The following is a 72,089-nucleotide window of genomic DNA, read 5'->3' as shown; positions in this document are numbered from 1 at the left end:
TTTTCCCGATCATTCATTACCTCAGAAGTCATGCACACGATGTAGTATAGTTAATTTGTATTATGGATCATCAACGTAATTAGTTACCAAAATATATCTCTCTCTCAACTAATATGCGATATCCTATACATGCCATAATTGTCCAAAAAGTTATAAACTATAGTACAGCAGCGAATTCAATCACAAACTTTTCAATTTGGTCGATTTAGTTATAAATTTTTTGAAAAATTGCCAATGTAGTCCTTCCGACCAAAACTGGCGGAAATTATTGACGTGAGTGATTTTGTAAATATTTTAAATATTTTTATGCACTTTTTATAAAAAGTTTCTATTCTTTCTTTTTTCATTGATAATTCCCAAAAGGGTTGGCGGGGGTTGCCAAGGCCTCGGCGATGGCTGGCACTGGGGGTGAGCGCCGTGACCCTCGCCAAGGCCCCGATGACCCCGGCTGGTCCTTTTGGGAAGATAAACAGTGAAAAAAGAAAGAAAAGTAAACAAATGAATCAAAAAAAAATTAAAAAAATTTTAAAATCTAAAAAGAATTGTAAAAATCGTCTATGTTATCGCTATTCATGTCACGTAGGATGGCCGACCACCATATCAGCAATTTTCGGCCAACAATGGCCGAAAGGACTACATTGCAAATGTCGTCAAATGGTTTATGACTAAATTGGTCAAATTAAAATGTTTAAAACTGAATTGGCTGCTGTACAATAAGTTTAAAGCTTTTTGAATATTTTTTCCTCAAATACATACATATAATCAATCAGGTTCAATTCTACAAGCTCTCGATAAACTGTTCCTTGGCATTGTTGCAAGTTGCAATAGTTGATATAAATTTACATAAAATGAATGTGACTATGATAGGTACTGATCCGCGTAGTTACTCTCTCAATGTATATCTATTTATTATTTTATAGACACGTAGAAAACCCTAATTAAGAAAAGTCTCTACCGAGTACCTACTACATGGGATTTCAGTCATATATACTATCAGAGAATTTGTACAGATAGGGCTTAGAATATGCACATTTGTACTTGTAAGATGAGTGTTCACACAATGTGGATGATAGAAATTCAAATTTCAATAAGAAGCAAATGCTGCCCCTCTGTCTAGACTTCGTACTGCTTCAATTAGTACAATAATAATAATAGTACCTATTCGATTCTGGTTTGCATGTAATTACCTTAATCCGAACTAGTTTCCTTACATTCCGACCAAAACACTAGGGGCAGAATCTTTATAGATTACATAGTCTATATGTATAAAGAGAACATCCATGTGGCATTGCTCTAATTTTAATTACTAAGTGCCTAATATTAATGTGAGAGATCCGGTATACGAATCACAACGTCTTCATCCATTAGATAAGTAATATTAGGAGGCATGCCAACTGCCCGTATAGATAGAGTCTTACCTTATGGGCATGTCGGAGCGATTTACATTCATCCATTAGATAAGTCATACTAAATGCTTATATGTTCCATCGATGTGTTATCCAAATAAAATGATGATATTCTACTAACTTTTGACTACGTAATTTTAGTTTTTCAACAGCCAATTGCAGCCCCATAGGGGTTGAAATGTGTCTATACGAATGAGGGTGATTTTTTCGAATGCGTACCAAGTCAATAGCTTTGGTTTGATGTCATTTCGACAATCTTGTGTGATGTGATCATTCTAAACTGAAATATGTTTTCTCTAATCCCAACTAGATTAAAATGATTGACTCTATGACAAAGTCTTGTATTCACTTCATACTTTAACATGAGAACCAATGTGTGATTATATATATTTATATATACATATTAAAATATGTATGTAACATTATATTATAATTTATATATAGGCCAATGCAAGCTTTAATGTAGTACCTTTTTGACAAAAGCAGGATGGCTCATCTTCTTCAAGTTGAAAATTTCAAACAGTGCTTATTGAAGAAGTTCAAAACTGTCAAGCGGAAAATGAACCAAAACATCAAAATGACAGCGACTTCTCTACATTTTCTCAACAAAGTTCTAGATGATCGATTGTTATGCCATTGCCAACCTTTTTGGATTTTTTTGCACTTTCTTAGCATAATGAGCTAGATCTGTATAGCAAGAAAAATAAAACTAAACTCACATAGTCCAAAAGCCGTAAATCACTGCAAATGGTTGCACCAGAAAGAGAGTACAAAGATATATGGAGTGACTCCATGAATCACAATACAATCATCATCATCGATAATCTCCTCTTAAAGCTACTAGATATATAAAAACCTTAATACAAGACAAAACATTTTTAAAGACCCTGCATTTGAATCTAATCTAATCTTCTTCTCTCTTCTCCAGCAGCTGGTGCAAAATTTCCTCACTGAGAGAGGCAAACATGAAGCTAACCAATGACCCCGATGGCTTAATCTAAGTAATCTTGATTTCCCTTGGTGAAAGTACCCCAAAAAAGTGAGACCATATGATTGAGGATGAAGTTAATTAAATAGGGTTACCAGTCAGAAATAGAAAAGAAAAATGTAGTAGTAATCGATTACTGGCTATAGGCTGTAGCTATACTTATGTATATATACAATAAACTAGGAGGGATTTTTTAAGATACTTAAATGGAGTATTGGATCATGGCTCTTGTTTGAAAAACATGGAAGGAACAATGTCTTGCAAGAGTCCATAGTCTGGTGGGCCTTGGTTATGTTGCTGCTGATGATGGTGGTGATATGCTGAAGTCAAAGCTTGAGGGTTATAAGCAAAATTTGCACCACCTTGGTTTGTTGTCATCATGTGAGGCATTTGAAACATCATCTCTTGAGGGTTGTTGTAGCCTGGGATCGCCGCGGTGGGCGCGAACATGGACGTCGTGAACATCCCGGCCCCGCTCCCCCGGAGCGTCGCGGGGATCGGATGGTTGTGTTGGCCTTCGTAGGTAGTGATCACTATGGATGGGTCTTGGAATGACCTCTCCACTCTCTTCTTCACAGTGCATTTCTGTGTGGTGCACCTGTAGTAGCTCCTGTAAATAGAGACAAACCAAAGAGCAAATAGAAAATGCAGGTTTCAGAATTATTTTTAGGAAGCTAGATTGATTTCTTGGAATTATCTGAGGAGGGTTATGATTGACTTTGATGGCCCAAATTGAAATAAAATTTAAGTTGGTGTAATGTGAACTTTTAGGAAGAAAAAGCGGAACATAGTTTAGGATAAAATCTTTGAAAGGACAAGTTGTTGTTGTTGCCTTTTGCCAAATGTGTCTGTATGCACGTCCAATTTGTTATCTTGTTGTGGACTAAAAGATGAGGAGCAAAAGCAACAGAGAGAGAGAGAGAGAGAGAGAGACCAAACATACCTTGGGTAAGGGCTATTTTTTACAGCCTTTTGGCCGTATTTTCTCCACCTGTAACCATCTTCAAGATGATCAACTTCACTCTTGGTCATAAAGGCAAAGCGGGGCTCTCTCTCTCTTTTCTCTCCCTTCTTCTTTTTGCTCCTGTATTTTTCTCAAAAGCATGTAACATGTTATTGCAAACAAAACACGTGCATATTTGGATGTAATTACTCTACACATGACAAATAATTTAACTTTAAATCATGCAAAAAAGTACAAAGTTTTCTGAGTCACGGCACAGTAAATGACCTTGCTTGAATCGAGTATGCATGGACCAAGGAAAGCCTACTTGGTGATTCTTTGCATAAACAAGATCATACCACACAAAAAGAAATACACAAGATCATTCATATTAAGGTTTTGAATAAGATCGATTTACTGATTCGCGGGTAATTATGCAAGTCTAGGTACACGAGAACATGTGTTGTTTGAGACTCCAATCAAAGTTGATTCCATCTTATTATATGCAAGAGCAGAAAGATAAAAGAGGAGAAACTTCTTACTGTTTCTTAGAGCTTTCTCCTCCATCTTCACTTTCCTTCAACTGGGTCTCCGATCTCCTGCCTTTGCTTGAATCCTCCTCGCCCCCGGCTTCAGTAGAAGAAGAAGAGATCGAAGAGTTCGGTGTTGCCGGGTTGTGATTGGTACTCTCGCTACCGCCTCCTATTTCCTGCTTCTGGTGGCCATACTCGACCGACGAAAGAACCTCGGAAGTCGCTGGCGACAGGCCAAAAGCCGTTTCCAATGAGTTGTAGTCACCAGACCCTTGCAAGCAATCAGTGAAGCTCATGTATGGATGATCATTGTAAGCAGAGGAGAAATGGGAGCTCTGGAAAGGGTCATAGTAATAACTAGGGTTTCTATGCTCATCAGACATGTGGAAGGAGCAAAAGAAGAGGAGGAGGAGGAGGAGGAGGAGAAGAAAGAAGAAGAAGAAGAAGAGTTGTTTGAAAGAGAGGTTTCTTCAAGTCTTTGTGTAAATTCTCTGGTTTGGGGTGGATGACTTTCACTAGGTTTCTTCTCTTTCTTGTGGTGGTGATTTATATTGGGAGATGGAGGAGGGTTTTCAAGCTTTGAATGAGACGCCATATTGTCACTTTACGGAGAAGGTTGACAAAACACCGTGCCAAAAAATAAGTGGTTTCTAATGTGGAAACATCTCCATTCCATACACAACCGTCCTATCTGTTGAACTTGGACTTTGTCCAAGATTTCTTATCTTGACCACTTTTTGCAATTTATTAATGGTGCCTAGCTATCCACTCTACTTACATGATACACACCACATATTTTTCCTAAATATATTCCTTTCATCTATCACAATTCACAACCTATATATACAGACACACACAAACATAAAAGATAGTTAATTAAGATGACAATTCCGACACTCCATTGGCTTATTATTTTTTGAAAATACTCTTTACACAAACTATAATCTTACCCTTATGGAAAATACTAAGATCTTTTCAGAAAGTCGACTGATTTCTCCCATCATGTGTTCGGACATTGGACTTGCACATTCGAAAATTCGCGCACTTACTTCATCAGTTCCGCATCCCTAGACATCGACCAACCCTTCAGAAGATCGATACCGTATAATCTCTTCGCCCCGATTACTCGGTCGACATGTTCATCTCACACCTGCCGATCGTCCTCCTCTCTACGACAAAAATACATGTTGACTTTCGATGTTAATTACCCAAATCACGAGACATCAAGGTGGGGGATGATGGAGGACTCTGCCATGTGTGGGGTGGGGGCGGTGGTGTGGGGGAGAGAAGTCAGCCGAAGACCACCGATTGCAGTCATGTATGGGCAAATCCAAAGGGGAAAGATAGAGAGAGAGAGAGAGAGAGAGAGAGAGAGAGGGGACATGCCTTCTTGGTGAGTGATGTTGAGAGAGAAAGGGAGAGGAGGAGGAGGAGGAGGAGGAAGATGGTGGTCAGCGATTCAAACTTCCGCTTAATAATTTGTTTGTTTATTTGTCTGTTTTGGAACACGAGGCTTACACGTGTATTTTACTGGCACCGCCATTTTGACCGGAGTCGACATGTGACCCCGCACGTGGTGTGACCCACCCCCTTGAGAGGGGGTGAGAGAATCTTGAAAGTCAAATTTATTTTCAGAGATAATGATACGAAAAATTCCGAACTGATACATTTATAATAAATTTATTTCAAATTAATTTTTTGATTATTAAAAATCTCAAATCGGTACATTTATGATAAATTATCCTCAGTTAGTTTTCGTTAAATTAAATTGATGTCATGAAAAACCATAAAGCGATGACAAACGAAGGTTAGAACTCTAAACTGGTACATCCGTCAATTAACACGTGTCATCCAACTTAGCGGTTTGATGGTAAAATTTAACGAAAATTGACGGAAGTTAACTTTGCCACAGATGTACCATTTTGGGATTTTTAGTGGTCAAAAGATTATTTTAGGGTAAATTTGTCACAGGTACATCAATTTGTGATTTTTCGTGGTATTAACTCTTTATTTTAATTGGAAAAATATGCAATGGATGTGCATAATTAAATTTTAAATCTTTCGATTGATTCAATCGAGTCATAAGATCCAAAAAAGAAATAAATCATTTCTATAAATAACGCTTCAAATTGCATGTATGAAACTTAAAAGTTAGATACGTATGATGTTTAAATCGCGCCTTTGTGATTGAATTCACCAAGGTGCATAAAATGGTTCTGTTTACTTTCGCAAGAATTAAATGATTGTCGTCGGTAATAAAAATATTTTTCATTAACTAATTATTATAATCAATAAAGCCGATCATTTTTAGGAAAATATTTTTTAAATTATTTATTTTCCACGAAACAAACGGAACCATACAATCGGAATCAAATCTTTGCCCAGCGATGATCTATGTGCATTGAAAAATTGAATTTGTACAACACATTTGTTAGATCTACAATCTCAAGCATTCACTGATATTAGACAGAAAAAATTAATTCGAGGTCAGGAAAAACGAGAACAGTACCTAAATAAATAAGTGATAATTAGACATTTTCTTTTTTGGTTTGAAGTGACGACTAGACATTAATTAATAGTTACAAAACGAAACTATATGGTGATTAGACAAATGATTTGAGTTCGATTCCACGCACCACCAAATATAAGTAATCATATTAAATTGTGTACTCGTGTTTTCACACACGTCTTATATAATCAATGGGGTCAACCCACATTTTAAGAATTGGTTATTTATCCGTCTTAATTGAGTTTTGAGATGTCTCGCTTGATTTTTATTTCCTATTTTTTGCTTAATCCAAAATTCTGGGATATATGCACTTTGACTTTCTTTTAAGCCAATAGCATCTTTAAACTTTCACAGTACATAAACGTTAATACGAAAATGCGCATAAATTCTTTTATAGCGTGATGAAATTTATATAGTATTTTGAAGTAAAATAAATTTTCTCTAATGCTTAATTATGAGTGTAAGCAAACAAGCTTTCCATGAGCTGACACGCACCAAACGTCACCGTCCAATTTCCGGAATCATGTGACGCCTTTTGGTCTCAATATGGTCATTCATTACCATATCTCTTCTTGTTTTTTCCCACTTTGTTTATTTGTCGAACACTGTTTTTATTTTATTCATTAAAATTAAAATTATTATGATCATTCTTCTAAAAATAATCATTCCTCACATTGACATTGTGGACTCAGGAGAATGTAGACGTGAAATCGATTTATAAATATGAGGACCTACACTTTCAAGTAATTTCAAAAGATGCTTCCAACTATGAAATTGACCTAATTACATTTTTTTTTTAAATTTCTCCTTTCTTCTTTTGACTGGTATATTGTCTTCTTATTTTTGTAAATTTTTTTTAATTCATTTTTCCTCCTTTCTTTGATTACGGCTACATCGAGTCGGTAAACGTTAGCACCATGGGAACAGCCTCCTTGTTTGGTGGCTGGAGGCTAGAGCTATAAGTTTCATTAACTTTATTAGGTTGGCAAAATTCCAGGGTTATAATTGCAAATACAGCGATGTCGCTCTCACCCTAATGAAACTTTCTATTCAAACCCCCCCAGAAGTTCGGATTCTCACGAATCTGCCCCGGCGACGTTTGTTCCGCCTATAAATTTTTTTGTAAAGAATTTCTCATTAATTTAGTGAGCATGAGTATGGTTTAAGCAAGGGGGTAAAGAGGAAAGACAAGATTAGGAGTAGAATTTGACACGTGATTTGATTTGAGTATAGAGAATTACAAAAAAGAGGTTTAAATCCAGGGCCTCATGACTCACATCGATTAGGTTTGTGTCCACAATCGGATTCCTTACGTGTGAGATCGTATCACTTGGTGGGATTATTCTTCACCAGCCCATTCATCTGTTCAATCAGATAATGATAATTAGGCCTTTTTAGAACAAAATTAATAATTAATTTCCCCCCCTTTATTTATTTTTTATAAAATTTTCCCTACTTTTTTCTTTTATTTGGTCAACAATAATACAAAATTTCAGGCAATCATCAAATCCCAAGGAGGCAAAAAGAAAGGGGTGGGGGGGAAAATGCAACCTCGAAATGATGAGAAAGAAAACCAACTCTCACTTTTGGGACTTGGTCGTTGAGAGCCACCAAAAGTTGTTCAAAGATCAGAAAAAGGCGAAAAGCTTGGACTAATCCCCAAGCTCAATTTCACATTCGAGTTTTCAGCAGCCAGAAAGTAGTTGGATTAAGAATTAAATGACACCCTTTTGGGAGGTTAAAGTAAAATACATGGTAAGGGCACTACCAAGTCCATTCATCTAGAGAATCCATGTAAAATGAAGAGAGGCGTTAGTCGAACGGTATCAAATTACACTTCGGGTTGTGCTCATCGGGTCGACCCGGGTGGTCATCGGGCGATGTCAAATGGTGGATATGCATGCGGATAGAATTTTCGATGCAATCATAGTAAATTGATATGTAACGTATCATACCATATGTTAACAAGTTTAGATTCATTCTTTTTAAAAGTAAAAACACTTAAAAATTGTCTTTTAGTAGATGTATAACTATCGATTAGGTATGGACATCAATCACGTGCAAAATTAACCAACAAGAAGGGAGAATCCAAGTAATTTTCCTGAATTTCGGGCCCGATTCAGATCAAAATGTGATCGAGAATTGTCACGGGCTGTAATTATATAGAGAAAACGTGCATAGAGTCCCCACAATAATCAAGAATATACAAATCAAAAACAAAAAAGTAAGACCAAAGGGTCTTTTCGATCAGAAAGCAGAAGAGAGGCAAATGGTTTTTGAATATGAATTTGCGCTTCAATTATTTGATAAGGTATATTGATGGCCACGCCACAATTTGCGGCTAATTGTGTCCACAGGATATCATGATTTCAGCAGGCCACCATCATAGCCCACCAAAAAATTAACTTTAGCTTGGAGGAATAGAAGAACCAAAGCTTCCCATTGGCGGTGTACTTGACCATGCACTAAAAAACATAGATCTAATCAAGTGATTAATGATGTTAATTTAATGACATAACTAAGTTGAATGATTCAAAGTCTATCTTCATTTTTGTAACTCTCTATATCTCCTCTTTTTAGGTGTCCATAGGACTTATTAGGTCTACTTTATTCCCTAGCAAAAATGTGTGACAGCTACCAACCTTCTCATATAGTTAGTTGTTGAGCAACAAGGGCACTAGATTGCCTCAGGAGTGTCCTTATCTGCACAAAAAAAGAAAAGTCTCAGTGAAAAGATAAAGCTGAAGATTAATTGTTCACATATGAGTGAATAGCCAGCCCACCCAAAGCTCATCTTGAATAACTTAGAAACAGTTTAGTCATGTTTGGTTTTAAGGGGGTTGAAGCCCACGGTTAGGTTTGCTTCCCATTATCTCCGATTTACGTTATCAAATGGGTATTACATAAATCCGAGATTTTTTTTTGTTTAAAGTGAGTTTTCAATCCTGAAAAATCAAAGGGTCTAAGTAATAAGTAAGATGACGTCCCACAAGCCCCCCAACTTTACCGTATGGCTCGTCGCCGACCTGACCGAACCAATGACATGAGAAGGAAATAACTTCACAGATTAAAATTCGATACCGACAAATGATACGTGAATTATGAAAAGCGTAAGATGTAATTGCGGCATGACATACGGATGAAGAGACGTTGATATGTATTTGAAAGTAATGGTTGATCAAATGCGGGGGGTTAGCTTAAGAGGGAGGACTTTCTAGTATTAAAAAAAGAGCATGAAATTTTTGACCTAAGCTGCGTCCATTATTCGTGACACAAAGTATGGTCTACATTCAACCAAAAAAGAAAAAACTTAAAAAGTATAGTCCTGTTTATTATTAATTTCTTTCCCATTTTTTTGAAAAATTATTTGGCTATTGGAAGTCACTTTCCTATGAGAGAGAGAGAGGGTAGGTTTTTTTTTAGGTGTGTAACCTGTGAGACAGCGACGCATTTCTTTGGCGGCAAAATGTACACAAATTTGAGGCGTAAGAGGTTTTTGAAGCCTGTAAGGCATGATTTTTTTTGCAATTTCCTAAGGCTCAAAAGTGAAAATTATTCGTTTACCTAAGTCTTGTGAACTGCCCTCCATCATTCCAAAAAGGTACATGACATGTTGTCAGATTGGAGCGCATCATCTTAACTACACCTCGATTATCCCCGGCTAATTCTATATTCAATCGTCCGGTTTCGATGATTTTGTGTGCTTTTTGTTTTCGATTTTTTTCTCCGTCCGGTCAAATTCTACATCCGTCACGGATTCCATCTCATTACCGCTCACCGACACTAGGAGGGGCTGGTGGTGGCCCCGCCCCCTAGGTTTCCTCAAATTTACTTTCGAATCGAGAGGAAAAAACTCGTGATGGTTTCACTGATTTAGAATCACGCCATTGACTTGACCATGTTGGGAGCCGAGGATCCGCTGTTGATTTTGGACGGATCCCTTCGCGCCGGGAAGTTAAAATGATCTGTATGATATTGAGTGGATTTCACTTACATGTAATTATGATTTCATATTTATTTATCATTTCAATAATGAAATGCAGGGTAGATTAGAAAATTGCGAAATAATATCTCAACTATTTACTTTTTTAGAAACACTAGAGGAAAAGATAGAAAAAAAGAAATTTTGGGATATTAAGATAGCTGTATGAATCTATATAATATGTTTATATTTTTGGTCTCGAAGAACTTAATACACAACATAAGCATGTTCATAAGAGTTATCAATCAAAACATGCACAATATCAAATGATAAGCACGTACCATGTGAAGTGAGTAAGGTCACAAAAGAATAAAACTAAGGATACTTGATTTGAATTGGGTATGTGATAAAAAGTAAATCGATAACTTGAAAATAATTTTAAAAAATTGGAAAATTAAAATGCCAAAAAGGGCGCAAAAGACAGAGGATTAGCCTTTTTAAAAGCTACTCTTCCTTGTAAGGCAAGAAAAATATTTCATTTATAATAATGTCCTTTTTTGCACAAGTGATAGTTCCCTCAACCCCTTCCACTAAAAATATGATCTCTTAGAAAATCAGTTTGTATATAGTCTGAGACTTTTTCTTTTATTTTCTAATGATGTGAAAATTCATTTCGAATAAACAAACTTTCAATTCATGAAGTATCTTGTTAACCTCGTAAGTCAGTTAAGACCGAGCCAAATCTTGATTAGATGACCTGATCATGAAATTATTTGTTATTAGCGACGCGAAGGATCGAGTTTATGACATGTGCATAATCCACATTAATTAAAAGTTGATTTGTTAACCACTAAACCAATGTCTTCGATTATTCTCAACTACCCTTTCGATGTTTCTTCCCGTATAAGAAACCCCTAGTATGGATGGAAGCGAGCTAGACCATCAAACTATGCAATTCATGCACACCAAACTGGATTAACCCATCTTAATCTAAATGAACTTTCAAAATGATCAAATTCATCTTCCTAGTCTCTACTTATGGAACTATCACATGTAAAAGATATAAATGACAAACAAACATACAGGGACTTATTCTAATCGTCAAACTGCAACATCACGGGGTCTTCTCTTTCACTTAATAAAGTGAAATAAATAAAATAGAGAAAGAAATGCACATCTTTAGGACCTTCTATCAAGTTACCGCCAAGATCACCCATTTGAAAAAAATTTATAAATTTTCAGATCTAGTTGAGATTGCCAATGTTCATATTCCACCTGTGAGCGTCGACAGAATTTTTGCAATAGTTAAAAAGAAAGTGAAGAACACATCACGTCGCATTGGTCACCTTGGGTCCTTGACCAAAACCTCTTATCATTTTATTTGCATATATTTTTCTACTCCTTTTTTTTTGCCATTTTGTGATGCTTTTCATTTACTTTGACTTGATGGCATATAAAGTCAAGTTGCTCACGTCACTATTCATCGAATACTCCACTAGGAATGTTCCTGTGGAGGTTAAAATATAACCCTCTTGGCTGCATAATTTATGTCAAATGGCAGTATAAGTTGCACACTTTACAATGGGCACAACATTAATCATGTTTTCCATCTAACCCATTTAGATAGTTCATAATTATTTTTCTCCCTCCTAGTAATAGGCGTAGTTACATGAAGTCTTTCACGTATTTGACTAATCTCTAAGTTCAGAGATCCTGAAATTGCACGCATAGAAAGTAAGTACAGAGCATATAAGTTGTGTTTTGAGTGATTTTCTAGATAGAACATACCGGTATTGTGATTTGAACCAAATCTTAAGTAAGAAAAATGAATACGCTGATCACTTGATTAAATGTTCAATGTATGTAGCTGATAATTGCTTCTCAGATGTGAAAGGGTCTTCTGGGTTTGATTCTTTTTCCTAGTCTAAGAAGCACATTTGACTGATTCTAACCACCAAAGCCTTCTTCACATTCATCAGCACCACTTAAACAGTTTCTTTTTTAAAAAAATTTGAATCTCGTAATTATGTGTCCCACCAGTCTACTGACTACTATGCAAACAAAAAAGAAAGACAAGGACCCCGTTGTCTTTATAGTTAGATTAGATTACTCGGTATTTAATAAAATAATGTTTGATTGAGTCATCAACTGTCATGGATTGCAATAGGACAAGTTGACTTTGCCATGTGCATTAAATTCTAGCTCGCCTTTTTAATAATGTTTCTTTTCCCTCCTTTCGAGCAAAAGCTATGTACTCATTCACTCAATAGTGCCTCTCTCTTTCTCTCGGTTCACCTAGTCAAGGTCAGTGAAGACAAAATACTACCTCCCCGATTCAAGAATTCAAAAGGGTACTGCAATGATTCTTGTATAAAGTCTCAAAATTGGAAGACTGATGACTTGGTCTGCATTACTGTGGAATTTCTATGACCTGTCTGTCAAGTCCTAGCCCACTGTGGCTTCATGGAAGTGTTGTCTTTAGCTCACTGCAGAAGGAGGTCCAATCGGAGGATAATGTTCTTTTTTCTGGAGAGATCGAGAAAATGAAGACAAAAAGCTCTCGAAGAACATGAATATGTAAAGGTTGGGTTAGCTGGTTGCTTTTGTCCAATTCAAGATTAGTCTTAACATGGTAATCTGCTAATCTGCAACTGGCAAATAGAGGTGCGTTTGTTCTATCAAAGCAAAAAAGGTGGTTTTGATCGGCAAGTATTATTGGATCTCGCATGTGTTTTATTAAAAACCAAAAGTCAAGAGCATCATGTGTACAAACAGATGACAATGGTGTTCTTGCTGTTTCGAGTTGAAGGGCATAGCACTCACTGAATCACGAAGACCGAAGCACTATAATTGATGGAACATATGAGACACATTCATTACTTGTGATTTTATGTCAAAACACTCTAATATCTCGGAAACTAGTTGTGTATTGCAATTAGAGTCGTGATATATACACGTGCGTGCGAGCGGTCACGCAACGTGATTTGTGCGTGGAAATTTTTGTCGGTCTTCAAAATTAGTTTCTTCGTCTACTTGTCAACTTATATGACTTATAAGTAGATAAGTCTATTTGATTAGATAAGTCTATTTGATTTTTTTTTGGATACTTTTTAATGAGGATGAGGAAATGAAAAGAGAGATGGAAATAATACTTGTTCACTTTTCAAAAGCTTGAAATTCACGTTTCTGCCCATAAATAAAAATAGGGGGAATGTCCAATACCTTTTCAAATTCACTTACCATACCCTTACCGTACCCTCCCCTCCATGGCTGAGGTAGATCTCCCTCTCCTCCCTTTTTCCTTTTTCTTTGGTTGATTTGGTTCTATGTTATCTATTTCTTATATTTCTCTTGTTTTGCGAAGTTTTTCTCTTTTATTCTAGTCTAAATCTGAAAGCTTCTCTCTTCTTTTTCAGGAGGTTTCTATCCTAATTTAGTCTAGATTTTGAGATTTTTGCGTGTATGATTTACGGGTTTCATTTCTCTCGAGTTTCGTTGGTGTACAAATTCAGTTTCGAAAGGGATTTGAGAATCTTTATAAAGGATTCGCTCTCATAGGTGTCAGATTTCTGCTTGTTCAACCTTGTTATTCTAAATGGCGATAGTATTGGGGACACCAAACCTAGGTGTGCACAGCTGAGAGGCAAAGCTGTAGCAACAGATGGAGATCTCAGTATGTGCTCTTTACTGAAGATGGATTCGGAGATCAGCTGACGATTTTGGTACGAAGTAGTTATAGATTTGCTTTTTGAGCGGGTGACCCCTAACTTTGTTCCGATTATTCATCTTGTTATATGAAGCTTGTTTTGTTCTGAAATTGTTTGAGATTTGTCATGGTTTACAGTTGAACTGAGTTGATTTTCTCTTATATTTTCATGGAAATGAATGAAATGTTGCTTTGACAAAAAAAGAATCACTTACCAAATTACCCTCTAATGATAAATTTTGATTCAGTACGTAGTTACATTCCATTCTTAACATTCTCTCTCTCTCTCATCCATACATTCAGTTCGCATACTATTATCGTTAAGTTTTCAAAAAATCAATTGACTTTTCTCTGGCTTCGTTTTGAATGACAATGACATGTGAACTAGCATTGATAAAAGAGGTGTATTTCTTAGCAACACCATGTATCAAAAGCAAAATATAATTTTTCCCCATCCACTCATGAACTCGGTGATTTGTCAACACAGTAGTATAATGTTGTTGGTTTGTGTAATCGTTCATTTATGCTTTTGTCTAAGCTTTACATGAGTTATAACTTGTTTGCATTCAAACCCACATTTCTTTGTAGACAATCCCATGTTTCTTCATAGAAGAAAAGTTTTTGAGGGCTGGGTTCACTTGGTCTACATATATACATAATCATTTTTGAACCATAGGGTTATGAGAAGTATTAATGATTTTTTTTTTCATGGTAGAACAAGTTTAAAAAAGTTTAGTTACAATCTTTTCCTTTCTTTAGCATTTCTAGACTTTATTGTCTTGACATTGGAAGGAACGAACAAATTAAAACACGAATTGAGTTTGTAACTACATGCACATTCGATGGGTTTTGTGTTTGTGCTTTTGGAGATAGAAGTTAATCGTTCTCTCTTCGTACTAGGCGTGGAAAGGAAACAATTGGAAAATTTCAAAGTAAATTAAGATAGGAAAGTAGCAATCCATGAATCAATAAATTTGCCCAAAAAGGTGTTGACAAATTGTCCATACATGCTTCGACAAAATCGACGGCTAATTTGGTCGATCAATTTAAAACAAACGGGTTTTGTTTTTTTTGGAAAAACAAAGGGGTTGTTTTAGCCAAAATGGGGGTGAAAATACACCCTTCCCACAACATATATCTAAAATAATATATTTAAAATATTTAAGAAAGGAAAGAATGAATGAATTACTTAAAAAGTATGAATCCCTGTTTTATATTATAGACATATTTGGTTGATTATCGAGAAAAAGAAAAGAAAAGAAGAGAAAGGAAATTGACAACAGAACAAAGAAGCTTTCATTTACAAGTCAAATCATTAATAAAGCGAAGGATGGTTCTCGATGGGCGCAATGATTCAATTTCCTTCTATTCCCTCGGGCTCCAAAGCAACGAAATATTTGTAGCCTTTTTTATGGAAACATAAAATTTCTAAAAATAATCATTTATATTACTTGAAATCATTGATTAATGAAATATATTTTTATTATCGATAATAATTTATGTCAAAATATTTTCGTGAGCGATATAAATTTTTTTTTCGTTCATTTATTTTTGCAAGCGATTTTTAAAAAAAGACTTTTCAAATCATTTATTTTTCGTGAAACAATCAGAATTAGAGCATACCATAGAAGGATGACAACATATCTTCGTCAAGCTTTTGTGGTAAGTTGTTCAAACGTGAGGTTGCAAAATGAAATGAGCAAAACTCAGAGGCTCGTTCAGAGTAAAATGTCTTTCTAGATCATGTACATACAGACGTAACGCAAATAATTTGAGTACGGTTTTCCCGTTCGCTTTTTTCTTTTAAAATCAAGAAATTTCCTTCTCGGAGTTGCCCGAGAGATTGTCGTTCGAAGATAAATCACCACCTCACTTGGAAATACTTCCGAAAACACATTTTAATGTAACAAAGCAGCTAACGGCGAAAAGTCGGACATACCTTACTTCCCTTGAAGATATTACACAAGAACTGATCCTATTTCCGGAAAAACCCTAATCAAATGGTTGATGTAATCAACACAGAGAAGTTAGAACAAACCCCAGAGAGAGAGAGAGAGAGAGAGAGAGAGAGAGAGACCTATAGAACTTTATTTCTACTTCAAAGACGTACACTTCATAGAGAAAATGTTTGTCTTTCCTACTCTCTGTACATAAGTGGCAAAGACCCTCTAATTTTCTGGCCTTTATCAAAGAATAATTCAACCAAGTCTCTCATGAAGGGAAAGAATATGTACAGAATCATTCCGGCTTGAAATAGTATTGTCTTTCCCTATGCATCCTCTACCTCAGGCCCGTTTCGAAGAAGGCAGAATGAAGGCAAATCCACGCGTCGTGAAAGTGCTTCCGGTCATCAACCAGGCATCGCAATTGACAGATGAGCCCACCAAAATATGGATATGCAATGCATATCGATAAGAATATAGGGAAGCAGTTCAATGTGGAGGGACACAATGTAGAGGGACCGACCACTCTCCGAAAGCATCATTTCTGTATCCGAATATCAACAGCACAGAAATTGTTTACTTTCTTTAAGGTGAGCATTATCTTGGAATTTCCTCTCCTTTTCTAGGTGCGTTTTGCAAAGAGAAGAGCCTAACTCGATCAGTGACGACTTTCCATGAGATCAGCAAGAGTAATCTTCCCACATTTGCCGGTGTCTAACCGATCAAACTTATTGCAGATCTGCATTATGTCTTTCTCTGACACTTTTTTCATCTCTTTTAACTTGTAGATGACATACTCGGATTTACTGCACAAAGACACCAGCAGTGAATTTCACCACAGATCCAAGTATAGTATATAAACATTTAGAAATTGGCAAAAGAAGCTTTTGATAGCTATATTGAATATAAATATAAGCTTAGACTTGGGTATAATCACATACATCCAGTTTAGGTTCTCGATAACTTTAACAAACCATATGGGTGTAGAGCATATTTAATCAATTAATTCCATAACAGACAAATTTTCGAGACTACTCCCCCCAAGTTGAACAGTATATGTTCTGAGAGCGCGCTTGCAAAGTACAAAGATAACAAGTGAAAAGTCAAACAAGCTAACACCTTGCATGGCGTAGCCCATCTCTGCTGCCACAACACACTCCATAACACACTGTGAACTTGCACGAACGCTTTCACACCGTCGAAAACACCAGCAAAAACTTAAACTTTTCTCAATGCAAATTACTGTAAAAGGTTTGACAGATTGACTTACTAAACTGGGACCTCAATCACTGGCCAAAATATTAAAAAACACACTCCATAACACACTGTGAACTTGCACGAACGCTTTCACACCGTCGAAAACACCACCAAAAACTCAAACTTTTCTCAATGCAAATTACTGTAAAAGGTTTGACAGGATGACTTACTAAACTGGGACCTCAATCACTGGCCAAAATATTAAAAAACACACTCCATAACACACTGTGAACTTGCACGAACGCTTTCACACCGTCGAAAACACCAGCAAAAACTTAAAATTTTCTCAATGCAAATTACTGTAAAAGGTTTGACAGAATGACTTACTAAACTGGGACCTCAATCACTGGCCAAAATATTAAAAAACACACTCCATAACACACTGTGAACTTGCACGAACGCTTTCACACCGTCGAAAACACCAGCAAAAACTTAAAATTTTCTCAATGCAAATTACTGTAAAAGGTTTGACAGAATGACTTACTAAACTGGGACCTCAATCACTGGCCAAAATATTAAAAAATGGGGATCTCAATCTTTCACTTCAAACGAGTTTAACCTTTTACTGCACCAAAAAGGGGCCAACAAAGACGATTTTTGTCCCTCGGATGAGCAGTTAATTGTACAACATGCTTCAAACAAGACAAAATGGTGGGAATTCGGATGCGGCAACCAATATACTCCACTTAATTGAAAAAATGATGGCAATTTGGATGCGTCAGTCTATAAAATCCTTTTAATGGAATGGCAAAGTGAATATATTGTGATTATACTGATTATCACTTTTTAAGGTTTCCCTACCTTTTGAAATTGTTTATTTAAATTGTCAGCAATAAGACTCAACATCCAATCCCTCACTAATCCAAACTTCATTGCTAAATCAAGAGCAGATCTTTCCATGAGCATTAAAGAGACAGTCGAATGAATTTCAGGGTGTGTTTGGACTTCGAAGCCCCAATTATGCCAGAGTGGGCAGTCAAACAGCAAGCCAGATCACAAATAATTCTCTTTAACATATCAGCCTTTTCCACTAGGGTGGTCTGGTCAGTGAAATTGTACCATCTCATCCTCGTTCTCCCTGTTAAAGCTACATGCTCCCCGCTTATCTACACAAAACCCTTGTTTTGAGTTAAGAAATACTTTCAATCTCTAAAAAAATCATGCACGCAATATTCGAAGCAATATGGAATGGGGAAAATTCCTAATTTGATATTCCTGACGATCACAGAACAAGAAAGTGCAGAAAACCAACATAAGCAGATGATATAAAAATGTTACTGCTATCATAACTTTGAGGGTACGCATATTCTCTCACAGCAAAGATAATTCTCGCCTTAGTACCAACAAGACACTTTGGTTCATGGCTCTACAGGAATGAAATCATTAAATCAAAGATTTCAACAATCTCTCTGCTTCTTCTGGTCAAGAACTCAACTAAAAAAACGGAGAATAGAAGTTGTACAAAAAGAGAAAGTTCATAATCTCACACTTCTGATAAAGGATAGATTCTTCCTTCCTTTTATTAGGGAATGGAAGGAAACAAGATTTTTGAACTTCTGCTCACAGTTCAGCAGCCCATCACTTGACTGATGGTATGGAACACCTTAGAACTAGTGTTTCTGTGATAATGTCACTCTCACAAAAAATGAATAATAAATTTCCGCATGTTAGGCTGGCAAGCAAATGCTATCTAAGAACTGAGAATGCACAGCAAATAAGTAAAGATAATCCAAGCATTGAAAGTAGAGATAACGAAACGGTTCTTTGGAAAATAAAGGAAGCATGTTAGAGAGCAGAAAAGAGTTCCCAATTCCAAGTATCAATTTCCATTCACTATCATAAAATCAGCAAAAGATTATATTTGATATTGACTCAATTACTCATTCTGCGTAGACTATTGACTAGCTGGACATTACCTGAAACAGATTTTAGGGTCATGCAATGATAGATTATTAAAGGTTATCCTGCTCAAAATTCTTCTGGAGGGCAATGCGGTTAGAATATACAGTTCTACTCTTTCTTGCATGCTCTGTTTTGCTAAGTGAGATCAAAGTAGTATCATCTCCACAACCCTTCTATTCTTGGATTAAACCCTTTTTTTCTTTCTTCTCATTAACTTATTATGGAAAAAAGTGATATTCTTTTTGGCACGATCAAGTCAGATACTGAACTGCCACAACATAATAAACGAGGCCTTCTACAATAACATCTGAGAACCAAATAAAACCTACGTTCATAGATTTCCTTTTCATTGCTCCTTTCCTTTATCATTAGAGTACCCCACAGTTATAAAAAGTGGTACAAACTGAGTGACAGAGAAGAAAAAAAGCCAATAGACGTGCTGTCAACATTTACTTGAGATGACATGCATTTTCAGTCTACGGTGAATGAATACCATCATTTCAGTATTTTCTTCATAACTGAACAACAGAAAAATTCGTATTTGCTCAACTGAATGAAATGGTTGAAAAAGTTGTAAGGTTTCAGCTTGCAATGTTACACCATCGTGCATAACCCAATACCTTTTCTATGACCTTCAACATTTTCTTTTTGTGAACTATATATTGAATTTTACTTGTCCAGGTCACATATCCACAACTGAGATAGTTAAAGATTCTTATATCATTCAGACTACACAATTTATCTGCCAAACTGTTACAAGACATATTAAACAGAAGCGCCCATTCCCACTAATTCACATTGCTTCAATTACTAAGAAGCCAGATGTTGGGAAAAGCTCAGAGCATCTCAAATAGTAAGGTGAAATCAAAGAAGAGCCGAAAAGGAAGCATAGACACGCATCGTCTTCCCAAGAGTTATGCTCGTTGAAGAAGCCAACCTAAACGAGTACTACTCGATAATAAGCGTACCTTACAAATCCATTGTTGTCCATATCAGCTGCAAGAAACTCGGCAATGGTCATGTCCTGACCTAGCACCCACTTGGCCACCCTTCTCTGACGCTTATCCACTCTTGCTTCAGCCAGAAACAGGAATGCTCGAGCAACAGCGAGAGTGGACACGAGCAACCAAATCGAAGCGAAAATACGACCGGGCATAGACTTAAACGCCCTATCACCGTAGCCGACGGTGGTGACCGACATCACAGAAAGGTAAAACGAATCCAACCAATCGAGGTTCTCGACAAAATGCATGACCCCAGCACCAACCCCAATACAGATGACAACCACACCCAGTGCCAATGCCACCTTCATTCTAATCCTCATCCTCCCTTTCTTCAAGTCGAAAATATACGTCCCCGCTAAATCCTTCTTCTCTCCATCACCCTTCACTGACCGCAACATGTAGTTCTCTTGCAAATCGAGCACGTAACTGACCATCCCAGTGAGCAGAATATCCACAAAACCAAATCCCACCAGCACAAACATGATAGAGAAAAGCTTGGTAGCTACACTATTCGGCGTGATATCGCCATAACCGATCGTGCACATCGTCACAATGCAAAAATACAACGCGTCCACGACTGGGTGCGTCTCGGTCGCCGAGAAGTTACCCCGGTTGAACCAATAAATCACCACGCCGAGCGACAGGTACAGTACCAGAAGCACGACGGCCTGGCGTATGATCGACGGCGAGGCGAACTGCGGCTTCGGCGCCGCGCCGCCCTGCCTCTTGAGGTCGTTGATCACGGCCATGGCGGGGGCGGTCTTGGAGCGGTGCAGGTTGCTCCTGCTCCAGAAGAAATTCGGGTCGATCAGCCAGGACTGCGGCTGCGGCTGCTCCGGGGTCGGCGGCGGGGCCTCCGGTGTAGAGGAGGAGGAGGAGGGCCTCGCGGGGTGGAGGGGGGAGGGGCGGCGGCGACGACGATCGGGGAGGCGCCGCGGCGGGGCGGGGAGGGGCCGAAGATGAGGCGGTCCTTGAGCTCCGACGGGGTGAGGGGCGGGGGGAGGGCGATCTCGCCGTCCTCGGGGAGGGGGAACAGCGGGGGCGGCCGGAGCCGCGGGCTCGCGTATTGGAAGAGGAGGGGCTCGTCGTCCATGGCCGACGGCTCGGTCGGCGCCGCCGCTATCGGCGGAAACCGGTTGCCGGCGCAGCCAGAGAGAGAGAGGGAGAGTGTTTTCGCTTCGCTCTTCGCTGCGATAGGAGTGAAGATCTCTTCTGTATCTCCCTCTCTCCTGTTTCTCTCTCTTCTTAAGGGGGGTCGTTCTACACGCGCCGCGCCGGGCGCGTGGGACGTGGTCGGTGGGCTGAAATCGTGTGGTGAGGGGAGGGGCCTTCTCTCTCATCACGTGACGTGAGCGACCTTTGATCGTATCCGCGGCGGGTCCGTGTCGTCTAGCAAGACTGAGGCGTCGCTTCACTTTTTATTTTTATTTTTATTATTATCATTATTATTATTATTTGGGTTAATACTACGAAAAATTCCAAATCGATTAATTTTTTTATCACAAACAATTTCAAACTGGTACACTTATAATAAATCTACCCTCTATTAGATTCTGTTAAATTTTACCGTCAAATTGTTTAGTTAGAGTGTACCAATTTAGGGTTCTACCTTTGGGTAGGTTTGTAGCTAAAAAGCAGTCCCTGAACGGTTTAAACAAGAGGTTCGCCCGTGCAGGATAGCATACCTGTTGCAAACTGATCTTATTTTCCCTGGCTTCAGCGTAGATCCCCTCATTGGTATCAGAGCGTGATTTTATATCTAGCTTGGTTCGTTCAATGCGTTTAGTTGGTGATTGTCCAGTGCTGCGAAGATCCCCTTTTCCCTTTATCATGGCCAATCCAGATACAACTCCAATCACCCTTACTGCTTCTCTCACTCCATCATCTTCTTCATCCTCCTTAACAGAGTTTCATACTTCACATGCTTCTAAGATAGACTACTTCTATGAAGTCTCTCTTAGCTATAAAACAAAGATTTCCGAAACGCAACTTCCTCTCATGAACCCATACTTAACCTTTGCCAAACCCGCTTCATCTTTTTCCCCCATCAGGTCTATACGACATCTCATCCGTCATACTCCGAAAGAGGTCAAAGAATACGTCCAGTCTTCTAAATTTGACCAACACTCAATTCCGGTCATTGAAAAAGAATACTTTGTTACTCTTCAAATTCCTCCTGAATTTCCAAAACAGTAGATCCAACAAGGGTATTCGCATATTCACTATAGAGCAGTTCGTCTTGCTCTCACCTTTCATGGGAGAAAAGGCTTGTCTGTGTTGAGGAAAACTCCTATTGATTTTGAAGTTGACAAAACCTTCCATGTTATTGTAAATCTGATACTTATTATGAACTATTTTATTCCAGGTATGAATATATATTCTGGAAGCTTAGAAGGAAGCTTTTCAAACTTTACAAGCTGGCAAAATAAGAAGTTCATATCTTATTGAAGACCCACATAATCTTAGTTCTGAGAAGCAGACGCAGGCGCAGAAATTATTCAGACGCAAAATTTCTTCAGACACAGAACTCAGAATGAAACATAATAGCTAGTGATCTGGTATGGATTTCACAGAAGGAAAGTTTTGATTGTCTCAATCTCAATCAAATTGATTGACAATCAAACATTACGACAAGTATGCATTACAAACGGATAAAGCTCTACTTATGGAAACCAAGATTCTGATTGTATGGGCGACCAGAATCAGCGGGATTCAGACTCTGTCATCCAATGGCTACTTAATCCTTTTTATACAAATCTGTCCAAGGTGAAGATTGGAAGATGATCCTCTAAAAGCTGTCCAACGGCTAGTTTGGAAGTTGAGGAGTATTTAAGGAGATCAACGAGCAGCAGAAGGAAGTACAGAATCAAGAATCAACAAGTCCAAAGTCTGAGCATACTCCGATCATTTTCTCTTGTCTTTCTGAGCCAAAAATTAAGATCTTGAGGGACTCTTTGTAAGAGTGATTGTGTGAGATAAAGAGTCCTATCATACACAAGAGTGCTGTCACTCAGAAGTTGTAATTCCTCTTGATTACATAGTGAAATCCAGCCGGTAGGCTGTCAGCGTGGGAGAGTGGACGTAGGCTTGCTATAAGCCGAACCACTATAAACTTGTGTGCAGTTTTTTTATCCCTTATCTCTTACTTTACACACTGCACATCAAGAGCACTGTATATATAAACTGTTTTGAATCTGAATTTTATTCAGACTCAACTGTGATATTTCATTTCCGCGTAAATTGATAAAAATTGTTTAAGATCACCTATTCACCCCCCTCTAGATAATCTTTGCTAGCTAAATCAGTCTGTTGTGGCAAGAGTGGCTCTTTTGGATACTAGGTTTCTAGAATACCAGCATGCTTGTATTGGTACTGTTCAAACTACCTTAAATGCTGGAACAGTCTTTGTAACCCTTTATCCAAATTTTAATATTACCCTTTCAGATCCTCATCTAATTTCCTTCTTGAAAGTTCAACTTCAGCTTACTGGAGCATCTTAAACTGCCGATTCAATTGCTGCAACTCTTCATTACCAAATGGTGTATAGAGTCCAAAATCATGCCTTAGATTTGAATTTCCAAAATGGAAATGAAGATGCACTGTTCATATCCATGCAAAATGATCAGGCCTCTTGCATCCATGTTCCTTGGCAGGTTCCAAAAGAAAAGTTAGCCAAGCTTCTCCTTGAATCTTGGATAACAAATTATGAAAAGCTCTACAAAATAGTAAGCCTCTCCAGTCTTTACTGTAACCATCAAATTCAACAAAGAAAAAGAAGAAACTCTTTCAATCTTTCCTACTATCTTTATGATAGAACCTTGTGTTCCTAATCCAGTTCCTGAGAAACCAGACCCAAAAAAATTGGTTCAATACTTCAAAAGTGACGGACATCCTGTCCATCACTATAAAGACCCTATAGTTATTGTTTCTGGGATCCTTTTTGCCAGTGTTCTTCATGTACAAATTCCCTAGATGAAGTAGATCCAGCTATTAGGCCAAAGCGAAATACCAGGAAGGCCAAGGACAGCTTCTACCAAAGATATTTGGATGGAGATCCAACCATTGACACCTTTGGAGAAAATAGCGGATACCAGTTTATGGTTTCATATGGTTCGCCATCACCTCCATCACTTCCTTCAACTCCATCACCTCCATCATTTCCATCATCTCCATCACCACCATCACCTCCAGTTTCACTTCCATATAAAAAATCTGTTGTTTCCCCTTTTTACAAATCAATCTATAAGTGGGTAAAGAAGAATTCTTATCCACTTGAAATCCCAATCTTTCTTGAAATTCCAACCACCAGGCAACTTTCATCTATTTCTATGTTCAATGAAGCTGATTTTCCTCCTTTAAATCCTATTGAAAGTTCTCGGCTTTCTTTTCCTGCTACTGAGGAATTTACTGATCCACAGCGAAGATACTTTCATGCTCCAAAAATTCCTTCTCCCACTGATGTAGATGAACATGGAAGGCCAAAAAGAACACCTGTTGCTGAGGCTGTTCTAAATTGGCAATCGAAAACTCTTCTGGCACAAAATCAGGCTTTCAAGATGATTGACTGCAAAATTGTTGATGTATAATAAGAAATCCGAATATACAACGAGTTTATCTAAAAGATGCCTGTGGATTTCCAGAAAAGGCTTCATGCTCTGGAATTAGGACAGCATCTAGGATACCATTATCTTGAAAGTTTGAAAAATGAAATAGATAAACTCAAAAGGCAAATCAGTCTCCTTGAAGAAAGAAAATTTAAGTCTACTGATTTTTTCTCTATTCCGCGAATAGAATACTCTCCTCCACCACCGCAAAACTCTCCAGTTTTTGCTGCAGCTGCTCTTACAGTCGAAACTTTTACTTAACGAGATAGAAGTGATATGATAGAAATGCGAAATCCCATTCGGGAAATGGAAAAGCTCCGAAAAGAAAGAATGAAGGAAAAAGCAAAACCTGTTGCTGAGTCCTCTGAAAAACCTGAAAAGAATTTTGACCAGCAGATGATGATCTCAAACCCCTTGGAATCTTTTCTGAGGGATTTAAGCAAAGATCAACAAAAGAATCCAGAACCTGATTCAGAACAACATCTACAAGTGTGCACTCCTCCAGAAGTACTAAAGGTATCAAATTTGCCAAATTCAGATTCGGAATCTGACTCTTCATCCTCTTCTTCTTTCTCAACTTTTCCAAATTCCTTCCATTGAATCTTTCCAAATACCACCAACTACTCCTCCAATTTTTATGGCTAATCCACCAGAACAAGACATGGAACCAAATTCATCTGAACCAGAGGTTATTCAAATCAATAACCCATCTTATATTTCTGTTTCCCCATCCAAACAGTTTTTCACTCTTGATGATATTCTTTATTCCAAATGGCCAGAAATATTGGATGAATTCCATGCTTGGTTAAACACCAGAGCTCTTGTTGTTGAAAGCAAATATGATGTTCTTTTAGAATTTGCCACAAGGTTTACTAGAAGCCTTAAACATTGGTGGCAATCAACTTCTGAAACAGATCAAATGACTTTTCTTCTTCTGCAAGACTTTTCCCAAGTCATTGTTGACACTTAAATTTTGCCTAGTCCATTTAGGGTTTTATCGCATAAAAAATTAGGGTTTAATTTTTAACCCCTAAACCAAAAATATTTTCGTTAAATTCCATGGCATATAGACATTAGGCACATTTGCATTAATAGGATCTATCCAAAAAAAAAAAAAGTTTCCGGGCCGGGTCAGTCGGCCCATTCTTTTCTTCCCTGTTTATCTTCGCGCGGCCCATGCTTCATTTTCTTTTTCTTATTTTCCCACGCGGGTCGGCCCCTTTCCCCCTTGGCCCGGCCCGCGACTGTTCACCTTCTCCCCCCCAACGTCGCTGGTACGGGGGGAGAGAACAGAAGCGAGCAGAAGCAGAGCAGTGGGAGTAGAGGCGCGGGGGCACGGTAGCGTGATCTACGGGTCGGGAGATCGACCGGCCGCGGCAGGCTGGCGATGGCAGGGGCCATGCACGCCTGCCTGCTGGCCGGCTTTAAATCGAGAGCCGAGAGAGAGAGTTCTCGAGAGAGAGAGAGAGCTAGAGAGAGAGAGAGATCCGAGCGAGAGAACGGAGGAGAGATTCGGAGAAAATCGAGAGCGGGATCTGAGAAAGGGAGCAGAGAGCTTGCTCGTAGCTCGGCTGCGCCCGAGCGTCGTTCGACGATCCCCGACCGTGCCACTCGAGCTTGCGGCCTCCCTTTCGCGTCTAAGGTGGGTCTCGATTTTTTTGGTTTTTCTTCAAAGGTCCTGAGCTAATTTCCCGATGATTTCGGCTTGGAGGCATGCGAGGTGACCGAATGTAGTCCGATCTATCGTGCTCACCCCGTTCGCCGCCGCCGAGCCGGATAGGGAGTGCCGCAATGGCATCCCCCTCCCTTGTTTCTGCTTCTGTTCATTTGGCTCGTTGGCCGGAGCTTGCAGCCGTCCGGCTCGTGCGAGTTCCGGTCCGTGAGGCCTCGTGCTTGTTCCTGTTTCTTCGCATGTCTAGTGTCGATGATCCCGGTCCGTTTTGAGCCTCGATTGTTCTAGAAATCCCTTGTTTTTTTTAGCGCGCGTCAACTGTTTGACGTTATGCCTGAACCAAACTTCTTGGATTTGCCTCTGTTCTGTTGTGCTTTTTTTGTGCGTGAATGCCGGACGGTCCCGGCGTGCCGCCGATCGCCACGGCGGTGACCCGAATGGAGTACGCCGCGGCTCCTCGTCGGGGCGGCGATGCGGATATGAGTCGAGCGGCGGCCGAGCAAGGGCTCGGTCGCACGGTCGAAAGCCCTGACCGCGGAGGTCGGGGCATGTCGAACGACGGCCGATCACGGGCTCGGCTGCCGGACCGAAAACCCCAGCCATGAAGGCTGGGGTTCGGAGAAGCCGACGTTCGGTCCGCGGGGCTGGCATGAGTCGGCAGTGCGGCCGCAAGTCGGGTCGGGTGAACGTGTCGCGGGCACTAGGGTTTCCAGCAAGTCGGGTCGGCGGCTTGCGGTCGGGTCAGGTTCACGGGTCGAAACCGGGTAGAGTTTTATTTAATGTTTTGGGCCTTTTAGTTATTAGAGTGGGTTTTTTAGGTGTTGGGCTTTCGCGGATGGGCCGAGTTTGGAAATTGGGTTAAATTGTTATTTTGTCTCTTTAACCCTAGTGGGCTTTGGGCTTTTGTTTCCTTTTTAGAACATTTTCCGGGCTGGGCCCTTTTTCCTTTTAAATTTTTTTTTTTAGATCGGGCTCAACAAATGAGCCCAGTCCGGTTGTGGACCCGGGCCGGCGCGCCCAGGTCGGTCCAGATCCGGGTCGTATGTGGAGACCCGACCCGGGTCCGATTTTATATTACTTTAATATTAAAAAATTTTAAAAAATTAAAAATATTTTTTTTATTAAAAAATGAAAAAAAATTTCGAAAATAAAAAATATCACTTGGGCTTTGCAATTGGCTTTTCTTGCCTTAATGTGTGATTAGTGTCATATTTGATTGCACGTTGCTTGATTCACACACTTTGAATCGCGTGTTTAATCTAACTCGCATGTGGTCGATTTTGCACGTTAGGTTCATGTATTGATTGTTGCTTTCCCTAGTTTGGTTAGGAATCAAATTTTGAGACTCTCGATTAGTGTGAACACATTAGGCGGTAATTAAACAAGGTTAGGTACCGAAAGGGCACTAATTGGTCAATTAGTGTAATCAAGTCCCCGTACCCATTGAATCTCTGGTTCGTAGAAGTGAAGCATTTCTCCCGTGCTTCACTTGGGTGTCTAATCGACCCACCAAAAATTGATTAGTGGCGACTCCTAAATGAAATTGATTTGCATGTTAATAACTTAAACCTAAGTCGCGAATTGGTATGGGCTTGAGAGAGCTCGAGCTAGGTTTAACTTAGTAATCTATTAGCCAAACCACCTAGGCGGCGGGGTCGGTTCGGGGAGGTCGCGACAGTCATTGGAATCATTTACCTATATTTCATAACAAAACCTGCTGATCTTCTCCTTTGGAAAATTGCAACAAGAAATCCATCTTTGTCTTGATGAACTTTGTCTCCGAAGACAGAAGATGAAAAATTACATCAGAGACAATCGTGAACTTGATGGTGCTTGCTCCAAACAATATTTGAAGATCAAATGTTCAAAGAAAGATTGTGACGGTTCCTACGGAGAATATTCAAAGAAAAACAAGCACTTCAAGAAGTATCGAGTGAAAAGATCTAAGCATTTCAGAAGAAAGAAGAAATTGCGATTCCTGCGAAAACATAGAAACTTCACAGGACGCAAGAAACCAAACCGTTGCTTCATTTGCAACCAGAAGGGCCACTTTGCCAAAAATTGTCCTTAGGCAACAAAAGGTCAGAATCATCTCATTCATAATATAGAACTAGAGACAGGAATCTCTCTTGACAATGATAATATCGAATCCTTGTTCTCTGTAGATAAAAATCCCACTGACCAAACACTTTGCATCATTCCTTATTATTTCACCCCCAGTGAAATAGACTCTGATTCAAAACCTGAAGAACTTTTCCATCTATCTTCACACTGAAAATCTGGACCCCAGTATACATTCCAGTCAACTTCATTGTCCCCACTTCCCAGTCAAAATCTATCTCTCAAAGTTTGCCAAATCAATTTCAGTCATTGCCCTCATAGATACTGGTGCCAGTGCTTCAATTTTAGATACTAAAGTTCTTCCTAAAGAATACTGGACTTCCTATGTTCGGTATTTCAACTCTGCTTCAGGAGATACTTTTTCTACAAATGTTCGCACCACATCTGTGTCTATTCAGTTTTTCCCTCAGTACTCCATTACCACTAGAATTCTTGGATCTAGTCTTCCTAATAAAGACTTGATTATTGGGTGGGATATTATGACTCAACTTCCAGATTTGAGAATTGTTCCAAGAAAAGGACTTAAGTATAAAGACCACTTATCTGAATTCGTCAATATACAAAGGCTCTTTTCCATCCAAATGAGTTTGTTAGATCCAATCATGTAGAAATTGTTGAAATCATGCTCAGAAAATCATTTCGAATTCTCCCAGAAATGTTTTCATCCTTTTGTGGAAAAACCCAGAATTCTATGTTCGGCTCCCCTTCAAGAAAAATGAAGATATAAATCCTACTAAGGCAAGTCATTCGGGAATGAATCCAGAGCATTTAGGTCTTGCTAAAAAACAATGCTCAGAATTGTTACAACAAGGCCTTATTGAAACTTCAAATTCTCAATGGACTTGTGAAGCTTTCTATGTCAATAAATGTGCTGAGCAAAATAGAGGTAAGATGAGATTGGTTATCAACTACCAGCCTCTTAATCTTTTCCTCCAAGATGACAAATTCCCTTTGCCTTCTCGAAATTCCCTTTTTGCGAAAATCACTAAAGCCCATATTTATTCAAAGTTTGATCTTAAAGCCGGATTTTGGCAATTGGGCATTCATCCTGATGACAGACTAAAAACAGGATTCTATATCCCAAACCAACATTTCCAATGGAGAGTTCTTCCATTTGGTCTCAAGGTTGCGCCTTCCTTATTCCAATAGGCTATGTGTCGCATATTCCAGCCAATTTTGTCCAATGCTGCTGGCTATATTGATGACATATTACTCTATAGTCTAGACGAAGAATCTCACTGTTGACTTCTTGAGCAATTTGCAGAAATTGTGAAAAAATATGGCATCATATTTTCCCAGAAAAAGATGACCATTGCCCAAATAGAAATTGAATTCCTAGGCATGCACCTTAACATAGGCACATATTATCCAGGGCCGCATATCGCCAAGGAATTACTAAAATTTCTTGAAAAGGATTTTACAACCCAGCAAGTTCAACAATTTCTCGGGATAATCAATTATCTTAGAGATTTTGTCCCAAACATTGCAAGGTTGTTAAGTCCTTTGCAATTGATGTTAAAAAAGCATCCAGTACCATGGGGAAAGGCACAAACCAGATCAGTTGCGGAACTCAAAGAAATTATGCAAGATCTTCCCCCTCTGCAAATCCCATCTACAGGAAAGAGAATTTTGCAAACTGATGCTAGTTGATAAGTATTGGGCGGCCGTATTGTTCGAAGAACTTCATGGTAAGCGACATCTTTGCGCTTACAAAAGTGGCAAGTTTTCTTAGGCAGAAATGCCTTATCACTCTACCTTCAAGGAAATTTTGGCAGTAAAGAATGGAATGAAAAAGTTCAAATGCCATCTTATTGGCCACCATTTTCTGGTAGAACTGGATATGACTTCTTTTCCCAATATGACCAAATTCAAACAGAAGCAAATTTCTCATCCTCAACTACTCAGATGGGCTAAGTGGTTTTCGAAATACTCCTTTGAAACCAAAGATATTGCAGGAAAAAAGAATGTACTTGCAGATTTTCTCTCCGGACCAAAAGCATCAGCAGAAATCAACATGTATATTCTCAGGCATTCCTTCCCATTTCAGCCAGACAAGTACAAAATTGAAAGATTTCGAGAATGACCAAGCTTGGAATACCCTCAAGAAATAGTTGAGCAAATTCAAAAGGATAAACTCACTGAAAATTTTGACAATCTCATGTGACAATGTCACACTGACCTTTTCAGACTATATGGAGGCTCTATTCTTAGCCCTTTTGGATTACACTCGAGGTGCCCTTTCATTCACCCATTAATTTGAAAAGAAAATAATTTTCTTGAAAAACTTAAATGGCTATTATGGTACCTAACCAGTAAGTACTTAATAGCTATTGAGTTTCCCACCAGAAAATTTCTTTTCAACTTAACCAGATTGATTATGGCTGATCACATTAAGTTAAATGAACACGAGAAAAACCTTTTATCCATGCTCAAATGGTTTTACCCTCTTGTTTACTGGAAACGACTCTTTCTAGAAGAGTTAAAAAAAAGTCCGAGATAATCCAGAAACACACACTATTGTACTCCTCCATCGTCCATGAACTTTTGTGTACAATGATGGTACCATCTCCGATACTCCTACAGCAGTAGGCAAGCCCCAGTCACAACTCCATGTTGCACGTGTCTATAATTCATTCCCTAGTCGTATTGGCTCTGTTGAATATAATTATAGGGAACTTTAGAGGTTCTTAAGCCAAGAAAATCGTATTGTCCCAAAAGAAGCATGGGATTACACCACACCTGTTTCATGGGATCACAAAGGATCTTCATCTGTAATGAGACAAGCACTCTAAGAATATGATCAAGCACAAGTACAGCTCGGACCATCACAAGATCAAGAAATATCAAACACAGGAGATCCGGCACAATCATCTCAGGACCCATGAGGTGGACCACTCTCTCAAGATCCCTATGATTATGGACCATTGTCCTTATCCGTCGGACTTGACACCAATACAAGCTTCTCTTACGCTCAAATAGGAAATTGGCCCCAACCAGTCATGCCTGAAAGAACCAGTCAAAACTTATCTCTTCCAGACTTTTCTACATATGCATCCTCTTCCTCGAACCAAATGCCAGCCATTACTGAAGACAATTTTGAACAAATTCTAGTACAGAGACAAATAGCAGAATATGAATGTGTAAACAGCTCAGACAACTCGGATTATGATTATAACTCTGGATGGAGATAAACTGATACTGTTTCACCTAACCGGCACTGTTCATTGTAACATATAATAGTCGGGTACTGTTTTCACCTAATCCTATGAGTATGTTTTAGATGTCCTATGAGTGTGTTTTAGGTGTATTTTGGACAGATGTCCAATAATGTACTCATTTTTAGGTGTGTTTTGTTTTATATAGACAGACGTCCAATAATGTACTCAGTTTTAGGTGTGTTTTGTTTTATCTCGACCATCGTCCAACAACGTGCTCCGCAGCGCCTAAATAAGGCCATGCAATCCTTCAGTTTGGAATAAGAGAAAAAGTTGTAAGATTTCAGAGTTCTTACTTTCCATGTCTCTCTAAAAATCCTTTTCTTCAAAGCTTGGCATGATCCTCTAAGAAATGCAGCTCGGCCAGTTAAGCATAATATCATGCCTCTTAAGGAATCTATGATGAGAGCCAGGGAAAACAAGGTCAGTTTGCAACAAATATGCTATCCTGCACTAGCGAATTTCTTGTTCAAGCCCTTCAGGGACTACCTTTTAGCTGCAAAATTACCCAGAGATTTAGCTCCTTGATATAAATCCAATTTAATGGAGGATAAATTTGTCACAAGTGTATCGGTTTGGAGTTTTTGATAGTCAAGAAATTAGTTTGGCGTAAATTTATCACGGGTGCACCAGTTTAGAGTTTTTCGTGGTCAAAAACTTACTTCATGGTAAATTTATTACAGATGTATTAATTTAGGGTTTTTCATAATATTAACCCATATTATTATCATATAAAATTATTTTGAAAAACCAAATGTAGAAAGGGATAATGTTTCGAAATGTTCTCGTAACGTATTTTTGGAAATTGAATATTTCTTCGTCCATCACGTTTAACCAATGCCCTTGTAGCACTCATTGAAAAGACTCGTTTAATCCTGCAGATGCACACAAGACCGACATATTCACGTGTACCGAACAAATCTCCTCCGACGAGAAGATGCTAATCCTAAAAGTTTATGGGTTAATACCATGAAAAATCCCAAACTAGTACACCTGTGACAATTTTACCCCGAACTATTTTTTTTACTATAAAAAACCCCACACGGGTACACTTGTGATAATTTTACCCCGAACTAATTTTTTGACCACCAAAAACCCTAAACTGGTACACCTGTGACAATTTTACCCCAAACTAATTTTTTGACCACTAAAAACCCCAAACTGATATATTTTTGACAAATTTACCCTCCGTTAGTATCCGTTAAATTGGATTAATATTACGAAAAATCACAAATTAGTAAACTTGTGGCAAATAGAGGGGTAAAACCCTAAACTGGTACACCTGTTAACTACCACGTGTCATTAAATTTAGCAATTTGACAGTAAAATTTAACGAAAACTAACGGAGGGTAAATTTGTCATAGGTGTACCAGTTTGGGGTTTTTGGTGATCAAAAAATTAGTTTGGGGTAAAATTATCACATGTGTACCAGTGTGAGGTTTTTAGTGGTCAAAAAAATAGTTTGGAGTAAAATTATCATATATGTACCAGTTTTGAATTTTTTGTGATCAAAAAAATAGTTCAAAATAAAATTATCACAGATGTATCAGTTTAGAGTTTTTCGTGATATTAACTCAAAGTTTATCCAAGTGGCCAGAGACTTGTCACATCCCACATTGGATTCAAGTCCTTAACCCAGCTGATTTCTCGAGTTTGTTGCCTGCACTTAGGATGATTATAAAAGGGGGTTTTTTCCCCTTGATACAAGAAAATCCGTGTCAATTTATATCAATTTCGAGTTAATTATTTTATGTTTACATTCAAATTTCTCATAATAAATTTATATATTTCTAGGCATGACCATTTCTACCAAGAACAAACTAGGAACCTCATAATCACTTTTCTCCAAATCTTCAGTACTAAAAGCTTTTGTACCAAGTAGCCCACTAGGCCAATAGGCATGCGGTCCTGCTAGTAAAGGGATTAGAGCAAAATGTTAATCATCAACTTGTTTTAGTCAATAACACATTGGTAAGTCACCAATAATTTTACGAAAGTATCAATAGTTGTTTCCCAATACTCACTGACTTGCTTACCAATGTGTTAGCATTTGGCAAAATTATACCAACCTTTCGAGTTAAGTTACTAACTGCTTTTAGCCTTACTAACTCTTATTTAAGTAAGTTCACAAAACTTACTTGAATGTTTCGAAATTACCAATGGTTATAATACACAATTTACCGAAATTTTTTTGTGGAGCTTACTGACATGTTAAGTTTGCTAAATGTTATGCGAAATTACCGACTCTTATTTGAGTTAATATGCCAACGGTTTTTTGATTGTTTGAAATTACCAACCGTTCCAATACTATAACCAACATTTATTTACAAAGGTTACCAATATGTTAAGTTTACTTACCCTTGTAGGAAATTACCAACTTTTATTTGAATCACTACCAATGTTTGTTTTTTTTTTTTTCGAAATTGCCAACCGTTCCACTAATTATCTACATTTATTTGCTCAGCTTACAAACTTGTTCAAGTTACTAACTCTTTTAGGAAATTTCTTATTGTGTACGAGTCCACTTACCTTTAGAATATTTTAGAAATCACCAACTGTTCCTACTTTTTTACCAACATTTATTTGTCGAAGCTATCAACGTGTTAAAGTTACCAACTCTTATACGAAATTGCCAATTATTTTTAAAATTACTAGCTACTCCAATAATCTATCAGCATTTGTCAATAGAGTTTAATTTACCAACTCTTGCACCAAACCGCCAACTGATATTTGAATTACTTACCGACTTTTATTTGACCGTTCCAAAACTACCAACTTTTCCTATACTTCACTAACATTTATGACAACTTACCAACCGGAAAAAAAAAAAGTTACTAACTTCTATCCAAAATTACCAACTCTCGTTCGACATGGTAACAGAAAATGCTATAGTCTTTTACGGACTCATTCTTCAGTTCGAGGTCTCAAACTAATACAACTCATCTGCCCATAGTAATGTGTCCCTAGTACTCACAACATTGCTGATGATGAAGACGGTTAGGACAGTGAAATGAACGCTTCTCGCCGCGCTTTCAAGAACAAAAATTTTAAAAGTATCCTCCCAAGGTGATCACAACCTGAATACTCGGACTAAGTTTCGCCCTCTTCTTCTGCAATGCGTAGCAGACAATAAATGGGCGTCGTTAGTTTGCTGTGTGTTTATCCCAAGCAAGAGGAAGGATAAGTTTTAGACATTCTCTCCTCCCTAGTATGAGTCCTTGTAGTCTTGTGCCTTCATCTGGGGTTCCCATCTTTGCGAACCTTACTGCTACACTGCATCTCATTCGTATCCTTCTGTCTAACTTTGGAATACAGCGTTCGATACCTATGTTTGCAATTGTCCTAAGCCACCCTGGATTGTCCAGATGTACTCGGTAACGAAACTAAAATAGAAAACGGAAAAAGTTCAGGTGCTGTTACTGAACATCAGAAAATCAAAAGCCGGAGTAAGTGATCTGTTGTCTAGCTCTCAAACCTAACAGAAAGAAGGGAATGACAAAGATACTGAAGTTTCAGCTGAAATTCCACACAAGACTGATAAATTTTGCAGAAGCGTGGACTCTCTGTACTTGTATAACGTTAGCAGACGAGATCACCTTTAAGAGGCATCAGATTAGGAAAATAGAGAAAGAAGAAAACTATTATCAAGTGATTTCGATTTGAGAACTCGATTTCCACATACCTGTAATTACTAAGTTTACTGGATGAGTAAATAATCGGCATCGCCGGGCAACATGTCTCCAGCTGTGGGTGTCAAGTTACTTCGAGAAAGCGGTTTACGAACTTGAGCATGTGTTTCCGCCTCGTGCTGGAACATCTTTACCAGCTCTTGCAACTCCAACTTCCTGACTTCAACTTGCTTGTCGGTCACTGGTGCTTTCAACCCGAGGTAAAGCAAGCCAACTACAATCAACACGATCCCCAAAAAGACGAGAAGAGCTGAAAACAGACCAAATGCATATGGTGTGTTGCTTCCTCCAGGGATCCCATCGACATTAATACCAAAAAGGCCGGTTATGATCGTAAGAACAACCCCGCAGCCTCCAAAAACAGTCAAATTATGAGTTATTTTAAGGCTTCTATCCTGAATGAGAGTTCCCAGATTAAGTGAGAAACTTTTAAACCAGAATGAAAAGAAGGTAATACTATACCATGACAATAGCAATTCTCACCTGCAACCATGCACGGACAGTGCTCTGCATTACATCTTGAATGGTGAACAAGCGACCACGGACAGCTTCTTGCTCGTCGATCATTTGCCGGGTGCTCTTGTTAATTCCCTCCAACAAAATTCTAGTCGTATTACCCTTTAAATGTTGGAGCAGCTCAAACATGATCTCTTCTCTTGCATGAAGTGACCATTTCACTCTTATGACCTGCAACAGATGGTCTGACTCTCACAATGCCACTCATACAAAATTTGTGGGCTCAACTGCTGGAACAACTAATTACAGCTATAGTAATATGGTTAAACTGATATTATCATTCTAAACGTAGAACTTCAAGGTCTTGCATTCTTTTGGCCAAAAAGAAGTCTTGCATTCTTAACTCTACGACTTCCAAAACACATGCAGAGGACAGATGAGGTGAGTCCAACAAGCATGACATTAGTGATGCTAAATAGGACTGGCAATTTTCACACGTCACTAGGAGCTAACCAGTGATGATATAATGACATGTTTCAGCGGAGAGAATTATCTCATTCCTGTTGAAAAGGTGAAAAATCCAAAACAAGAAAGGGCAATTTACCTGTCTGGACAACCTTCTGATTTCTTGGTTTAGAATTATAGTAAAAAGATTCAAGTCCTCATGGTTTCTCCTATACATCAAAGAAAATTAACAGTCACTCATGTGAACTGGACGAAGGTAAAACATTACACAAAAGAAATCTATAATCGTCTAACCTGTTCATAAACTTAAGTTCAACCTCATCAGCTTCCCCAAAAATTGACTTCCGGAATAACCTAGCAGAAGTTAGAGATGAGAATAGTAAAAAAGAAAAACAAGGGAATAAAGCCAACAAATTACAAAGTTAAAAATGATGTCAAGGAAAACTACATTTGACATTGTACACAGAGGATAAACAATTCTAGGCAAGACAATTTGCCAAGGAGAAGCAAGCAGCATCTGTTCAGACAAGTTTGACAGAATTAGTAGTTTTAGTCCTCTTGAAATTAATAAAAGGCAATGAAGTGGAAGAATAATGGCAGTATAGTCCGTAAAGTCACGTTTCATCAGTGAAATTGAATGCAGTTCCTTGAAGAATGCACTTGACTGAAAGATTACCATGGAAATGCACTATAAAGACAGATGAGAAAATACATCTAAATTGTAGTTCATATTCAGAAATACACAACAGCAGGCGGAGGATGTGCCCGAGGAAGGAAATCCACAGATTGCTGACCAATAGATGGAAAAAGAACAGTCAAATAGAGAACTATCTATAAATTTTGTATGGATCATGCGGCAGTAGTGCATTGGTCAAGGCCCACTTAGTTCAAGAGTCCATTTTTAAGTTTAGGTAGAAGGATCAGAACACAAAAGAGTGTCAACATTCTAAGGCATGCAGCATTGCTCGCGATGAGACTTCAACCCACGTCAACTGTAACAATCCCCACCGTCACATCATGTATAAGACTTTTCTCTTGCACTGTTTATGATTGTTATTGCGGAATTTGCATAAATCATGTAGCTTGCTTTAGGACAAAGCAAGGCTAATGCAAATGGTCAAGAGCATCTAGCCTTGAGCAGGCAGAGCACCATATATATGTTGGCCTAGACATTCCCCAGTCTACATCAATAGCAATCGATAAAACATACCAAAATTGACTTGCAAATTACAAACATCTAATGCTGATAATTATATGTTCTATTAACCGATAGATGGTGTAGCAACCATACAAAAGAACTCTCTGCATCAGATTTGTGTATTGATAGCACTGTTACCTGTCATCCCATCGAGAAAGGCGGCAAGCTAAATGTGCTATGACTTCATGCACTGTTCTTGGGACATTATAACCACCAGCAAGAAGAAGCTCCTGAAATCGCACCAAAATAAGAGCAGAAAATCAACATGAAATGCCATGATATAGGTCTCAGGGAAGTGTTCTGTTAACTACGAACTACCTGAACCTCAGTTATGCCCAGCACGTTCATGGTTTTCACGGGCCCCTTTATGTGTAGTACAGTTATCAGGAAGTTCTGTGCTTGCCAAGACCGTAGCACAATCGGGGTGTCATCCTCATTGACAAATGGATCACCAGCTGATTGTCCAAGGAGCTCAAATAACAGTCCTCCAGCTACTCTAACTGGGACCTGGAAAAAGAGAGCGTGACAAAAGATTTTTAACCCCCTCAATCTCCATGAAACATACAAAAATAGGATTACCCACGATTTTTATCCTCAGACTAGTGTAACAACAAAACATATGGAGCACATGCCTATACATTTGGACCACCGACATTTTTGTGCAAAACAACTGAAACCTTTCTGTTGCTTCAGAGTTTAATGGGTAAAAACTGGAACTATTGCGTCGCAGAAAGATGATAAAATGAAGTCAACGATGCTGGCTTGGCTGGAACCATGTAAAATTAGAATTCACAAAAAGAAAATTCCCTTGAGACATTAGGCATGCTCAGAGGGTTTTGATGCAGAAGTACATGAGTGTAAAGAACTTCGTCTCAAAGTCAGAGTCACATGCATCACCTCCGATGTAAATTTGATGTGCTGGAATCATTATCAACTACAGTAGATTGTATAAAGCCCTGAAGTTTTTCACCTAAATTGGAGGGCGAAAATAAAGTAATAATTAATTCCTGCAAACGGTGGTATGAATAACAAAGAATTCATGGTTGTTATAGAAGGAAATGCTTCCAAGTTTGCAGAAAGTAAATCCAAAATGAAGCTAAACCAAATATAATCTGGGAAGACAATTTCAAAAAGGAACAACTCTAACCGTGAGAGTAGACTATATCAAGAACAAGAGAAATTAACCCGGTATTAACATTAATCTAGACTTAAGAGTAGTAGAAATGCATTCACTTGATTTTATCGGTGGGTGGGACGGGTATCAGGATCAAGGGACAAGTGGCGATGTTGTCTGAGTAGAAAAGACAAAGTAAACATAACATGAAAGGCAGGAAGGCTTATTTCTATGGCATTGTAATAGATGAAGAAGTCATCTTCATGGGACCTTGCTGTGACCCTAACACAAATTTAATTTGGTCCTTCACAATTTGCACCTAAACAGCATATGTGAGCACACAAGAACAAGGAAATGCAGATTTATAATGCTTCTACCAGTAGCAGTAAACACCCAAGCTAGGCCCCAACAACAAATTTACCTCATAAAGAAGATGTTTCATGCGCTCGCTTATGAGCCGACCTTCATCCCGTAGAGCCAAACTGACGGCCGGATGCAACCACTGAGCATTACTGAGCCATGCTTCCACAGCGGGATGACCTGCCGAGAAATGACACCACCATACCGGCCCCGCGGGCCTCTCCCAGTAAGGAGCTGCCATATCCGCGGCCGTCAGGTCCTCACTGTCATCCATTAATTCTAGCTGCATCCCCCAACCGGCATCTACTTGCACGGTTTGGGCGAGAGCCGAGATCCTTTCCCACCCAATTGGTACCCAGTGACTACCCTCCAACCTATCAACACTGCGAAACTGGCCTAGCTCATGAACTGGGCTCTCGCCATAATCATCACCACCAGCAACCTCAGCGTCACATTTTCTACTCACTGCTTGAGGAAATGCCTCAACCACACCACCATTCGTACCGGCCCGCGCCTTCGAGTGATCGACTTTGGTCGCCGCCCTGCTCGGCAATTTCGAGCCGGACTTGGAAAAATCACCCGATCTTTTACGCCCCCTAACAAATTCAAAAGCACAGATGAGCCCATCCTTCCAGAGATCACTCCCGGGAGCGGTGTCCCTACCAGAAAACCCTCCGCGACTGTCGGGTCTCTTCGCTTTATCGCCGCGAGAAACCGACTGGTCATCGGCCGAATCGCCGCCCCTCCTCTGTTCCATCGGCACTGACAACGACAGCTACTTCAGCGGCGCAATCAATCACAACATCCGAACCAACGCCGAAGCTAATTCCCAAAACGAACACCCAACTAAGCAAAGATCAACAACGCAGCTCGATAGCTTCGAAGCTACGCAAAATGTCGACCCAGTTGCCCCGAAAGGACAGCACCAGCAGGGTAAAGTCCAAAAACGACGCTTTATTCGACGCCCACGAGAAGAACGACCGCAAAGAATCCGCACTGTGCGGATGGAAGGTTTTCTTCAAAGACAAGAGGGAGCTCAGCGAACGGATGACGACGTTTGGCGACGATTTTACAGTTGCCAGTGAGTGGATGTGGAGGGAACAGCGACACTGTCATCTCTCCCTATCAAGTACAGTCCGCGCTAGCAGACAAAAGAATCGTTCGTTAGCTTCGCCCTTGAGGGCATGGAACATAGGCGTGCGTCACGTTCGAGGATCTATCCCTTGTCTTCGACGAGAAACTCCCGCGTGGTTCTGGATTAGAGGTGGCCCAACTGTCGTGTCGGCCCGGGGTCTTGATCGGGTCGGGTCTGGATCGGGTCGGTCCATGGCCTTAACGAGCCCGTCCAAGCCTGACAATTTTAATCGTTCTCTAAGGGCGCGATGATAATTATTCTATTTTTGTCCAGAACTAATTTTCTATTTCCAAAAATAGATTTGGAACAGAAACCCGTTTGATAACGCAATTCTATTTTTCTATTACCGGAATAACTTTTTGTTCCACAACTTGTTCCGGACCAAAAATCAGAATAAAAAAAAAGTAGGTTTTCTGTTTTTGGACGAGAAATGAAAACCATTTCCAAAAGAACCTATCTTCTCTCTTCAAAACACATCTCTTCCTAAATTTAGCCCCGGTCTGACCTGATCAGACCGATTCGAACTGGTTTGGTCCGACTCATTCCCTGAGAGAAAATAAAAAAAATTCTAAAAAAAAATTAGAAAAATCATAAAAATTAGAAAATTCTAAAAAATCAGAAACAATTCAAAAAATTCATTAAAAAAATTAGAAAATCCGGAAAATTTCTAAAAAACTCAAAAAAATTTCATAAAATCCTTAAAAATTGAAAAATTCCAGAAAAATTCATAGAAATTTCCAGAAAATAAAAAGAGTCAGATTTCGGGAAAATAGGAAATTCGGTGAATTTTTTCAAAAAAAAATCAAAAAATAAAAAATTTCAAAACTTCACAGAATGGCTTAGAATACTTGTGGCCACCCATTTTGAGTAAAATTTAAATTTTTTGAGGTGCCCAAATGGTATTTTTGAAGACTCCTTAGTTTAGGGATTTAAAAGAGGTTTTAACCCCTAAAAAAACCCTAAAATGGGTTTAACCCCCAACATGGGTTCTAAAAAAATGGATTTTTGTTCCGGAAAATAGAAATTTGTGTTGTTATCAAACGGGTTTCTGTTCCAGAAAATAGAAATTTTATGCTGTTATCAAACGGGTTTCTATTTCATAAATAGAAATTTTTTTTCGTTATCAAACGGGTTTCTTTTCTCAGAAACTCGTCCTGGGAACAGAAATAGAAAAATGTATTTCTATTCCAGGAATTGTTTCTAGAACAGAATGGTTATCATTCTCACCCTAAATATCGGAACAAGGAACAAAAATAACAACCGTTTCCGATTATCACAGCCCATGTCACTTGGCAAAACACGTTCAAATGGTTTGGTGAGTTTAGCGATAACAACTACGTATGTCAGCTCCACCTCGATGATAAACCGAATTGAACGATGATGAGACTTGACAACCCCACAAGTGGGAAGAATTGCAGGGGCGAACGCCACAAGCTAGTACCTTAGAGAAAACCCGCAAGCAATTGTAGCGACGGCTAAGCGAAGAAGAACATTTGCCATATGGAGGACATTCCGGCTCGAGATCGATGACAATGGTGTGAGGAAGGCCGTTTGCACGGTATGTAGCCACCAATTATCCTGTGAACCATCAAGTGGGACGAGCCACTTGAGAAGTCACCAAGCAAGACATGATGCAGAGATATATAGGGCCCAAGGGAGCAATTTAAGTGCAATGTCGCATACCAGAAGGCCGTTTAAGTACTACGAGGCGAGGAATTAGCGGGAGCTTGCATTTTATTACCTTACCGTCGAGCAGACCTTTGGCTTTGCCAAAAATTCCCAGTTCGCTCATTACGTGCATACAGCTCGACAACCTCAATTTAGGCCCGTTCCACATACAACGAACACTAGAAACTGCAAGTCGCTGTACAAAGAGAAAAGGCAACGTCGGTGCATCTATTGTCGATGGGCAACTTTCGAGTCTCTTTAAATTTTGATTTATGGATCGGTCTTGCGAATTTATTTGTACTTTGTCATCATTGTCTATTGAGTCAAAGAGAAATGGGAATTCCGCCTCCAACCTCTTATGAATGCCGAAATGGGGCTGCCGAAATAATGACGTCTATCAATGAGTTTGGTATCTTTGATAAAATCTTCGGCATTTGTGTTAGATAATACTATTATGAATACCTTACTTAAGTCCCATTTGGTTCGGTATTTGGAATGCTCATTTGGGCTCTAAAGTCCCTTGGTCAAATGCAAATGGTGTTTGGCAACTTTTTTTACTCACTTTGGGGAAATGTAATTGCATTTGGAATGCTCTCCAAGGGACTTTTAGCCAATGCAAGGGTGGAGGTGCTTTTGAGAAGTTGTATTTTCGGAATGCAACTTGTACTGTTCATCGTCACTATTCATCTTCTCCAAACCGAGGTCCGGCGACCGCCGACCGCCGCCTGAGGGCTAGCTCGACCCAGGCGACCACTGTCTGGGGGTTGCGTGACCCCGACGATCGCCCGAGGTCCGACGACCCCAGGCGGCAGTCGTCGGCAACCAGATCTGGCCGATAATTTAGCTTCACCGGAGCTTTTTTTTTATTTATAAATATTAACAAAAGTCATTTAGCCTTATTCGAAGTATGGTCCAACAATAAAATCCCATTTTAAATGGGATTCCATGTGCAATGTGTGTCACACTGGATTAACTTGTGCGTGCAAGCGATCTCTATCACTTTTACTATTCCGTCCCATCATAAGTGGGTGGGATTCAACACGTAAGATTCTCCCCCATTCAAGCATCAAGAGTTGGGGATCCTCTACACGACGCAAGAAGGGAAAGTTGAGGATTTCCCTCTGCTCTGCATTGCAGTTTCTTTTCGTTGCCTGGAAATGGCTAAGGCGAGGCTAGCCCTCGCTTGATTTGGGCCTTGCCTCAGGGCAAGGCAACCCTCAAATGCCCGGAGGTGAGAGTGGCTCTCGCAATTTGATACTTTCGTCAGCAGTCGTGTTATCAAAATCGAGTAATTTGACAAAAAATTACTAACGAAAATTAAAACGGGTAAAATTGTCACGTTTGTACCTTGTTTGTTGGGAGTTTTTTGTAATTAAAAAAATTAATTTAGGAATAAATTTATTACAGATGTATTAGTTCGAAGTTTCTCGTGATATTAATAAAAAAAATCAAAAGATTCAATTGCCAAAAGAAAATAAGAAACAACTTAAATTTTAGGGAAAATTCCAATTGGCCTCGCCTGAAGTGGCTGCAGCTCTTGTTGGTCTTGCCTAGGGCAAGGCAACCCTCAAAAGCCCAGGGGTGAGAGTGGCTCCCTCGCCCAGGGCGACCCTGCGATTTAATCTTCGTCAGGCGTCACGTGTTATCAAAAATCGCAATTTGTGATAAAATTTAACGAAAATTAAAACGGGTAAAATTGTCACGTTGTACTTTGTCACTATTTAAGGGTTTTTGTAATTAAAAAATTAATTTGGAATAAATTTATTACGAATGTACTAGTTCGAAGTTTCTCGTGATATTAATAAAAAAAAAATCAAAAGATTCAATTGCCAAAAGAAAATAAGAAACAACTTAAATTTTATGCCAGAAAATATAAAAAAGAAGAGAGAGAGAGAGAAAATAGGAAGAAGTTTTCGTTCCGCCATTCCGGTGAGGGCGGTTCGTCAGTCTCCGGCTACAGACGACGGCGGCGCGAGCTCTCTCGTCCGATGGAGGCGGAGGCTCCACCAGCTTCTGCTCCTCCCATGGCGGCTCACACGTTCGACGGTACGCGCTCTCTCTCTGTCGCTCAGAGTTCGCGCGCAGTCGTCTCTTCCGCGAACTCTTTGAGCGCGATCGATTGCACTGTGCTCGCCGTCGCAAAGCGATCGGAGCCGAAACTCGACGATTTTCGCCTGAAGCAAAGCTTGCGCGACGCGGTTGCGGTTGTGGCCCTTTCTTTTGTGGCGAGTTCGTGATGGTTAACTGCTTTCTCGGCCGGTTCGAGCGTTAGGCTTATGCTGCTGCTGCTCCTCTTTTGCTTTTGCTGTTTCCCCTCTTCAGATGGTTTCGATGAGGTCCAGCTTCGCGGTCTCGTGGCGAGCAGCGCGTTGGGCTTCGACGACTGGACGTCTCTGATTTCTGCCGTGGAGGACGCATATCCTGTGAGTCTAGTTCAACTTCTGTGGACGTTGCATTTTGATGTGCTTGAACTGAACACCGCCCGCGGCGATGACAATTAATGTCGCGGATTGGAGTGTGTGTTTCCCTTGGATTTGGTTGATCCTAGGTCCAGAGCTTATATGTTTGAGGATGTCATCTTTCCTAATATGACGGGGTTTCGAAATTCCTAAAGTTCAGACAGTCGGGTCGATATGCAAATGTGCTCCTATTATTTATTCGCCATTGTGTTTGTGAAAGTCTATATTTGAAAGCAGCATTGTATTGGCTTTTAGAGCATCTTGCATTCTAACCACTTGATAGATTTTTTTGCTTGAGTAAAATTCGGGTGATACATGCCTCACCTATGATTGGCCGGAGTTTAGATAACCCTATATAATCAATGATAATTTGAACTCTGATGGCATTGAAGGCCGGCTAATAGGCTTAAGATGAGCCTAGGCCGGGATTTTCTTGTAAGGGATTTCGCAATGCCAATGCACTGAAATTCCATGTCATTTACATGACCTCACGTACAAGAGGTTTCGTTTTTTTTGTAATGTAGATAAAGAAGACGGGTGTACTTTACGAAAAGTATAGTAGGATGGCATATGCCTTAAATTATATTAACAAAAATGTCTAAAATAGAAATAGTGGTCACTCTTAGAGTTCTCAAAGTTTCTCATGTCAATGTCCTTACATTGGCAATCTTTAATGAAATAAGGAAGCTTTGGTGATTCTGGAGATACTTCTTCAAATATGTTAACCTCAGCTTCTTTTATTAATTGTCGGTAGCTGGTACACACAGTTGATTCACCAAAATTTATATTGAGGAGTTATTTGATGTTAGAAATCAGCTTATTCTCAGATAGGAAGTTACTGTTAGCAACTCCATCCTAATCTAACCATTTGAAAAAGTGAATGACCTGGCAGTTGAAAATCATTGAAGTGCAAATATCAGGGCAACTCCAGACAAATAAGCATTTGAGCGTATCTTTCCAAATTTTACATGAAGAGCTTTCCTGGAGTTTTGTTTCTCCCATTTTACTGGTTACTTTAGAAACGTCTCTTGCACTAAGTCTTATGAATTTTATGTGAAAGTTGGTCAGGAGATTGTATGAATTTACAGTGACACCAACTTCTACCCTAAAGGCAGATCTCGTATTTTGATTTAGTCAATTAAATTTTTTTGGCAAAGTACTCTATCATCACTCGTATTAGCTTCAGGTGGAAAAGAAACTAATTAAGAATACATCAAGGCTTGATTTCTGCCTCAAACGATGCTCGCTTGATATTTTGTTCTCAGAATCTGTTGCATGAAAATTCCATTAGAGATATGAATGAGGGTTAATGCAATCTTCAGCTGGGCATTTGAACATTTCTCTTATAGCTCCTGTTGGCAATATTAGTTGGACCATTCATTTGAGGGTGGCTTGTACTTTCAAACGTTAAACTAACTGCAACCTTCTCTATTGATTGACATTGTTTATAAAACAAAAGGTGTCTGGAAGGAAATGTAGTCTTACCACTCTAAAGAAATATTAGCAGCATGAAAGAAGTGGACATCCTGGAATAGATAATTATCATGCTACGTTGCAGTGTTGATTCTCAACACGTGTTCATGTTCCTAGATTGGTAATGGGAATCTCAACACTATCATTAATCATCATTGTACATCTTGGGCCAGTTATAGCTGTCTTCTACCATCGTTAATCATTACTAATTCCTCAAACATTTTCATGGAGATTTCTGATAATTTCTCTGCTGGAAGAATTATTCGAGTGCATTCTAATTTCTTCAAACCAAAAAGCCTTCATGCATCTTGAATGGCAATTACATACACTTCTACTCTCTAACTCTTCAAACCATGGAAATTGCATGCTGATATCTAACAATAACATGGTTTGTTCACTTAGTGCATTTACTACTTTTTGTGTCTCTCTAGAATTTTTTCATGTAACAGTTGAACTTCCGAAAAATAGCAGTTGTTAAGCTGAACCTTGAAAGCTGAACAAAAAGGATTTTTCAATGCTAGATAATATTGCTGATAATGAATCTTAAAGTCTATTCCATAGAGTTACAAATCAAATTGCAATAACATCATTTCACCTTGTAAACTTGCTAAGATTCTGGCAGTACCTAAACAGCATCTTAATGATTTGCTGTCCAATTTGATTAAAAGTTTTTTGCACATCCAGTGATCACTCGAATTCAAATCTTTCAGGCATTCTTTTATAGACTAGTGATAGTGTTGAAATTTTGAAAGAATCTCCTGCAAAATGAGGCCAATACATCAAAAGCTACGAGCTTCACCCATGGCTTGAGGTACAAGGATTACTCCCTTATAGCTGTTTCCTTCTCTGATCAGAGTTTCGTAGAAAGATTAGATTGTCGCTTCCTAAGAAGAACATCATAACATGGTCCAAGTATATCTATGCTCCTCATATGTTTTTCTCTTCAGTAACTATGTAGACGTAATGATTCCAAAAATAACTTGAGTTCTTCTGTCATTACTTGTATAGATGTGCTTACTGCATTATCATGTTGATCTTTCAATATCTCCTTCCACTCCTCGTACTTACTCATTTGTCTATTCTACTGTATCAAAGCTTTCTTAAGTCACGTTGTATTGTTTCTACGAGATTGTCATCTTACTATGATCCAATTTCATGTTTCAAGGTTGGGCCACCATCCTTAAAATGGAAAAGCAATTTATACTACCTCACTTACTGATGGTCCTGAAACACAAGTAGAAGCCATGAGTTTCGGTTGTCAATTAATGTTCATATTTAATTCAAGTTCTCTTATTTCCTGAGAATTTTTTTTCTTTTCTGTTGATTTAGTAGTTGTATTTGCAAATTCTCAATTTGACTGCATCAGGATGTGTATTAAATGTGCATTAAGTACGGTCATGCAGTCGATGATCAATAAATGAATTCATTGATGAAACTACAGTTGCCTTGTTTTTATGATTTAGAGTTTAATAGCTCGCCAATGGCCATTATGCCTTTTAATGGAAATGCATCAATCTGAAATAAACTCAATGGTGGCGGCTAAACACGAAGGTCCTTTGTTTTTCTTTTTCTCCAGTAAAGGAAAAGGAACCCTGTGTGAATCAGCAAGGACCATTGAAACTTCTTAATTCTTATGAGAAATTATAGAATTATTTGCTTAAGTCAATAACATTTGTTTGAAATGTTATGCAGGATGACATAGAGAAATTATGCCTGGTGTATGACTCTTTCTTGTGTGAGTTCCCATTGTGCCATGGATACTGGAGGAAGTATGCAGATCACAAGATGCGCTTGTGCGGTATTGAAAAGGTTGTTGATGTGTTTGAACAAGCTGTACTGTCAGCAACTTATTCAGTTGATGTGTGGGTGGAGTACTGTCACTTCAGCATGTTGGCTTTTGAGGATCCAGATGATGTTCGTAGGTAATGGCAGTTCTACATGCTTAAGAACTTATCAATTGCCCTGCAGCTATCATGTCTTCCAGGCATCGACATTGTTGATGTTTACAGTTATCTTTAATGCAAAAATGAATGATTGTTTCCGTAGTTAGCTAAAGAAAATTCTTGATTCCTCCTTGAGGATTAGACTTGGATTTTTACTTTTAGGTCCTTAGTTGATCTTTGACAAGAAATCCTTCATGAATTTTTAAGGAGAAGTCTCTCTTATTGCTGAAATAACTTAAATTTCCCCCTTCCAAACATTGAAAAAAAAGGGAAAGAAAATATTGCTAGATCCTTTATACCCTGTGGGTGTGCTATCGGGAGGTGATTTGTTTGTACCAGACCTTTTGTTTAGATCAAGTTGTGGGCTCTCATTGCATCTCACAAATTTTCACCAAAAGTCAAGTTGTGTTCTAATGGTCATCATTTTGAAGATGTGCTTCTCTGAAGTTCCATTTATGACACACAAACGACATTGCTTTCTGCATTTATGCCACTTCGTATATTGGGATATATTCCTTTAACGAGACAATACCTTCTTTTTAAAATTTTTACAAATCTTTTGACATTATATAGTTAGGTGCATGATGTTGTAGCTCATAGTCTCATATGCTGAAACTTGTTTGAACTGCTGATCAGTTTCTTGTGTTCGGTACTTTGTGGATACTATTCCTGGCGATGGATTTATTTTTCAGTTCTCGAGTGTATGCTGCAATGTTTTCTAGCAAAAAGGGAAAAATAACCAAAATCATTCTCAGCTTACTCTGATGATACTTTGTATGTTCTATTTTCAATTGGAGTATTTGGATTTCAATTCTAGAATACTCTATCTGTTACCTAATTATTAATTTAGCGATTTGATCTCTCTAGATTACTGCCTGCTGAACTTATAAAAGGTTTATCTTCTAGTCCAATCAAAGCGAGAGTTGGAGGTTGTCCTTTGTCTCTCTCTGTTCGCGCTTGTGCTTGTGTGAGTTTGTGTGCTTGCTTGTCTGTGTGTGTGTTTGCTTGTTTGCATGTCTTATTTGTGCTCATCTTGAGCACGCACCCGTGCCGTGAGTGTGGAGGGGCACGCCTTTTTTTGTCAGTTGCTTGAGGCCTAATTCTCATTTTCATCTTCTTAAGAGTTCCTCACCTATGAATGATGAGTGGTTGATTAGCGACCTTAACAGTGAGGAAACGCACTATTCCCGGTATATTACTTATTGTACGATTCAACAATTAATTTTACTTCTTGCATCGTCATTATCATCCGCATCATAATTTTCTGAGATTTTTTTTTGCTAACAAAAGAAGCAACATCAAATCTTCAATTGATTAACACCTTTGACGGACCATCAACTAACAGATTATTCAAAAGGGGATTATCATTTGTTGGCAAGGACTATTTGTGCCATTCCTTGTGGGATAAGTACATTGAATTCGAACTATCCCAGCAACAATGGAGCTCTCTCGCTCACATATATGTGCAGACTTTGAGATTTCCTACCAAAAAGTTACAACATTACTATGACAGGTATGTCTCTAAGCTTCGGCCTTGCATATAGATTTTATACAAAAGGAGCGATATGATGTTAATTTTAGGCTTTTTTTAGGTGACCTATTATCTTTTCCATTTTGTGTCAAGTTGTCTTGTCTCTAAACCTTCTTGATTTAAAGTCTTTGTTGAAGAAACATTTGCTAGTAATGCACGGTTCATTCTACTCCATAGTCTGACAGCAAACACGGCATATTGGTACCTTGTTTCTTAATTTTTGGTGAATAAGAAGCCTAATTTGTGAGAGTTTGAACTGTGAAGTCTAGGTAAAGCACCTATTCTACACAGTAATGGGAAAGTATCTAACTTGTAACAAGTGATAATACTTACCTGGAACCCTATGTGTTGTATATATGGCCAATAATCATATATTTGGCAATAGATCGCAAGTTGCATCAATTTCTTTCAGATTCCAATATACATGATTGAACAGGAGGTTTGAATGCTAGCTCTTCATGCTTTGCTTAGTGCAAATTACGTGCTGCATCTTTTGGGGACACACGTCACCATAAGTAATTTTATTGATATGAACACAAAGCTTGATTACATAACGGCCAAGTCAGAGCATAGATAAGTTGTATTTATGGCCATAATTTGTAGAATTGGCCATAGATAGCTAGTTGTAGCAACTTCTTTCAGATTGCAATATATGTTGAACAGGAGGTTTGGATCCTAGCTAATGCTTTGCTTAGTGGAAGTCACATCCTTGCTGAAACTTTTAGGAACTCAAGTCAAGATGATGAGCATAACAGCCAAGTCTGAGCATGTGAATTTCCGGCCATTTTCTTAAGCACCTAATGAACCTTCATCTAAACGATAAACACCTGATGTAGAGCTCTGAAATGATCTTTGACCTTTTCTCAGGGAGAAAAATAGCACCTCTTTTGGATTAATTATAAGAGGATGCTGAATCATTACTTGCCTGCCTTATTACGTTCATAAATAATAACTGAAGGATAATTGAGTGACTGCAAACAAATGAAAAATTTGATCTGCATATTCATGTATGATACTGTTGATTCCGTGTTTGGTAAGATCAAGGCATGATGCAATGGAAAGTCATGACTTATACTTCAATTACAGATATCTTGATATCTACATCTACATAAGTATCTGCATGTCCTTTCTTTTAAAATGGTTCGGCTACGCGTGTTCCTTAAAGACGATTTGTTAACTTCCTTTATCTGTCTTTCTTCTTTCGCCTTTTCAGCTTTAAGAAGTTAGTTACCATTTGTAAAAAGGAGATAGTAAGCACAAGTCAGCCTGACTTGGAATTCAACCATGAAAAAGAGATCCAGGGTAAAGTGCAAACATTTTATAAAGATGAGGAAATTGCCAGTGTTGTTGGAAATTTGTTGGGTTCATCCATTGGCCTGGATAGGTCAAGAGCACTTCACAAGTACATGAAGATAGGAGAAAAGTTTTACAAGGAGTCACACCAAATGGATGAACAGATTTGTGGCTTTGAGTCATGCATTCAGAGATCTTATTTCCATATGAAGCCACTTGATGACAATCAGGTGGAAAATTGGCATAAATATTTGGATTTTATTGAGAAGCAAGAGGATTTTGATTGGGTAATACTGGTTTGAGTGCTCTCTTCCTGTGCCAACTGTGAACTTTTGGTCCCCGTTGTTTCTTATGCTGGTAGATTGATAATTTGTAGGTGGTTAAACTTTATGAGAGGTGTCTGATTCCTGCTGCAAACTATCTTGAATTTTGGATGCGTTATGTGCATTTCGTGGAAACCAAAGGAGGAAGGGAGCTGGCTAACTCTGCATTGGACAGGGCAGTGGGCATTTTTCTCAAGGTAAGCTTGTCCATTACTTAGATTAGATTTTCAAAAAATGCTGCAGTGACGTTGTTTTATGAATCGTTAGTTATTAATTTCTTTGCTATCCTATTTTCTCAGAAGGGTTAGAGACGTGGAGTTATCTTTTCACACTTTTCCTTTTTTCTGGATAAGATAAAAAGGAGAGGAAATTGTTCAGTACGTCAGGGGTATACAAGCACTGGAAAAAGTGACTAACATGACAAACTCTATTCTTAGAAAAGCATGCATGAAGATGCTTAAAAATGCAAGTTTGGTTGACTACCGTTAATTATTAATAACATGCGCCCAAGATTTGAGGTTTATAGTATGCATGGAGATGCTTAAAACTGCAAGTTTTGTTGAATGTGGTTTATGGTTAATAATGCTAGGCCCCCAAGATTTGATGTTTGTCTTAGATTGCCCTCCCCCTTTCCCCACTGTTTAATTTTTCCCACCGTACTTTCAAAATGTGAGGAACTCTTTTCAGTTAAGACGAAATTGTTAGTGATGATTGCAAATTTGTTTGTAATTTTGTTATATGACAATGCATAAGTCAATCTCACCTATTTCAAAATATCACTGTTTATGCTTTTTGGACTCGAATAGCTGATTTGTCGTTTAGTTTTGATTCTGACAACGTTTTTGTGCATGAATTCCAGTGAATTGCCTAATCTAGTGTGGGCAATGAGAATATCAATTTACAGATCAGTAAACAGAGGGGAATGACTTTGGGATCTGGTGACAAATGCTTGGCAGATTCCTGTTGGCAATGGAAATTTGGAGTTGTCTGAATATTTTACAAAGACCAAAGTGTTAACTAAAAAAAACAGAAGCTATATGGGTGGCAGAGTGAGACAAACACTTAATTTTGGGGGAGAAAAGTTTGGTTAACCCTAACATTGATGACTTCATTTAGTTGGATGAATTATTTGGTTTTGGATGAGAGCTTCTTTATTCTGGAGAATGGAAAATGCAACTAACTGATCAGGCTATTAAGATGTATTTTTGAATCGCCAGAATGTATGACTATAACCATTAATTTGTGGCTAGTGTATAAGTGGATGTTTTCTTGCTGCAACATGGCAAATAGAATGACATGAATTTTAAAGGGAAAGTGGATTTGGGATGAAATAAGGACGCACTTATTTGGGCTATCAGTTTCGATCATGAATGATTCTGTGTAGTTTGGCTGCTTAGCCTATGTTTGCGAGGAGTCAGGAAGGAAAATTTGAATAGCAAATATCTAGAATTTTAGATTGTATTGCCTCTCCCTTCTCATAGTAGTTCAAAATTTCCGCCTTTTTCCACTCAAACTTTCAATCCCCAATTTTCACTCTTTCCCACAACATAGCCTAAAGTTCTCTTAGAAGATAACAAGGTAGCGCTGTTTTATGGCATGCAAAGTTGGCTGACGGAGCATGTGTGCACAAAAGAGTGTGGTGGGGAAAAATTGCTTCCTTGGTCATGTAGGCAAATAAGAGAAGGTAGGATTAGAAATAATTGTGTTCAAGGATCAGTTGGCATCGGTCTCTATTGAGAATAAGATGAAGGAGACTCAATTAGGTGGCTTGCTGAATAGTGGTCCCCTATGCTCCACTGTCAAGATGGAACTTTGATGGAAATGCAAGGTAAATGGGGACAAGGGAAGATTGAAAGGATGTCGCAAGAGACTGGAAAAATTGATCGTGAATATTAGGAGCTTTTTAAAGATTTGATAAAAAAAAAAAAAGAGTGGTGGCATAGGATAAAACCATGTAACCGGCTTTACTTGAAGTGATAAAGCTTGAGTGAGGTGGCAGTGGTGACTGTTCCTGTAGTCAATAGAGTTTTCCAAGGAGTGGTGAAATTTTTTCTGATGGTTCTGTAGGAAATTTTGCTTGATGTGATGTCTTACTTTTCTATGCAAAAAGGAATTTGGCGATACTATGAATTTATAATGTATCATGCAATAGACGACAAAGAAGTGCCATGTGTTCTGAACCTTGGTGTAACTATGGCTTAGTTAATTGAGTCAAGTAGTTAAAGCAGGAGAGTAAATTCCTTCTTTGACTGTTAAGATAAGCCTGAATATAAGCTAGGGAGGATTGGGTTCGAAGGGAGCAACTGGTTTTATTTTTTGTATTAGTCATGATGGTTAACTACACTACATTAGATCATTGTATGCTTGCTTATCTTGGTACTCAAGATGAATAAACACAAAACTCTAAATGGGATAAAAGTTCAAACTCCAGTGGCTAGCTTTTATTCTTGCTAGAGGGATGTGTTATTTTAGAATAGTGACAGCAATAACACATCCCACTTGCTTTTAAATATATATGTATGGCTTTTCAAGAAGAATGTAGGGGCCACTCTAGGAATGACTAATCTATCACTCTTATGCTGAATGCTTTTTCATCTTGTGTTTCACTGAAAATTAGTGATTTCCAATATTGATATGAAATCAGCGCCAACTCCGGTACAGTGTTCGTAATATATGCAGATTTTACCCTATAATTTCCTGGATTTCTGAAAGCGATCAGGGTAATTTTATACATTTAAATCTTGGTTAATTGTGTTAAGAGCACCATCTAGGGATTGACTGACGTAAAGTTAGACTGGATGACCACAACCCACCTCGCAAGTGCACTTACTCTATTAAACAAGCTCACTGAAAACTTTTACTTACCCACAGACACATCAATCAATAAAGGACATAGAGTAACAAAGGCCCTATATAACCCATCTTCAATTGAGTGGCTACTCAAGAGACCCATGAAAGTCGATGGTCCTCAATTCAAATGGGTGGATTCATTCACTTGATCAATTGCTCAAGCTAATCTAATATTTTTCACCTCGTCCAAAGGTACATATTAATTGCAATATGCCATAAAGTCAGACGGAGTTAATTCAAGGCTGTAGATAAGCTTGTATTAAATGTTTGGAACCTCTATAATATTATGTAGACAGTATGGTACATTCAGAAAGAGGGCCCGTGCATGGCGTGCAGTGCACTGATCTTCACCAGTTAATCTATTGACATGAGTAACTGGACTTTATGGAAACTACTTCCTCATGGTTGTGATTTTATTTTTGTCTTAATGAGATTAGCTGAGACAGTGATTTATTCATTCTGGAGAGAGAGCTTATTTGCCCTATCATATGTCCTAACAGAGAATTCCGGTCATCCATGCATACAATGCCAGGTTTAAGGAGAAAATAGGTGATGTGTTAGGTGCACGTGCTGCTCTTGTCCATATTCGCACAGAGCTGGATACCGACTTTGTGGAAGATGCCATCATGAAAGCAAACATGGAGAAACGCTGGGTAGGTGACCAAATCAATTGGCACAACCGACTTTGTTATTTCACGGATAATAGTTGGGTCACTCCTAATCTTTTTTCTTCATTAACAGGGAAACCTTGCGACTGCATCGAATATATACAAAGAAGCACTAGACAAGGCCATATCGAACGAAAAATATCATTCTCTACCCACTCTATATCTGCATTATTTGCAGCATTTGTATTTGGTATGATTGCATTAGAACTTGAAGTTTTGATGAACAATAATGCTGTCCTATCCACGCCAAGTTATAGTGCTTATGTAACGCTGGACATTTGCATGTGCCATTTCACGATGTTATCAATGCTTTGCAAGTTCAACATCAGTATATTGTTTTTAACAAATGCTTGTCTTCTTTGTTTCCCCATATATACAGACAACTGGCAGTGCACATGCAGCCATTGATGTCCTGGTAGATGCTATTAAACATTTGCCGCATTGCAAACTGCTCTATGAGGTATTTCATCCCTCGTCATTCTAATCAAGTTCCCATGGTCACGTACCCTTTTATCCTCAAATATATGTACTTGAGTCACATCTATGGTTTATTTTGTGTTTGAAAATAGTTTGGAAGGTCCAATGACATTCCTTGTTGCTCTATTTTAACTTTATGTTTTTCAATGGGGTGATACCTCTATTTGCCTTTGTTTAGATTTTCTCGTAAGAGCTTTCACATATGATGGAGTGACTGAGTGCAAAGAAGGCTTTATAATGTGCTTGAAACCCAGGGGTGGCAACTTATTACTGAATGCTCTGTGTGATGGCAATCATAGGTCTTGGTTTCCTTTTGGCATTACTGACTTAACATGAACTTAGAAATCCACTGAACCACTTCCCAATGGTTTAATGTCAGGGTCATGCTACTATAGCATCGTGTTCTTTAGCAGTACCATCGTAAGTTTTTTGGTATACTGCGTGTATGTGATTTGGAGCTCCTGTTAACGACACATACATTCTCTTGTCATTTCCAATTGAACAATCCATTAACCCAACTATGTGAGGATTATAAGTGGATTATTGCTATCAGTATTATTAATATTGTTATTATTTTGTACTGGAGACTGGGAGGAACTGGTCACTACATCTTTTATATTGGTTTTTGTTTTTTTTGTGGGGGGTGGGGTGGGGGGTGTGCATTCTGAAGAAAAGAACTGTAGGCCCTCCAAGATAGAATAAGTGTAAACACTTGATGAAAGACTTGGCATATTGATTGGTAAGCAGCTATCAGCCAAATTTGGTGTGGCCATCGTTTGCCCTGGCTGTCAAGAGCATGATTTTTGGCCCTTGATGGCAACAACCACTGGTAGAAATCCGCATTTGTGGCAAAAAAGATACTCAGGAGTTCCAAGTTCGGTGATTGAACTTGGTGTCAGCTGTCATATCTCAACTCTTAGCTGTGACGGTGAAGCCACCAGTTGGCAAAGTTTTCTTTTGGTGCTGTCACATAAAATATAGCTAACTGTATTGCTGTAAACAGTTACCAGAATTTTTCCATGAATAAAGATTGGTATTGCCTTTACTATATGATCACTTTTGATGAACTCAGCTCAAATCACTTGTTATCACTGATTGTTGTTGATTACTCTGAATCCAGGAATTGATAAGATTTGCAATGAGCCATGAAGGAATGGAACATATAAATGTCGTCGAGACTGTTATAGCCAATGCGTTGTATTTGCAATCTAGTGAATCTCAAGTTTTGGACTCGAAAGATGGGGAGGATATATCAAACCTATACCTAAAGGTAAAATTCTATCTGAGTCATGCTTAGCGGTCATTTAAGACCCAAGTAGGACTTTTATGGGTTTTTGTTTGGTGGAAGGGCCTTTGCATGTGCTCTTTTCATAGCATTGTCTTATCGTTTGGTCAATAAAGTATCCTTCAATTACAGTCCAGGCATATTATCTGGAATTTATTTGTTCTCTTTCTATGGTTTGGTCAATTCTTCTGATACTCTTTTAGAAAACCAATGTTACCTCATATAGTCATATGTCCTTGTCTTTAATTAACATACACAAGCAATCTGACAGGCTTTTTAGTAACTTGCTTGAGATGATTTTTGGTGGCAGTATGTTGATCAATGTGGAAGCATTTATGATGTAATGAGGGCATGGAATTGGCATGTAAGAAAGTTTCCTCGTTCTTTGAGGGCAAGTGTATTTTCCAAATCAACTACTAGTACCATCATAAAATCTTTCAAGATTGTCACGGAAGAGAAGCGAAGATCATGTACGATTGAGCCCAATGAACCGTTGGGAGATAACTCTTGTAAAATCCCATTAAAGCATTCCGTTCAGGAGGAGGGATCTTCAGTGCGAGGAGGAGGTGATCCATCGCCTGAGCAGGTTAATCCAGGGGAAAGATCCAATAGTTTACCATTGCCAAGTCACGAGGTTCAGAATGGCAGTGCTGCAATACATGAGCAAAACTCTGCAGTATCTGATGATGGTGAAAGTCAGAGAGCTAAAAATGCTTTACAGCAATCCAGAGATAATTCTCTCGACAGGTCAGATGTGGATATAGTTGGTGACGAAGCTGCTAAGGAAGCTGAGTCAGTTCAATCTGATTTAACATGCTCCAAGGACAATAACCAATCAGGGCATGACATAACCAATAACGAGTCGATGCCACTTTTGCTTGAAACACTTTCTTTGCATCCTCAAGACGATAAAACTTCTGGATCAATCAATAATTTCTCTCATGATGGTGAAACTTCTGATGAGCCCCGGGTTACAGATGAAATCTTGCTTGTTGGTGGTTCTCGAGAAACCAGCCTGTCAAACGAGAGTTTGCCAGGCAGTGGTTACAAGAGTTACCAGGATCCGAAGAGGTTCAGTCCATTTGGCAGTCAAGGTTGTGATGGTGCTGATTCTCAAAGGCAAACAAATAATGCGTCGTATACAGGAAGCCATCAAGATCATTATTCATCAGGGTCACTTCCGAACCAGCCTGAGCCTGCCAATAGGGGTCAAAGCTGGCATCGTGACAGAGTTCGCAGGGATTCCAGATTTGGATCCCGTGGGCATTTGCGGAAGAAATCACAACATCAACAGGAGTCTTCTCAGTCAAGTCATGGACGAGGTAAAATGGGAGGTCAACTAAATCAGCAAGGAATTGTGGCAAAGAACCCGTTTCATGCTGCAACTCAGGGTAATCCAATGTCATCTCATGCATGGCCTATGCAAAATGTGCAGCCACAGAATTTCGCTCATGGACCTCCGTCTCAGTTGCCTGTACAATCTGCAATGTACCCCCAAGCTCAGATGTTCCAGTACCCTCCGCAAAATACTGAGCAATACGGGCAAATACAGAATACCTATAATCAGATGTGGCAATATTATTACTACCAGCAACAACAATTTATGCAACAGCAACAGCAACAGCAACCTCAGCAGCAACAGTCCCAACATCAACAACTTCCACAGCAACCATATCAGCAGCAACAGGTATTTTATCATCCACAGCAGCAGTGGCAACAGCAGCTGCAACTGAATCAACATTACCAGCAGCTGCAGGTCCAACAGTTACTTCCACATCAACAGTCCAATGACAACCAACAACTTCAGCAGCAAGAGCAGCCATCGCCATTGCAGCAACCGTTACCTCTGAAACCCGACGCACTGAATGAACAGCAAGCGGAACATCAAAATCAAGAGTCAGAGATGCCATGGGCACAGCAACAGAAGATACAGCAGGGGGCAGAAGTTGAAGAAGAGAAAAGAGAGGGAGTGCACAAGGCAGCGGACTCTGCATCAGAGAATTAGATAGGTAACAATGAAAATGTTGTTCAAATTGATTATTGGTGGTTTTTGTTCAGAGGGTTCAGGGTAAAAGTTAACCTGTCAATGGGTTCTTATTGAAAATAGAATCACGTTGCAATAATCTAACTGTGCTCCACATATCAGTGTCTATTTTGAATGGGATCAGAGCTACAGAACGTACACAGAAGTGAATGCATGTCATGCATTTCCCGAAAGAATGAATAAATTGCTTTATGAATCATCTGCCTGTTCGAGTTTGTTTCCTTAACAATATCCATGCAAAGCATCTATCATTTTGGGGCAAGGAAACTTCTAAACTAGACTTGCATATAGAAAGGAGAATCTTTTGTTTTGAAGATGAAACCTCGAGCAACTGACTATGGAGGTTTTGCAGAGGCAGGCGACCACTGTTTTGATAATGGATCTTGTATAACGTGACGTGGCTGCATTTCAGACAGTGTATATGTAGGCTTCATGGGGTAACTGCTGCCGCTGCGCAAGTGAGAGACCTTGCGGACTGGCTGCACGGCTCATCATGGCGTAGGGGGATACAGGGGGACTGGTTCGGATGTCCGGATGTAACATATGCAATGTAAAGTGGCACTTGATTATGAAACACATAATGGTTCGATGTGGATGGCAGGACTTCCTGTTGGTCGAACGTGTTCGGTTACCAATATGATAGTTCTTCTGTTCAATTATAGACTGAACTTGCAAAGGCACTCGTACATCTCACTTCGTTTTGTCCCACCTTTTCATTCAATGTCTTTACATCGTATCTCTCTTGCTTCTGCTGCCCTGTTTCTCATCTGCTGTTTCTTCAAGCATTCTGCGGCAGACATCAGCTGTTGACGGGAACATGCTTTATTAGATAATGAAGATCTTACTTTCAATTCTTACTGTCCGTCGCTGTTTGCCATTTGTCTTTTTCTGGAGATCGATTCTTTGTAGTGGAGCCTTTTTCCATCGTCTTTGATTCAGGCAACAGTCTCCTCTATCTCTTCATCGTCTACCTTCGTGTTCTTCATCGTGCAAAATAGGAATAGGTGCCCAAGTACATCATGCTGTGCCAAAAAAAAGCTGCAATAGCTTTTTAGCAAAAAAGAAGCTGCAATAGCTTTCCAATTTGACTCTCAATTGAACTTTGTGTCTCGAGTGTTCTGGGATGTCTCAATGGTTTGCAATTTTGCATCGCATCTTGCCAAAAACAAAAAATAAACAATCGGAGATTGACTCCATCATCTATCACCATAAGATTTCTTATCATGTAATCAGCCCCCAGAACTTTCCAGATTTAGCAGACCAGCCCCCTAGCTTTGTGGAATTTCTAATTTGCCCGTGAAGTATCCAAACTATTTAACTTCAACGAATTTTATTTCCTTGAATTAATCTAACTTAATAAGTCACTAATTTACACTTTAAACATAAAACGAGGCTGTCCAGAGAGCCATTTTACTTTGTAAGATTTACAAAATTGCCCCTAGACATGTCAAGAATTTTCTAAAATGCTACTTCTTGGCTTAGTTTTACCATTTTCACATTTTTCCTATCTAAGTGCAATGAAATCTTTTTAGCAATCATTCACACATATTATAGACACGCAGCAAAATTTTCAAATCAAGCCAAGAGATCACAATACCTCAATACAAAAAGATGGAAGTTAATCCATGAAGTGTTCAGAAACTTGTCCTAAAAAAGAAGCCTAATTAGTAAACATCAAACAACCAAGTTTAAGAGTGCCGAGTAATCAATCCAGCTCTTCCCCCTACAGCTTTCACTTCTTCCCCCTAGAGTTTTCACTTACTTTTAATGGAAGAACTTGAACTGATCAGAGCTTTAAGCCCATAAAATTTATCTTTCAAAATGCAACTTAGGGTTTGTTTGTTTAAAGGAAAACTCCGGGAAATTGTTTTTGACTATCCAGTATTTGGACGATGAAAAACTAACCGATCTACGAAAAATGTTTTCCATGGAATTTACAAGAAATTTAAATTGGGGGAAAACAACTTTCCTTTCTAGTAAGAAGAAAAAAAGAAGTAAATCACCTTCCCTAAACCACCAAACAAATGAAAATTCATGGAAAATGTTATCCTTTATCATAAAGTTTTTGGTAAAACAAATGTACCTTAAAACTTGGTTTGTTTCGCGGAAAATGAATGAATTTCATCGTCCACAAAAATATTGTAACATAAATTAATATCAATAATGAAAACATTTTTCATCGATTAATTATATTAAGCGATACAAGCGATTATCTTTTAGCTAATGTTTTCTATCTCATACATTTTTCGCGAAATAAATCGAGCTTGATAAAAATGACAACATGATAGTTTTACCTTGTAAAGCACTTGATAAAGTAATAACAAAGTTTAGAAAATATGTGTGCGTAAACGGAGGTGGTGCTCGGCCCAGTGAAGAAAAGATGAGAACGAATTCCTTCTCATTTTAAACCTTTAAAGGACAACTAAACCACGGCTAAGCAAACATGTTATGAATGATGTCATCTAGAAGTTCAAATCTATACTGAAATATTTTGAATGGTCGATAAATTCAATTGAAAATATCTATTTCCCTACATTATTCATTCGACAATTGATGCAAAGAATCCGAAGAATGTCAAAATCACTTGTGTAACCGCTTGCTTAAGCTATTAACGAAGAGCGCATTATAATGATATATATATATATATATATATATATATATATATATATATATATATATATATCGAGACTAGAGGTATCAAACTGACGGGGAGTAAAATTACTCATCGAAAAAAAAAACGTGGGTATTGATAATGTCAGATAACTTTGCCAAAATGCAGTGACCTTGAGGTAGATCTGAACTCAGATTTTTCGCGAACACAACAGCAAGAAATCACGTGAAGAAAGAAAGAATTGGCGACGGGCTTGATCTAAATTGTCAGAGGAGTGTTGTAGTGCAAAACGGGAACAAAGTAGAGAACAATCTGCCATGAAATCCAAGTCGCTAATACATGAAATGAGACACATTTTCTACATTCTTTTCTAGCATTTTTAAAAGAAAAGCTAAGATTGTGGTCTCCTACTTTGTAGGGCATCAAGCATGCATAAATTGGTGGTCCCTTACGAAAATTGGCCAAGAAAAATCTCCCACCACTAGTTTGCACTACTTAGAAAACAAAAACTTTCTCGAGGCAGATATTTCACAGGAAAAATCTTTGATTTGCCCCAAGAGGAAAAGCACTCTAGCAAGTCGAAGCTTAGGAAGTACATGGAATGATTCTAATTTGATTAGAAGATTTATTGAGGGAAAGTATAAATTAATGTATAGACCGGTTATTCAGACAAATATATAACATACATATCGATCTATATTATGAGAAAATAATGATCATCCTTTAACATTACGTATTGCTATTGAAATTTCTTTTTATAATCCTGAGACATGAGCGCCCATAAAACACTTATCAAGCCCTGTAAATCAATCAAGTCTATATCTTTTGGCCTGTCAGGTGGCCATGACCCAAAGTAATTTGTATATAGTTGATGAGACTTGAATAGCTAACTTCTAATTCATAAGTTGAAAATTCTCATTACTTCAACCAAACAACTCAAGAGATGATATATATACAAATTACTTATATATATATTGATTTAGGAGTACGAGCACAGATGCCCTACATGTTAATATTACTTTCGACATCGATGTTTAATTACAATAAATTCATGTTTCAATGAGTCTAGGAGGGATCATACAGATAATATCATCTTGTAACATTATTTATTTCTTCCGAGACTGATGATTCCATAATCATGTTTGTCGGATTTTGTTGTTAGGGCAATCATACCTTTTGTTATGTTCCATGATCATTGATTGTTTCTTCATGCGAGACGAAGATCAAATTTCTCTTAGGATGTGTTTGTTTGAGTTTTTCTAGACTTTCACGAGTTTGGTTTATAGAAAATGATTAGTCAACAGAAAACCATTCACTAGTAAAAAATACATGCATGCTTAAAGTTAGGAAAATGAATATCTTAACCTGAAATGGGAAAACATTTTCTTGAAAAATGATTTACGGAAAACATTTCCCTTTATCATGAAATTTTTTCTCCAAAATAAACACATCCTTAGTTTATATACCAGCTCTAAACAAACTTACATATATAGTTTATTAGAGCATGTACTTGTAGAATTAAATCATTATTTTTTCATAATATACACTGATAAATATTTCATATATTCGTTCAAATAATCCGTCTACAAATTAATCTACATCGGCCGTCATAAATTTTCTCATCAAATTAGAATCATCCATGTACTAACCAAGCTTCAATTAGCTAGAATTTTTTTTTTCTTAGTGCAAATCAAATAAATTCCATATGAAATATCTGCCTCGAGTTGGTTTTGCTTTTAAGGAATACTGAAAATTAGTGGTGGAAGATATTTTGTGGCCAAAATTTTCGGAAGGGACCGCCATCTGTGCATGCTTGATGCGCCTCTAGCCCTACAAAAGTAGAAGACGACAGTTTTGGCTTTTCTTTTAAAAATGCCAAAAGAATGTACAAAAATGTGTCCCATCTCATGTTATTTGTGGCTGAAAGTCCATGGCAGATTGTTCTCCACTTTGTTCCCGTTTTGCAGTACAAACTTCTCTGACAATTTTAGATCTGGGCCCGTCCCGAAATTCATTCTTTCTTCACGTGATTTCTTGCCATCGTGTTGGAGAAAAATCTCGAGTTTCCTCTGTGGATATTGTAAGAGCTAAGTTGGCAACTGGCGGATTTGGACGTGACAAGTGACAAGTGACAAGTGGTGGATGTAATGGGGTCCGATTGATTGAAAATCATTTTGAGACTATAGTAACTTCATTTGAAATTTTCCTAAAGTTAAATGATTCTTGAAGTTTACCAGGATGAAATTATTGAAAAAAAGATCAAAAGTGACTTAATGCCTAAAAGCCAAATGCACTTTTGACTATTTTTTGGATTCTCAACTCCTCCCCTACTCTATATGGACTTCAACTTCCAACAAAAAACATAAGAAGGTTTCGAGTAATATAGTTATAGAGTTAATCATATAGGGCAGTATCTTTTTGAACTCAATCCATATTCGTTTGTTTATTTGACCGTGGATCTCACATTAAGGGCCTCTAATTGATTTTCAATTTCAAATTCTCGTAGCTCATCAATCGTATCTCATTTAGGAGATGTTGGTTCAATTGTTTCAAGGATTATTACCACGAAAACCCCAAATTTTTGCCCGCCAGCGCCGGTCGCCGCCCCGCCGCCACGCCCTGACTCGCCGATCGTTCGAACTTTTCGTATGTCCGCCCATAAAATTTAGTTCGTTTTTGCGCCCCGAAAATTTATTTTCCGCCAAAGAATGCCGGAGAATATTAAGGAATATATGCGGATCATATTTTTTTGAACTCAATCCATATTCGTTTGTTTATTTGACCGTGGATCTCACATTAAGGGCCTCTAATTGATTTTCAATTTCAAATTCTCGTAGCTCATCAATCGTATCTCATTTAGGAGATGTTGGTTCAATTGTTTCGAGGATTATTACCACGAAAACCCCAAACTGGTACACTTGTAATAAATTTATATTAAACTCATTTTTTGACCACAACAAATCTCAAACTGGTATACCTGTGACAAATTTACCCTCAGTTAATTTCCGTTAAATATTACTGTCAAATTGCTTAGTTAAATAACACATGGCAGATGACGAATGTGCCAGTTTGGGATTTTACCCTCCGTTTGTCCCAAGTGTATTAGTCTGTGATGTTTTTGTATTAATTCAATTTAATGGAGGGTAAATTCGTCACAGATGTACCAGTTTGGGATTTTTTTGTGGTCAAAAAATTAATTGGGATAAATTTGTCACGGGTGTACAAGTTTGGGGTTTTTGATGGTCAAAAAGTTAGTTTGAGGTAAATTTGTCAAATGTGTACTAGTTTCAAGTTTTTCGTGGTATTAACCCTTTTTTCAAATGCCAATGTGCCAAAGTTAAGGTGTTTAGTAATCAAATACTAAAGACTTTTTGAACCAAATTTCAGTTGTGTAAATGTTGAAAGCCCAATGCAACTTGAGATCAACATTGGTTTCCAACATTCCGAAAAATGCTACTTTTAGGGTTTAATAAAATGTTCTTCTTCCAATCTTACCATTATTCATATTTTCGTAATTATGTAGTGCCCTCTCAGTTACTCTTCATTATCTTTCTCCCTCTCATATGTATTGTTGGTCGCTTTAGATATGTGGTCGGTCGAATAGGAGTTGGAGGGACGTCAGTATGGGGTTGCTGGGGGTCACGCGACATTGGTGTCGCCTTGCCTAGGGTAACGCTACCTCGGTGGCCCTCGCCTAGGGTCGCGCTAAAACTCAAAAGGGCTAGATATGGGGGCACTTTGAGGTTGGGAGGCCTCGTCATCACCTCATCTGAGGTTGCACGATCTCAACGACGAGATGTTAATAGAGATTCTTGCTTTGCCAAAGCAATCGAGGGTTGCCAATTGCCATTTTTGGTTCTTTTTATTTAATAAAATTACTAAAATCCTTTATAAGTGTTATGCAATATTTTGTGAAAACCTTTTAGCCCGTTTGGTTTTACTTTGGGAGAATGTATTTGGGAGAATGCAAATACCTTTGGGGTAAATGGGTTTTCTGAAATGTAAGTAGTGTTTGATAAGTATTTTTTTAAAATCAACTTGGGCTAAAGGACTTTTGCTAATATTTTTTTTTTTTATAAAAAAGCTCCTGTGGAGCTAAACCACCGGCCACCGCAGCCGGCCAGATCTGGTCGCCGGCCATCGCCGCCTGGGGTCGCGTGACCCCCAGGCAACCGAGTCACTGGACCTCGGGCATCGCCGTGGTCGCGCGACCCAGGCCAAGCGTTGCCTGGGTTGCGCGACCCCGGCGACGCTCGAGGTCCGGCGACCCCAGGCGGTGGTCGCCGGGGTCACGCGACCCCCAGGCGGTGGTCGCCGGGGTCGGGCTAGCCCTCAGGCGGCGGTCGCCGGACCTCGGTCTAGGGAAGATGAACAGTGGCGATGAACAGTGCAAGTTGCATTCCGAAAATGCAACTTTCCAAAGCACCTCCATCCTTGCATTAGCCAAAAGTCCCTTGGAGAGTATTCCAAATGTAATTGCATCTCTCCAGAGTGAGTAAAAAATATTATCAAACACCATTTGCATTTGACCAAGAGACTTTAGAACCCAAATGAGCATTCCAAATGCTGAACCAAACGGGGTCTTAGTCTAAAAGTCTTTTACATTTATGCAAAAACTTCGGGCAAATACTCTCCCCAACGCACCCGAGTATCTATTGTTCATATAAGAAAAAGGGGTTTTAACGTGGATATCTTGTGTAATAAAATTATGTGAAATTGGAAACTCAATAATTAGATAATTTTTTTCTAAAAAGAAGAAAATTAAACTTTAGGAAAAATTACATAAATGGTCATTGTACTATTGCGCACTTGCGTTTCTGTCCGATGTCAGAATTGGTCCCTAAACTAACCTCTGGTAATGATTTCAAGACGAAGTCCGAAAACCATCCTACCGTCAACGGAAAATACTGACCATGCCATTGTCCATGTTCAATTTTGGTCCCCGCACTTTATTTTGGGGACCCTTTTGATGCCTAAATCAAATTCTAATCCCAATCTCGAGGTAAATTTCGTATGTCAATTCCAAAATGTAGAAAATCTACAGACTAATAAGTGCCGGAGACCAATATGTGATGTCAGCATGGGAAATGATGACGTGAGCCGGATTTGTAAAGGTTTGGTCTGGTTTTTCATGGGCTGAATCCCCCCCCAAAAGCAATGCCAAAGTATTAACATTCAGGGTAGATTGTTACCGGCTGTCCATTCTTTTTGCGATGATCATGACATGTTGATGCAATTTGTTAATCTTTAGCGCTTAGTGAACATTCCTCATTTGCATTTAGACTGAAAAAAGGCGAAATTTGTCGAAAATGATCGGGACGAAAGATTATTTTAGGGGCCAAATCTGTTAAAAAAAGTAGAATACAGGGACCAAAATTGAACTTGGATAATAGTGCTGGGTCCATTTTTTGTGATTTTCACGTCGACTATTGATTTGTTAGTTCCACACCAGCGCCGCATGTTGATTTCTGGTGTACGGAAGTCTACTTGAAATCGTGATCGTGGGTTAGTTTAGGGACTGGATTTGTAACGAGACAAAATACAGGAATCAAAACTGAATATGGGCAATAGTGTAGGAACCATTTTTGTAATTTTCCCGTTAATTTAACGCATGAACACCCAGGTATGTTACGAATAGTTTCACGCTTAGGGTGACCATTGTAACTTACCCAAAATACAAAATGAAAGATAGTGGATACTATGGTCGTAGGTAGGGATGGATAAAGTAGATATGACTCTCTATGCTCCGGTTGACACCATTGCCTTCTCCAAACTGAGCATAGTAAAATTAATAACCATTGTCTCATGCATGCGGAAAAGAAATTGATCGAGCACATATGGAAATTGGAGGGATAGATGTGTTCTAGACCGAGAGGTTTGGATGTGTTCTTGGAGTACGTGTTCAGGACAATAACGTGGGGGTGGGTCAGGTCCGGTTGTGTCGTGTCGCGTCGATGTGGATGCCTACAATACACGTGTCGTATCGTCGGTCGAAGACGCGGTCGTGAAAACGGGAGAACTTCCAAATTTTCACGATCAATCATGCCACTTGATTGGAGCAACCGATTAATAATGCTCGCGGTTGGAGATGTAATTCAATGCAGACCAGTTTCGATCACACGTGAATATGTACTTAACACTCCAGATGGCTTTTGTCTTCATGCACGAAGAAGATCAAATCTCTCCTTGTAGGGAAAGAAAGAAGACAAAATACCGACAAGGGATAATAACATAAATAGTTCATAAATTTTATTTCAATATGCAATTTAATCCTCGAACTTTTAATTTGTTCAATGTGGTCCCTGAACTTTATCCAATATACAATGCGGTTCCTGAACTTTTAATTTGTTCAATGTGATCCATGAACTTTTGATACATGTTTAATTTAGTTTCTGGATTATATAAAAATATTTAATGTTGTCCTTCCATTAATTCAAGTTTAGGGATAATATTGAATATTTTTATATAGTTCAGAGACTAAATTGAATATATACTATAAGTTTAGGAACCATATTGAACAATTTAAAAATTTCAGGGATGACATTGGGTTAAAGTTCAAGGATCACATTGAACAAATTAAAAGTTAAGAGACCGTATTGCATATTGTGTTAAAGTTTAGAGACTATTTGTGCCATTTTCCTCACCATCAATTACAATTACTTTTTGAAAGTATGTCAATAACCAATCTTAATTCATATGTAACTCTCGACAAACTCATACATGCGGCTTATTGGGGGCATGTATTTGTAGTATTTGAATGATTATTTTCTCTTAAAATATACTAATAAGTATATTATATATTTGTCATAATAATGTGTCCACACATTAATATTAATATTAGGAAAAGACATTATAAGTGTCATAATTTTCGTACGGTACTCACTTGAGTGTCAGAAGTTTTTTTTTCAATTACTTCAGTGCTACCTCGGTTAAAAATCGTTTATTCGAGTGCCTCTAGTGACATATTTCCACAATTCGTGGTAGGTAATATTTATCATTAAATTTTAAGTTTGATATGTTTGTGTGTTTTTTTTTTTAAAGATTCAAGTCCAGAGTGGATTTATGGACAAAATGATTGCAAAAGTACCAAAAAATTCCTAAACCGATTGCATTGGTACCAATTCAGTCATAAACCTTTTAATTTGACCAATTTAGTTCTAAACATTTTTACACTGGTACCAATTTAGTCCATCTAGCCAATTTAGGCCGGAAATCGCTGACGTGAACGCTGGCCATTCTACGTAACACGACTTGCGCTGACGTAGATATTTTCAAATAATTTTTTGAATTTTTTAATTAAATTTTATTAAAATTTTATTTTATTTTCCGTTTTCTTTTTTTATTTCCTTTTTTTTTTCTTTCCTTCCTCTTCCCTATGCCAGTCTCCACAATGACCGGCGAGGGCGAGGGCCGGGATGCTGCCGAGTCACATCAGACAATTTATAGTGAATTAATATCACATCAGATATTCATTTCGCCAGTGAGTCACATCAGACAATTTATATTGAATTAATATCACATCATAAATCGCCAATAACATTCAAGTGAACAATTTTTAACCAATGTGACACTCTAGTGATTGAAAAAAATAAGTTATGAAACTCAAGTGAGTGTTGTATACTAAGTTATGATACTGTCCTTTTCCTCATTGATCTATATTATCCCATCTTTATATTTTTTTTATCAAATTAAAATCATCAATGTACTACCTAAGCTTCAATTGGCTAGAGTTTGTTTTTACTTGGGGCAAATACAAATATATCTCCTAGGAAATATCTGCCTCCAGGTAGTTTTTGTTTTTAAGAAGTTCTGAAAATTGGTGGTGGGAGATTTTTGTGGCCAATCTTTGTGGGGGACCACCACAATTTATGCATGCTTGATATGCCCTACAAAGTAGAAGACGACAGCTTTAGCTTTTCTTTTAAAAATGTCAAGAAAGAACGTCAAAAAATGTGTCTCATTTCATGTAGTAAGTGGCTCATATTTCATTGGCAGATTGTTTTTCTACTTTGTTCCCGTTTCGCACTACAAATTTCTCTGGCAATTTACATCAAGCCCGTCCCCAATTCTTCCTTTCTTCACGTGATTTCTCGTTGTTGTGTTGGAGAAAAATCTGAGTTTAGATCTCCCTCATGGTCACTGTATTTTGGCAAAGATATCTAACATCATTCGATATTCTATAAATTTTTTAGATATGTTATTTATGGAAAAAGGCAAAAAGAAAACTCTAAATTATGTTAATTGCGACACGTTTACCCTGAACATTTTTCTAGTGACATAAAAAATCCAAAACTATGTCTACTGTGACACGTTTACCCTAAACTTGTGATATAAAAAACTCCAAACTTGTATTTATGTAACATATTTACCCTCCGTCAAGGTTCCGTTAGATAATTTTTTTAGCAAAAAACATTGTTGTATTTCACTTTGTTGGGGTGTGGTTCAAACTCCCCTCCGACAGGAAAGCACGGGAGTCGTAAGAGGCAGCGCCTCCGTGAAGCCATATGGTTTTTATATTCTGAGCTTGTATTTTATTGGTAGTTTGGGTTTGGGCCTATGAATAGCTACTATGACCGGGAAAATTGTCAAATCAGTCCTAAACCTATTGTACGACGGCCAATTCAGTCCTAAACCTTTTAATTTTGCCAATTCAGTCCTAAATCTTTTAAATTCTCGCCAATTGAGTCCTTCCGGCCAATTTTGGCCGGCCGGTGCTGACGTGGCCGCCGGCCGTCCGGTCAACGCTGACGTGGCAATTTTTAATTATTTTTTTTCAATTTTTTTCTTTTTTTTTTTTTTTTTTTTTCTGCTGCCTCCACTCTGGCCGGTCCGGCGGCCGGCCAGAGGGGAGGGCCGGCGGGGCCTCTGGCAAAGCTCGCCCCGCCGGCCACCAGCGAGGGCGAGACGAGGTCGGCCTCGCCTCGCCTTCGCGACCCAGGCGACGGCGAGGCGAGGCGAGGCGAGGTCGAGCCTCGTCAGATCTGGGCGAGGCTCGACCTCGCCGTCGCGATCCAGGCGACGGCGAGGCGAGGCGGCGAGGTCGAGCCTCGCCATTGCCGGGTCACGACGGCGAGGCTCTCGACCTCGCCTCGCCGTTGCGACCCGGCGACGGCGAGGCTCAACCTCGCCTCGCCGTGCGACCCGGGCGACGGCGAGGCTCGACCTCGCCTCGTCTCGCCTAGCCGTCGCGACCCGGTGACGGCGAGGCGAGGCGAGGTCGAGCCTCGCCGTGCCTGTCGCGACGGCGGCGAGGCCGACCTCGCCTCGCCAACCAAGGGCCGGCGAGGCTCGCCGCGCCGGTGGCCGGCGGGGCGAGCTTCGCCAGAGGCCTCGCCGGCCCTCCCCTCTGGTTGGCCGCCGGTCGCCGGACAAAAAGAAAAAGAAAAAGAAAAAAAAGAGTTAAAAATTGAAAAAAAATAATTAAAAATTGCCATGTCGGCGTTGACCGGACGGCCGGCTGGCCACGTCCACGTGACCGGCGGCCAAAATTGGCCTAAGGACTCAATTGGCGAAATTTAAAAGGTTTAGGACTGAATTGGCAAAATTAAAAGGTTTAGGACCGAATTAGCCGCTGTACAATAAGTTTTTATATTCTGAGCTTGTATTTTATTGATAGTTTTGGTTTGGGCCTATGAATAGCTACTATATCCTATAAATATATATATATATATATATATATATATTTTCTTTCTCTTATAATTGAGAGATGTAATAGAGAGGTGCGAGGTGCTAATTATAGTGTAATCCTCTGCTTGACGTAGCCCTAGTTTAAGGGTGAACCAGAATAAAAACCTTGTGTCTCAATTTTCTTTTTTGTTTTTTTTTATCTGTCCCACTCTAACTCTCAACTCACTTTTAGACTTTTGCCCTGCCTTTTTGTAGAGCGTGAGAGTCAAAACCTACATATGAAACTAAACGTCCCCACTCCTAACCCCTCGAGAAGGTAGGGAATCGAACTCCCCACCTCCCCAAGAAAGGGTGGTCATTGGAGTAAACCCAAGTAGTTTCTTTTCTTTTCTCGCTTTTACTTTCTATTTTATTGTGATTGTGCGCCGAATCCTAACACACTTAAGCCATGTGGGAATATAAAGAGATTTTTAACAGTTCTTATTGACAAAATTTTGACGGAGCATAAATATGTTACACAAGTATAAATTTGAAAAATGTTATAGTGAGACTAATTTAGGATTTTTGGTGACTTTTGCCATATTATTTACTTTTCAATACCTTCCATCTCGATTGAAACTCATGCAATTGAAATGTACCCTTGGTTAATAGCTTAAGCAAGCGGTTTTCACACTTGATTTTGACATTCTTTGGATTTTCGAGTAAATTATCGAATAAAGTTAGTGTAACTGAAATTTCCAATTGAATTATGAAACATTTATATCAACCAAATCTCAGAGGCGGACGTGACAAGTAATAGATGGTTGATGCGATGGGGTCCGATTGAAAATCATTTTCAGACTATAGTGACTTGATTTGAGATATCCCTAAATAGTTGAGGGGAAAATTACAAAAATGGATCATAGACTATTGTCCCTATTCAATTTTGGTCCATATACTTTACTTTTTAACCGAATTTGTCCCTGAACTGATTTTTAGCCTTGATTTTTGTACAATTTTCTACGTTCTTCGGTCCAAATCCAAATGAAGAATGTTAACTAAGCCCTAAAGATTAACATATGGCATCAGCCTGTTATAATTTCTGCAAAATAAAATAATAATTTATAGTCTAGTAACGGGTTTCCCATAATACTTAATACTTGAGTATTGCTTTTTGGGGCATTCTGCTAATGTATGATCTGAACAAATTTTTACTACAACTTCACGCCTAGGTCATAAATTTTCCATTTATTTTTTTGCACGCCGACATCACATATTGGTCTCCAACATTTAGTGAATTTTATGCATTTTGGTTGGAAATGCGAAATTTACCGATATCGCGATTAAAGATCAATTTAGGGGTCAAATGGACCACAAAATAAAGTGCAGGGACCAAAATTGAACGTGTACAGTAGCATGGGAACCATTTTAAAAAAGTTTACTCAGTTTTTTATTTCCACCTCGAGACCACATGTTCTCCTCCGACGCTTGGTCCAGCGTTTTCTATCGCCGTTGGGATGGTAACCAGACTCGTCCTGAAATCGTGACCAAAGATTAGTTTAGGGACCAATTCTGACACGGGATAAAGTATGGGGACCAAAGCTGAATATGCGCAATAGTACGTCGACCATTTTTTGTAATTCCCCTAAAGCTAATATTAGTTTTCCTTTTTTTTATGAAATAATTATTTTAGTATCGAGTTTCCAATTTCATTAA

General features: G+C 38.7%; 3 protein-coding genes and 1 pseudogene across 8 annotated transcripts; 1 reads left to right on the top strand and 3 right to left on the bottom strand.

The window, feature by feature from the left end:
- Window positions 1-2,126: 2,126 nt before the first annotated feature.
- On the bottom strand, window positions 2,127-4,347 carry LOC115682080 (WRKY transcription factor 71). Its single transcript, XM_030606224.2, has 3 exons — window positions 3,880-4,347; window positions 3,338-3,478; window positions 2,127-3,004 (listed from the first exon to the last, which is right to left on the bottom strand). The coding sequence occupies exons 1-3, from the start codon at window positions 4,251-4,253 to the stop codon at window positions 2,614-2,616; spliced, it is 906 nt and encodes a 301-aa protein (XP_030462084.1). The 5' UTR covers window positions 4,254-4,347; the 3' UTR covers window positions 2,127-2,613.
- An 11,726-nt stretch (window positions 4,348-16,073) lies between these two features.
- LOC115682123 (two-pore potassium channel 3-like) lies at window positions 16,074-21,320 on the bottom strand (annotated as a pseudogene).
- A 13,132-nt stretch (window positions 21,321-34,452) lies between these two features.
- On the bottom strand, window positions 34,453-40,232 carry LOC115682048 (uncharacterized). 5 transcript variants are annotated; one of them, XM_056319749.1, is made up of 8 exons: window positions 39,069-40,232; window positions 37,852-38,040; window positions 37,672-37,763; window positions 36,630-36,689; window positions 36,475-36,544; window positions 35,898-36,101; window positions 35,408-35,809; window positions 34,453-35,138 (listed from the first exon to the last, which is right to left on the bottom strand). In XM_056319749.1, the coding sequence occupies exons 1-7, from the start codon at window positions 39,762-39,764 to the stop codon at window positions 35,423-35,425; spliced, it is 1,698 nt and encodes a 565-aa protein (XP_056175724.1). In that variant the 5' UTR covers window positions 39,765-40,232; the 3' UTR covers window positions 34,453-35,138; window positions 35,408-35,422. The 5 variants fall into 5 exon arrangements, with proteins under 5 accessions (XP_056175724.1, XP_056175722.1, XP_056175723.1 ...); XM_056319747.1 differs by having other exon boundaries at window positions 34,453-35,108; XM_056319748.1 differs by having other exon boundaries at window positions 34,453-35,077.
- A 3,475-nt stretch (window positions 40,233-43,707) lies between these two features.
- Window positions 43,708-59,013, top strand: LOC115682047 (pre-mRNA-processing factor 39-2). 2 transcript variants are annotated; one of them, XM_030606176.2, is made up of 12 exons: window positions 43,708-43,856; window positions 44,133-44,233; window positions 47,435-47,664; window positions 49,031-49,198; window positions 50,430-50,796; window positions 50,886-51,029; window positions 54,183-54,335; window positions 54,424-54,540; window positions 54,730-54,810; window positions 55,948-56,097; window positions 56,423-58,121; window positions 58,509-59,013. In XM_030606176.2, the coding sequence occupies exons 1-11, from the start codon at window positions 43,799-43,801 to the stop codon at window positions 58,115-58,117; spliced, it is 3,264 nt and encodes a 1,087-aa protein (XP_030462036.2). In that variant the 5' UTR covers window positions 43,708-43,798; the 3' UTR covers window positions 58,118-58,121; window positions 58,509-59,013. The 2 variants fall into 2 exon arrangements, with proteins under 2 accessions (XP_030462036.2, XP_030462037.2); XM_030606177.2 differs by lacking the exon at window positions 43,708-43,856 and adding an exon at window positions 46,453-46,553.
- Window positions 59,014-72,089: the final 13,076 nt, after the last annotated feature.

This window comes from Syzygium oleosum, unplaced genomic scaffold (assembly GCF_021117445.2).
Source record: "Syzygium oleosum isolate NSW1041296 unplaced genomic scaffold, Sole_v2.1 Sole_v2.18, whole genome shotgun sequence".
NCBI classification, from domain to species: domain Eukaryota; kingdom Viridiplantae; phylum Streptophyta; class Magnoliopsida; order Myrtales; family Myrtaceae; genus Syzygium; species Syzygium oleosum.
The sequence above is the reverse complement of the archived record's forward strand: the minus strand, read 5'-3'. Positions and strand labels throughout refer to the sequence as shown.

Bases quoted from the DNA above. Each gene is read 5' to 3' on its own strand.
- LOC115682080 (XM_030606224.2), bottom strand. From the start codon at position 4,253: ATGTCTGATGAGCATAGAAACCCTAGTTATTACTATGACCCTTTCCAG. The intron at 3,479-3,879 runs GTAAGAAGTTTC...AGAAAAATACAG, and splicing joins GGAGAAAGCTCTAAGAAACA to GAGCAAAAAGAAGAAGGGAG. The intron at 3,005-3,337 runs GTATGTTTGGTC...CTCTATTTACAG, and splicing joins AAAAATAGCCCTTACCCAAG to GAGCTACTACAGGTGCACCA.
- LOC115682047 (XM_030606176.2), top strand. From the start codon at position 43,799: ATGGAGGCGGAGGCTCCACCAGCTTCTGCTCCTCCCATGGCGGCTCAC. The intron at 49,199-50,429 runs GTATGTCTCTAA...TCGCCTTTTCAG, and splicing joins TTACAACATTACTATGACAG to CTTTAAGAAGTTAGTTACCA. The intron at 51,030-54,182 runs GTAAGCTTGTCC...ATGTCCTAACAG, and splicing joins CAGTGGGCATTTTTCTCAAG to AGAATTCCGGTCATCCATGC.
- LOC115682048 (XM_056319749.1), bottom strand. From the start codon at position 39,764: ATGGAACAGAGGAGGGGCGGCGATTCGGCCGATGACCAGTCGGTTTCT. The intron at 37,764-37,851 runs GTAGTTCGTAGT...GTGCGATTTCAG, and splicing joins TGGGCATAACTGAGGTTCAG to GAGCTTCTTCTTGCTGGTGG. The intron at 35,810-35,897 runs GTGAGAATTGCT...ACTCTCATTCAG, and splicing joins CTGTCCGTGCATGGTTGCAG to GATAGAAGCCTTAAAATAAC.